The sequence below is a fragment of the Akebia trifoliata genome, chromosome 5 (assembly GCF_017979445.1).
Source record: "Akebia trifoliata isolate Shusen 1 chromosome 5, ASM1797944v1, whole genome shotgun sequence".
Classification (NCBI taxonomy): domain Eukaryota; kingdom Viridiplantae; phylum Streptophyta; class Magnoliopsida; order Ranunculales; family Lardizabalaceae; genus Akebia; species Akebia trifoliata.
In genome coordinates, this window is record NC_141379.1 from 21,494,377 (window position 1) to 21,566,465 (window position 72,089).

Sequence of the window (72,089 nt, forward strand, 5' to 3'; positions counted from 1 at the left end):
ATTGATGCATTATCTTATATATTATTATTTCAATATGAAGGATTGCATGGGAGTGATAGATGGTACTCATATAGGAGCACGTGTTCTTACAGCAGACTAACTTCATTTCTTAGGTCGAAAGGGCATAACACAGAATGTGTTGGCTATATGCTCTTTCAATATGTTTTTTACGTATGTCATGACTGGCTGTGAGGGACAAGCAAATGACTAAAATATATTGTTGAAAATCATCACTGATCCCAATTCAAGATTTTCACATCCACCAGAAGGTCGGTATTTAAAGTATTAATCGAGATGATACTTTATTTACTTAAATAAGTTTATAATGATTATAGTTATTTATTTTGATTATTAGGTAAGTATTATCTGGTTGACTTTGGATATCCATTGATGGACGGTTATTTGGCACCATATAAAGGTGTTTGTGACCATTTACAAGATTTTCAGAGAGGGGCATGGGAGAAAGGGAAGAAAGAATGGTTCAATTATCTACATTCTTCTTTATGCAATGTCATTGAAAGGTATTTTGGTATTTTGAAGGCGCGATGGGCAATTTTACGTGACATACATTCGTATTCATTTGATACGTAGTGGGATATTGTGATTGCCTGTATATGAAAGCGCCCTTGATCCGCTAGGTGTGCGAGTTCACTTTTGATTTTCGAGGTTTGGGAGTCGCCACCTAGTTATTATGGTTTAGGAATCGAGCATTGACTCTAACAGATAAAAACAACTAATCTACAAAAAGAAACTATAGTCCGGGGATCACGTTACGAGGTTGGAAGGTGTTAGGCACCAATCCCGTCCGACAAACGCCGATCTCTACTATTTCTCAAAAAGGGGTTACATTGCTAACATATCTAAAATAAATAAATAAAACAAATAAAATAAATAAATATACCTATACGATGATCGCAACGATTTGTTTCCTCATAATTGGTAGAATGACTCATCGTAAAATACTCTTCGCTTTGTTTTCATCACTCGATTTGCTTCGGATATTCAAGATGAAGTACCTCCTTTTTAGATCTAAGTATTCAGAAATTTTTTAAGGGATTTCTAGGTATTTTTTAGAGAGTTTTTGGAAGTTTTTCTGCAAAACTTAGGGTTTGGATGATAAGTAGAGAGTTAGGACTTCAAAATCAGGGTTTGAGAAAGGTTAGGAGGACTTTTTGACCTACTTTTTCTAGGATTTATTTTGACCTACGAAATTAGATTGTGGAGATTCTTATTTATAGATTTTTTTTTTTAAGAATTAGGGTTTGACTAGGTCTTGTTTTAAGGTATTGACTTAAGTCTTATTTGATTGACTATGTTTCTTTAGATTAGAATTTTAACTTAAGTCTTATGAAATTGACTTGGTCTTTTAAATTAAGTTTTAATTCTTACGTACAATGAAATAATATATTTTTAAGTTTTGTGGAGAATCCCCTAATTATATCTTTAATTATTTGGACCCCCAAATGGAAGGGTCTTTTAATAAATATCAGGGGGCTAAACTTAAATGAGTGGGTAACCATCAACAATTTTGCTTGAGGGCTTGATTGATTAATTTTCTTGATTTAGATTTTAAAATTAATTTTATTAAAGTTTCACTTTACGTTAATTAATATTTTATTTATTAATTTCAAAATTTAAAATTTTTTAGAATTGAAAAATTATCATTTCGCCCCTGAAGAGAACTTTTGCGTTTCAAGTCATTTTTCGTTGTTTCGAGATATTTTGGAATCGATTTTTCGTAAAGAATTCAATGAGATTATGAATTTGTGTCATTTATGAATTTTTTGCATGAAACGATTGTCGATCCTATGAGGGGTACTTTCGTAATTTTGTTAAATTTGACAAAAATTGGTGAAATGATTTATTTGATTTCATTTTATTATTTTATGTGTTCAAAAAGATTTTCCTAAGCATAAGGGGCTCTAAGGATGTTTTGATGTTAGGGGTATTTTGGTAATTTGATTATTTTTTAGTGATTTTTATTGTAAAACTTCTTTTTGTCTGAAAAATGATGATTTCTATGTTTTTTGGGTCATGTATTTTTAGCGTAGCGTGATTTCTACAAATTTGTTAGTTTATGATACCTCATCCGAATTTTTGAAATATATCTAGTAACAAAGAAAATATTGGAATAATCATCAATCATTGGGAACTGTCACAATCGGGTTAACGAGTTGATTAATCAGGCGAGTGCAAAAGTGGGGTGTTTACAGTATGTGATTACACTATATTATTCGAAAAAAAGGTTTATCAGATGTGAAATTTGACCAATATGATCAAGAAGATTTTATAGAAGTAGGATCCACATCTTTAGATCATAGAAATCTAATTGTGCATTCACATCGTTAAGCAAATAAAACTATGGACCAAAAAAGAGAAGTTATTACAGAAACTATAAAAGAAACTTATGATCGGCTTGATATTAATGTATAAAGATGATTTGTCTTAAATTCAATACTTTAATTTAAATGTTGTTAAACATTTGACGTGTTATTCTTGTAAGTTGTTTTAAATTTATCTATTTTGATTTTTTATGCATTTGAAATCTTTAATTGTAGTTTTGATGACACTTTGTTGTTCGTGTGATCGGGAGTTGGTTATTATTATTGATAGAACCAAAGAAAATAAAGGTATAAAATTTTATCGGTGTCCATCTTGGAAGGTGATAATTATCAATAAGACATATATGAATTTGTCATATTTCTCTTACAATATATATATATATATATTACAACCTAATGAAATTTATTTATTCTTTAAGTATAGAATCATATTGAATGATTTTTATGGGCTGATGAAGTTCAATCTATTGACGAAGTTAATGTAACTAATAAACATGTAAAGAAAAATGAACAACAAAATACCATGAAGGATTTGTTTTTTTATGCATCAATAGGATGCAATATATTATAGTTTATAACAATTTTAATTTTAATAGCTGTGTTAGTTATGATGTTATTTCTTAAATAGATATATGTAGATTGCATGTATGAGATTTGTTTTAAGTATGGATATATATGAAGACTTGGTATGTTTGAGACATATTTTATATATATGGTAATTCAACCGGTGATAAGTTAAACCTTTTAATTTTTAAGGGAGGTGCTGTCAATTTTTTTTTTTAAATTTAAGTATAATGGATTTAAACACATTATATTAATATTTAATATTTAAAATATTATATTATATTATATTAATATTTAAAGTTAAAATGTCAAAAATAGTATAGTTTGAAGGCATATTATGATACTAAAAAACAAAAAATAGTAACTGGTATAATATAAGGGTATTTTGATTTTTTTTTTCTAAAAGTCATGAGAAGTCAGTATAGTTTCCAAACAGACTTCCAACACAAAAGTACTTCTATCAGTACTTCATAGAGTTGATTGCCAAACGTCTTTTCTGCACAGAATTACTTTTCCAGTTCCTCCATATATGTACTCCAACTCCTACTCTTTAGAACAATAATTCTACTCCTGGTATCCAACACGCTCTTAGTGTTTCACCCTATAAAGAGGTGGCACATTTCTTTATCATTGCCATGCATAGGTGAGTATGTGCATTGTGTACAACATGATGCATGAGTTTAAGGTAAAGAGGGTTTCAACCCCCATCCTTTTGATAAAACCTTAGTCCAATCTACCAGGGATGGGAGATGGTGTGCATTACATCATAAGGGATTTCTAAAAAGAAAATAAAGTAGAGGGTTATAAGAAGAATATGCAAGTTTTAAAATAAATAAATTACATCTTAACCGTACCTTGTCCCTTGGTAGTCTTGAATGAACTTGATTATTGAGAAATGAACTTGAAGATTGAGTGAGTTGGACTTTGGAAGATAAGAGAATGAGTAGGGATTTTGTTAGAGTTTTAAGTTGAGAAATGGGGCTTGAGAGCATGGATTGTTCATAGAAAATGAGGGTATTTATAGAGTTTTTGGAGAACTTTTAAGGGTAAAATGGTCCAACCCTAAAAATAAAGATAATGGACTTGTGATTTGGGTTATTTCTTTTGGATTTTTCATTTGTGTGAGGGTAAAGATGACATTTGTGAAGAAACCCAAAAAACATTATTTGATCCTTGATTTTTTGGTAAATAGAGGTGAGACAACAAAAAATACTTTTGAGAGGATGAATAAGGAAGTGACATGTGTAAATGTGGAGTGGTAGGTGAAAAGTAGACATTGGTTCATTTGTAAATAACTCATAAAGTAAGGGTGAAAGTATATTTTTGAAATGGACTAATGGGAGAACAAAAATACTTATAGGAAGGTGAGTAGGGGAGTGACATTTGTAAAGGTGAAAAGTAGACCTTGATTTATTTGTAAATAAATCATAAAACAAGGGTGGAAGTATATTTTTAAAATGGACTAATGGGAGAGCACCATCTATGTACTCACCTTTTGAGGGTATGATTGGAAGTTCTATCAATTTTATGGATTGTTCAAAAAGATCAAAGAACATTTTTGGTTTGACCAACCTTTTTGGAAAGGACATTCTTGGATTTTCACAAGGGGGAGTTGACTCTCCAATTAGATTATGCATTAGGTATTGAGGGTTTATAAGAGATAACATGTGTCACCTTTTGAGGGATGTGAGAGAGTGGGATTGGTGTTGGGCTTATAATGAATTTGGGCTATGGATTTTGCGTTTTGAGAGTAGAGTAAAAGAATGGACTTGAATTTGGGTTAGAAGGTGGACCTTGTCTTGGGCTTAGGTTGGGTTAGGAAATGGACCTTGGTTATGGTATGGGTGATGGAATGGTGAATGAGCGATGGACTCGAGTTGGTTCATGAAAGTGAGTAGGAAATTTGAATAGATTTGGGACAAAGTTGGGCATGACATGATGCATGTATGCATGAAGGTGATGCCAAGTGGCAATACGGGCCATTGAGATACTTGAGTTCTAAATTGAAGTCATCTCGAGGAAATTCAGATTTTTGGAAAGGGGTTCGTACAAATTGGGGTGTCTATAGAAGGTAAATGGATAGTTTTTTGATCTAAATGGTTAGGATCATTCTCAATTCATTTGGGTTAAGTGTTTGGTGAGATGAGATGATAAGGGATTTGGTTGGAAGAATATGATTGAGTGTTAGTTAGGCTGAAGAGGTAAGGTGTTTGATTAAAAGAATGAGTCGTGTAAGGAGTTATGTGTTTAAGTTTTTGGGAGGGTTAAGGGGATGATGACATGTGTCAAAAAAATGGGGAGGTGAGAGGATTAGATGAGTTGATTAGAGGGAATGGGTATGAAAATGACTTGTGAGACAAGGTTGAGGGTGAATGACGAAGGGATGTGTGGGTTGTGATGTGAGTTGGTAGCAGGTGAGGTTAGGTTTATAACATGGGGGTTGATAATGTGTTAGAGAAAAATGATGGATTAGGATTAGGAGGTATGGGTTGTGATGTGGGTGGTTGGTTGTGTTAGAGAAATTTGAGGTTAGGTTTATAACATGAGAGTGTGGGTGGTTGGTTGTATTAGAGAAATGTGAGAGGTTAGGTTGGGTAGAATGATTTTTTTAGGAAGTGAGTTGTAGTGTGGATAAGTGTCCTTTTGATGATCAAAGAGTGATTGATTGATGTGGATAATGGTTTGTGGATCGAATTGGTTTGGATTTTGGTGTGTTGGGCTTGGGTTTTATGAAAGGTTTTATGTTTGGGATTGGTTAAGATATATTTTAAAATGAATTTTTGAGGGTATGTGAGTTTTAAGATTTGGATAATATGGAATTAGGTTTAGACTAAGTTGGGAGGGTGAAAATGAGTTTTTTAGGAATTAAGGGTTGGTGGGCTTTAACCGGGCTTGGGGTAGTTTCGATTCTGAGAGTGGAGCAGTGAAAAGTAAGGGAGATGATGGGTATGTCAAGTCTTTATTGTGGGTCCCTTAGACCTTTAGGGCTCTTATGAGCCCTCAAATTGATAAAAATATCATGTTTAGACGATTTGGGTTTTTTAGGCCCGTTGGCGAATTTTATTAAAAAGTTTATATTTTTGAATCCTTTTGAGTGGGGGGTCCATTCAAATTGGGGTGTCTACAAGCTTGATAGGACATTTAGTAAACTTTTTATTTCTTAACGGTCCCTCGTTATTGGGAAATTCACCGTTTTTTTATTAACTGTCGTGTTCACCACTTTTCATTTATTATTGAATTGACGTTTTTTTTAATATATAGTGTCGAGTTCACAATTTTTATTGTCAAACTCACCATAATTTATTGTCACCACTTTTTATTTATTGTCGAACTTGACACTTTTTATTTATTGTCGAGTTCACCACTTTTTAAACAGAAAGTGGTGAACTTGATACTGGTAAACCCCACCCATTTTTAATTTTTGAGTTTTTCGACTACAATAGATGGAAATATTGACTCACAACTTGAGATAACGACTTGTTTATATGATTTTATCCTAAAAGAACTATTCTTGATCGATTTTCATCAAAAAATTAATAAAAAAGTGAAAAAAACCTTACTTTTTTTTTTACATATATCTTCTAAATATTTGAAAAAATCCTTGAAAATGACTTCTTCTTCCTTCTTGAATCCTTTTTGACAGAATGAAGTCTCTGATACTCGATTGAGATGTCAAAAATCCATTTTTTTGGATGAAAATGATGAGTTCGAATAGTTAGGACATTCAATCATGAGAAATGCCGAAGATGAGATCTAAAGATTGTTAAGGAAAGAAAAGTTTACTGCCCAAAACTTAGGGAATATTTAAAAGAAGTCCCTCTACCAAGGTCTTTTAAGTAATTTTTCCTTTAAAATGAGATATTGAAAATATAAAAACAAAACATGTCAAAAAGGTTAAGTGGGTTGACATCCTTAACCCATTTAATACTCATGTTAGATGGGTCGATACTATTATGACTCAAACCCAATTAGACTTGACTCAAACCCACTAATTGCGAGTAGTGTCAAGATTGTAACCCGTAGGTGGCTTGTTGGTGCAATTGATAGTAGTTTTCGGGCTTCACTCAGGGTGATCAAAGGTCCAAGATCCATGCCCAGATCGGGCCGGGTCGGCGTTTGGGCTTGTACTACATCATCATCATCTGACCCACCTCACACCTTACGAGAAATGTAATCAACTGTCTTTTGCTTTCCCTGCTTTTGAAGCACTAAAAACCTCCAAGAAGGAACACTACTGACGACACAACGGTTGTTTCGTTTTTGGTCTGATATCTGATGAGACGAAGCTTTCCTCAACTGGCGATGGTTTCATAGAATAAGTTAGGGTTTTGTCTTCGAGATGGCTTTCGCTAATTTGATGTCGAGCGTTCCCGCGTGTCGTTGTTGTTGTCTCGATGAGCACAAAATTTCAGGTTTAAGGGTTGTGGTTTCTCTCACTAGCACAAGAAACCCCATTTTTTCTAGGGTTTCGTCAAGGTTTTTCTCTCTAGGTTTTCGATCGAGACGATGGAGAGAGATCTTCGTTGGAAGTCGAGGAAGATTGAATGTGACGGAGTTACAGACAACTGTTGAGAATAACGGCCAGATTCGAAGTGGCGTTGGCGTTGAGATTCCTGTTACTTGCTACCAGGTCTGTTATTTTTTAAATCTTCTTTTATGTTGTAATAATGGTTGTGATTTGCTACAATTAATGCGTCTTAAATGATCCCGTCAAAACAAATTTTATCTCACGAGTGTTAGAGAGCTTGTATGAGATCGATATAAATTGAGATTTTACTCTGATATGCTGAAATGCATTTTTAGTTTAATTGCTTGTAGAGGTAAGTTTTGAGTTAGACAGCAATGGCGAAGGAATTTAGGGGTGCTTGGATGCAGAGCTTTGTGCTGGCTATAATTAACCCAGGATGAGAGTGTGTGTGCCTAATTTGGGATCTTAATTCATTATAGTGGTTTTCAACTTGTGGGAGTTTCAGTGAATTTATGATTTGTATGGTTTTACATTGTATGAGGTGCAGGTGCCAGCTAGCTTAGTTGTTAAAGTCAATGGGTGATAAAACCAAGACATTCCTACCAGCAACAAGTTACTGAATTTATTAAAAACAGGCTTGCTGATCAAAGAAAACAAAAAACATGAAGACATGCACTAATTACTAACTACTAACTTGCTTGTTTATCAAAAAAAGAAAAAAAGAAAAAGGAATGTGGGTTGTAATGCTGTCAATGGTCCTTTTGTGCATAGCCAATTTCCCCCATTTTGATAGGTATTTCATTTTCCAAGAGCTTAGAGCCTTCCTACTTTCTCTATAATTGAGGTCCCAGATGGGCTTACTCTTGTATGTCGCCCCTAATGTGATGTTGGGAAGGATTACACTTGACAATCCATGGTGCAAACTAGATTCATTAGAGGTGACATTCCCAACACCCAGAACTTTGCATTTTTTTGAAAATTAAGAGCCAATCCATACATCGCCTCAAAACAACACAAAATGCCGTCGATAGATGTCAATTGCTCACTTGACACATTAAGGAAAACTAACATATCGTTCATGAATTGTAAATGGGATAAAATAAGGCTTCCCTTGCCCAAGATAAAACTTGGCAAGTTTGCATTGACTACAACCCTCACTATCATCTTGTGTGGCGCCTCCATAGCCATATGGATCCCTTTGCCTCAAACCTCTAGAGTTTTGGAAGAGGTCAGTAGCCACAAGGGCTCCCATTGACTAACATGGAGACAAACATAGAGGATGAACTTAATAATCCAAAATAATCTTTGGCCTATGGAGATATGCCTAGAAGTTATCTAAAAAATCTCTCAGTAAAAGTATGATAAAAATCTCTCACTAAGAAATATTATGCCATTCTTTGATCCATGCCATACTTTACAGTTCTCCAACCTGTTCCCTATGGTTCTTAACAATCTACTCACATCACCCAACTCCCACTTGTTGAAAGATCTCCTGAAACCAAACTTCTATGCCACCTCATCCTTCCCTATCATAAAACATGAAGACATAAGTTCTTTCATCTGAAAAATACCAAAACAACTTGGAAATTGCTCCTTTAATGGCCTTTCCTATAACAATTGTCCTCCCAATAATGGATCCTATTTCCTATTCCAACCTTGACACGCACCTTTTTCCTTAAGCAATGAAAGATTTTAAGCACCTCTTTCCCCACTCCACACCCATACGAACTATTGGCTCCTCTACTTTTGCACTCGTGGTACTCCACCCCGAACTTTTTTGGCAATCACCCTCTTCTACCCCAAATCTCCAGAGCTACTTTCCTAACAATGCCGAGCTTATCCTCCCCAACTTCCTAAATCCAAGTCTGCCTTGGTTTTTAGGTATATAAATCCATTGCCAACCAACCTTATGGTCTTTCTACCTTCCTTGTCATGCTAGAGAAAATCACGAAACAACTTATCAAGCTTCACCTCCACACTGTGAGGAATTGTGAATGAGGAGAGAAAATAGATCGGAATACTCGCCGAAGTAATCTTTATTGATGTAGATAGGCTTGTCGACACTTATCGCAATACCTATGATCAAGTTAAGATGCGTCGAAGAAAGAAATTAACAACATTTATTGAGTCAAATCAGTCAAAATCGAGACAACTCGGTTTGATTGAGTCAACTTGATCCAATCTTTGATCGGTTCTCAAGACCTAGTCCAACTTCTCTTAGGACTCTTTCTTTTATTGAGTTTTTTTTTTTTTAGATTGTTTAAGTAGTCTTAGTTTCTATTTTAATTTTAGAAAGTTTCTTTTCTAGGTTAGTTTTTGATTCATTTTATATTTAAAATTCATTTGTATTTTTTAAGTTATAATTAAAAGTCCTTTTAGATATTCAAATTGAGTTCTAATAGGATTAGAAGGTTAGTAAAATGTTATAGATAGACAAGGAAGTTATTTTTTAGTATTTTAGAAGGTTTCTAAGTTGTTATGGAGTTATGTATATAAGGAGTTCCAATAAACAAATTCAGTGAGTTAGTTTTCTTGAAGATTGATTAATAAAAGAAAAAAGAAGAGACTTTTCTTCTCTTTATTTATTTTTTTGGGCGTAAGAGTCCGATATTGGTTCTCAATTTTAGTGTTTGCGATTGATTCCATCAATCTCAAATCTAAATTAAAGTTTCTAGTCTGTTTTGCTCAACATATAGATTCTTCGTTACTCCTAGTTCTTGAGATTTCACCATAGAACCATATTTTTAACATAAACTCTAGGTTTGTGTGTTCTACCCTATATCATTTATCAATGTTACTTTCCTTCCCTTGCATAATTATGACACTTTCCATGAACTTTGCCTCACTCTCTCACTCACTCAATCACCGGATCCTAGATACTTTTGCTATTGAATATAGTCCCCAAGGGTAAATGCAGATACATGATTAGAAGAGAACTCACTTGAAAATCAAATGAGGCCGCTAACAAGTCCAGGCAAGAGGTCTCCCCCACCCAAACACCTTTCTTTTACAATTTATTGGTAGACCTAAAATTGCTCCAAAGGAACCCAAAATCCTACTCAAAACACACAATTGACTCAGAAAAGAGTCAAGAAATACTAATGTTCCTCTTTATTCTTTTTTTCCCCATCACAATCGCCGACTAGAGCTTTGACAAAGTGTATATACTTCAAGCAAGCTTTCGTTGCATTAACGACTCGTAAGATCATTCACAACTTGAAATCGAGATACAAAACTAGGTAAAGAGCAAAGTAGAGCCGACGTATCAAGGATTTCCAACAAGGAACACCAATGGTTGCCTACTTAACCTAGAGGTCTGACGAAGCATAGATACTTAGCTAAAAAAGATAGAGAGAAAAGTTAAATTAATTACAAAGCCCTAATTAGGTTTTAAAGGTGATTACATAGTCTAACAAGTAGAAAAGACTAAAAAGGACAAAAGAAAAAAAGCTAATAGATTAGAGTTATTCAACACTCCCCCTCAAGTTGGTGCGTGGATATCGGCAACACCTAACTTGGACAAGACACCTTCAAAGGCAGTTTTGCTAACACCTTTAGTAAGAATATCGACAAGTTGTTGAGATGCAGGAACCAAGGGAGTACAAATCTACCCATAGACAATCTTCTCTCTAATGAAATGTCGATCAACATGCTTTGTTTTGTCATGTTGAACCGGATTTGCTATTATGTTGATAGCTGATTTATATCATAATATAATGAAAAATGGGTTGTCACAGGAAGACATAAATCAGCTAGAAAGGTCTTGAGCCACAACAACTCACATACTCCAAGTGCCATAGCTCTGTACTCTGACTCAACACTAAAGAGAGAAATCACATCCTGCTTCTTATTGCATCAAGTTACCAAGTTGCCATCAACTTTAGTACAATGCCCAAAAGTGAACCGTTTATCAGTCATTGGACCAGCATAATCTGCATTAGTCCATGCCTCAACGTGAAGATGACCATGATTATTGAATAAAATACCTCGATCAAGATATCTAAGAATACGATAGGCAACAGTAAGATGAGATGTGTGAGGAGAGTAAATAAATTGACTTACAACATTAACAGCATAGGCAATGTCGGGACGAGTTATAGACAAGTAGATCAATTTTCCCACAAGATGCTGATACTGGTCAATATCTTGAAGATCCCATATACTTCACTCTTGTGTTTCATGAGATAGACTCAAGTGGTACGACTATGGTCATCGATGAACAGGACAAAGTAGCGAAAACTAAGAGTGGATGTGATGGGGGAAGAACTGCACACATCAGAATGTATTAGATCAACAGAGCAGGTGCAGTAGTATTCATACTAATAGAATAAGGAGAACGAACATGTTTAACTAATTGACAAGTTTCACAAGAAAAATGAAGTAAATTGGCATTATTAAATAAAGTAGGGAATATGTGTTTCAAATATCTAAAGGAAATATGGCCTAAGTGTAAGTGCCAACGCAATATAAGTGCCTTATTTGATTGACTGCAACTACTAAGTTGAGATACAGAATGAGTGCTAGGTAAAACAGGTTAGGGCTGTCAACAGATGCTTATCGGATCGGATACAGCAATATCTGAATTTGAATCTGAAATTTTTATCTGATATTTAAATTCGAATTCGAATTCGGTGGATGTTCTAAAACTTTATCTGAATTCGAATTCAATTATCCTATCGGATATCGGATAAAATATCCGTATAGAATTCGAATAATTTGTATTTTAAAAAAACACAAATTTTCCTTTATCCAATTGATTTTTTATTATAAAAAAAACCTATTATATATTATACTATGTATATAATAAATAAATAAATAAATAAAATAAAATATATTATATTATTTATATAAAAAATAAATCAAATAAAACAATATATATTATATATTATTTCGAATCAGATATTATCGGATTTGAAATGTTAATATCCGAATTTGTATCCGATAAGGATTCGAATATATAAAACTATTTGAATTTGAATATGATATTCGAAATTTTCGAATAATATCTAATTTTTCGAATTCGAATCGGATTCAAATTTTCGACTATCCATTGACACCCCTAAAACAGGTGCGCCCTGCACTTCATGTCTAGTACTAATCGTCCTCTTCGATTCCAGATTCTGAAAGACACAATAAGAGGGATAAAAGATTACACTACAATTCAAATATTTAGTAATATTGCTAACAAAAATAAGATTAATAGTAAGTTGAGGAACATGCAATGTATTAGTTAAGAATAAAGAGTGTGTAATAGACAAATGACATCGACCAACGATAGTAAATAAAAAACCATCAGCAAGGTGAACCTTGGGATGACTAGAACAAAAAACTATAGGTTTTGAACAGGGAGGATGTACCGGTCATGTTATCTAAGGCATCAGAATCAATGATCCATGGTGAGGAGGTGGTGGAAACACTATGTTCAGATGCAAAGGTTCTTAAGTGAGTGAAAGTAGAGACCGGCTAAGATGAAGTCTCGATATGATTGAAGAATTTCCTGAACTTGTCAAGCTCAACTTAGAATATAGATATCGAATCCGATGAGGAAGTAGTAACGGATGGGATTGCCTGATCAGAAGTCTACTGAAAGACTATATGAGCTGAGGATTGTTGATACAGTTGACGTTGCTAATTAAGACGACCATGAAGCGCATAGCAACGAACTTTCACCTAACCCAATTTTCCACAATGATCATACTTATGTTGTTGATGGATAGGCAGAGACTTACTAGGACGCTGTGAAGAAGGTATGAGAGCAAACATAGTAGAGTGGTTTCTAGAAGAGTGGGGTAGGACAGCTGTACGACGACTCTCATTAGCTAAGACATAAGAATACGCAGTTTGTACGGACGAAAAGGGATCTATACCCAATAAATGAACTTTCGCATACTCAAACTCATCCTGGAGACTGGCTAGAAATTGAAAAACTCGATTTTTATCCAAAATCGACGCATATAATGCCTCATCAAGAGGGTCCTTCCAAGCATAGGATGCGGAATAGAAGGTCAAGTCTTCTTATCGAGTACATAGATGTGATATATAGGTGGTGATTGAGTGTCACTTTGTGAAAGATGGGAAATCTCACGCTCTAAGTTAAAGATCTGGACATTGTTTTGTCATTACGAGTAAATATTCTTCGCAGAATCCCATATCTGTTTTGTAGTCTTGGAGAACATAAAATTAGCAGCAATGTGTGGTTGTATAGATGTAACCAGCTAAGAACGGACCATCGAGTCATTAGCAAACCATTAGGTAAGTAGTATCATTCGATGCAGGTTGTTTGTCTGCCTTTGTTAGGTAATCGATCTTTCCTTTTCTACCAACAAACATTTCAACCGATCGTGCCCAAAAAAGATAATTAGGACTATCTAATTTTTTTTTTTTTTTGATAAGTATAAAATTAAATAAATGAAGAAAAGATGAGAGGGAGGCTGAGATAGCCCCCAAACAACACGAGAGAGCCAGCACAGAACGAAAGAAGATGAAAATTAAAATACACGGCTGAGAGCTAACTGTCACAAATGGTATCCCAATTAAATAAGAAATCTTGGAAGTGTACTCCCTCAAAAGCTTTGTTCATCTTTGACCAAAGGAATAGAAACCCAATAATCTCTAACGTCACTGTGTGGGACGAGCTGTCCTTGCTATGAAATATCTTGTTGTTGCGTTCTTTCCAACGACCCCAAGCAATGGCCGATGGAAGGATAGCCCAAAGATGCCTCTTTCTAGAAGAAAAGATATTCAAACTCCGATCCTTTAAAAGATTAAAAAAAAAATAAAGGAAGAACCCAATCCACCTAAAATCGGGATAAAAAGAACATCCAAATAGCATGGGAGAAAGAACAATGTATAAGAATGTGATTAACAAACTCCCCATCCCTCAAACAAAGAAAACAAAAATTTGGAGTGACCCAACCCCTTCTGATCAAATTATCCAAGGTGAGGATTCTACCCAAAGAGGCAAGCCATACAAAGAAAGACACTTTAGAAGGAATAAGAGCGGACCAAATAACAGAAGGAAATGAAGAAACCTCACATAACGGGAGCAAACAATTATAGAAAGACTTGACAGAAAATTTCTTATCCTTAGCCTTAAACCATTCTCTCTTGTCCTGTTCATTTTCACTGAATTGGATCGAATTAAGGAGACCTAGAAGAGATGTAACCTCCGTCAATTCTCAATCATTGAAGTTCTTTCTAAATCCTAGATCTCAAGAGTCTGTGTTCCCGTCCCGAATTAGACACTGTCTAACTGAGTTATTTTTTTTCAAAGAGCAAGCGGACAAGGATGGGAATTGAGTAGACAAAGATGAAGTTCCACACCACAAGTCCTCCCAAAATCTAACCTTGTCCCCCAACCCCACGTTGAATCTAATTTCCCTATCAAACTTATGAACACCCTTTAAAATACCTCTCCACACACTGCACCCATAAGTTCCTCTGGCCTCGTCACTATACTAACCAAATCTCTTTTCTCCATATTTAGTCTGAACCACTCTCCTCCACAAGTTGTCTCTTTCTTATCAAAATCTCCAAAGCCACTTGCCTAGGAGAGCTTTATTAGTTATTCTTAGCCCTCTAATCCCCAAACCTCCATACTTTTTAGGAGTGCAAACCACCTTCCACTTCACCAAATAATACTTCCTACCACCATACTTCTTAGGACTATCTAATTTCAATGTTGTAATTTGAATGCGTGGAAAGTCGGTCAAATGCTATCACTATTACCAGTGACTGAGAAAAATGTCTCAGAGGTCACCAAAGAGTAGATGTGCTTTCGTTTGAAGAGAGTTCAAAAAAGAAACTAATCGCAACACCCTTAAGGTGGCAATACACGATCGGAAGAGACATGGAAGGTGATCAAACACTGCTGTAGGTGACCCAAACGACCATCAACTCAATCGTAGGGCACCAATGAGCAGTTCTGCTGCTGCCGTAAACCTTAACCAGGGGTTCAGTGGTTGTCACGTGCCCTAGAAACTCCCAAACAGCAGCTTGCTGTTGTCACAACCCTCAAACAGTAAGTCTGCTGTGATCGCAGCCCTCAAACAACCATCAATTTGGTCTGACATCCACTAAATAGCACCCTGATGTTGCCGTAGCCTACTAACAATGGCTTGACAGCCTTAAAATAGCAACTGTTGTTGCCGTAGTCCCCCAAACAGCACACTGCTGTTATAGCAGCCCACTAAGATGGCCTGACAATCACAAAAAATAGCACCTGCTGTTGCCGCGGCCCAATAAACAGCACCTGCTGTTGCTGCAGCTCTTTAGAGTGGCTACGCTGCTGCCATAAGGCTTCAAGAAAGTCTCAAAACCCTATCGCATGGTGCAATTAGGGTGTGGAGCAAAAAACCCCCGTAGGGATGATGTCATTATTGAAGGCGAGAGGTGTTGAAGATAGGTTTAAGGAGGAAGAGGACGAAGGAGTAGCAACAAGGAGGCAAAGATTGGGGAGGACGATGGATGTAGGCTTTGATACCAAGTTAAAAAAGATAGAGAGAAAAGTTAAATTAATTACAAATCCCTAATTAGGCTTTAAAGGTGATTACATGGTCTAACAAGTGGAAAAGATTAAAAAGGGCAAAAAACAAACAAAACTAATAGAATAGAGTTATTCAACATACTTGAAGCGATCTTCTAGGCCCTAGTGCTTCATCTAGTGGCATTTTCCATTTAGTCGATTGGTCTTGATAGGATTTTAACACTGATGATGTCATTGCTTGGGGGCATTTTTCTTGTAGACTTACTAATGCACGATGATGAGGGGAGAAAAGAAAATATGGGATTTAGGGAATTTGATTTAGGATTTGGGCGACAATAGGACATGGGTTTTCAAAATCCCAATAAACGTAAAACACAAAGCTTTTTAATTATCACATTTTGAAATTACGATTAGGGGAAGATTTAGGGTATTTGGATTAGATTTGGAAAAGAGATTAATGAAGTAAGGATTAGAGAAAGTGGGGAAGGATTAAGGGTAGAATAAAATGGGGTTTGTAGGTTTCAAGAATCAAGAAAGGGGTTTAAAGATTCAAGAATCCAAGACTTCAAAGAAGTCAAGTATTAAGAATTAAAGATTTCTTGAAAAATCAAGAAAACAAAGTTTGTGGGTTGGATGTTTGAAATGATTAGAGGGTTCTTGATGGTTTCTTAATCTCTCACAAATAAACAAAAGAAGATAGAGGATAAGAAGAGAATTAAAGAAAAAAATGATATTTACCTTGGAATCACCCTAATGATTTCAATGACATAAACCATGTTGAATGTATCAACATTCAAAAGAAAACAAAGATATTTGTAATTTTGTTTATTCCATTCATTCTCTCAATAAACCCTAATACATTTTATAAATAAGAAAAATCAACCAAGAGTCCTAATAAAATTAAAATACTACATAACATAACCTAATTTTCATAATTTTCTCTTTCTTAATTTTTCAACTTTCATAAATTTAAATGAAAGATAAACTAAAGGTACTAAACTGTCCCTAAATATTATACTAAGACTATGGGCTAATAAAATATGGAAATAAACAAAAAATAAAACAACTCAAAACTAAAAAAATAACTAATCTAAAATAATTTCAAATGACAAAACAATAAATCTAGACTCAATTAAGTGAAAACCTAAATAGTTACAAAATTTTCATCTGAACTCTTGATCGTGGACTTGATTTGCGTTCCGCATTACTTATAGTTCTTATGCAAAGGCAATGGTGAATGATTCAATCATCTTTGGATTCATTGGTCTTTTACCTAAGACATTTGGATCCATTTTATTTCTTTCTCCACGTCCAATGGACTTTCAGTAGTTGCATTTTAGTTGTTTCTCAAAGTTGACAGTCTTTGACATTTACTGCAAAAGAATCTTTTGTTCATTGGTCTCTTTTGTTGTTTGTTGGGGCATCTGGAAGGGTCGAAAGAGTCATATTTTTCTTGGGAAGGAGAACTTTATTCTTGAGGTATTATTATCATTGTAGGCATCATTTTCTATTGGTGCTAAGCCTTTGATGAATTTAAGGGTGTCTTCTTTCAAGATTTTCTTTCCAAGTTGGAGATCATATGTAAGGTGTGAAGTAATGTGTGGGCTATCATTTCCATGTCAGAATAACTATGATTCATTACAGTGTCATTTGGGTTCTCTATTTTATTGCAAATTAAATGGATTTCAGCATCTTGTAGGTTAGGTTAGAAACGTTCATTTTTCTTTCCTTTTTGTTTTACCTCTATTTTTTTCCCCAATGTGTTAGAATCTGATTTTTGGTAAATTATTATTATATTAGTTTATTTGTTTCCTGTGTTATTACTTCAATTTCAGCACTGTTCTGAGGTGTTTATTATGCCTAAACTTGACAATAATGATTAGAAGCAACTAATCTTCTTGCTATGGATATTGGATAATGCTTATTAGTAATGATGAAGTGTATTGTTGCTGAGCTTTGAGGCAGCTTGCTTTCTCAGTTCATAGTTGTTTGGTGGTTTGAGTTTCTCCATCAGGCAAGATTTGGTTCAACTTTCATTAGAGAAGATAGCTGACTTTTTGGATATGTCGCTTTTTTTAATCTTTGGAACCTTGACCCCCATTAAATTGAAATTTTGGGTGAATGCTATGGGTTTTTGTTTTTTTGTTTTGTTTTTTGCTTAAGGAGATTGTCGATTTAATATAAAATAGAAGTTTAGGCACTGGTGCACCCCTTCTGATGTTACAAACTTTTCTGTGTTTTTCTGGTTTTAATTCCAAATTGTGTGTCAAATTTACTGTCTTGCAGATTATTGGTGTTCCTGATAAATCGGAGAAGGATGAGATTGTCAAGTCAGTGATGGATTTGAAAAATGCAGAGGTCGAAGAAGGGTACACCTTGGATGCTGTTGTATCTCGCCAGGTAGTAAGAAGCATGTTGTAGTATTTTCATCTGATTAATGCAGTTCATTTCTGGAGATGTAGCACTGAGCTGATTCTTTGTTGTTGGTGATGGTTTTTTGTTTGTTCTCCTATATAAAGGAGCTTTTGATGGATGTCAGGGATAAGCTCCTTTTTGAACCAGAATATGCTGGTAATGTAAGGGACAAGGTTCCACCTAAATCTTCTCTTCGTATTCCATGGTCTTGGTTGCCTGGTGCTCTCTGTCTCCTTCAAGAGGTACTTTTCTGAATTGTGATTTATTTGTTGTACATTATTCTTCCCGAAGAAATATGATTGGGTTTTGCCTATACAGGTTGGAGAAGAGAAATTGGTTCTTGAAATTGGCCGAGCAGCTCTACAACATCTGGATGCTAAGCCATACATTCATGATTTTCTTCTCTCCATGGCACTAGCTGAGGTAAGACAAATAAGCAAGAGGTAAAGAATTCTTTTATAAGTTCTTTTGGCAGTATTGTTATTCCTTCCTTTCTCACTATAGGTATTTCTTTGAAGTGTGCGATTGCTAAGATCGGGTTTGAGAGAAACAAAGTATCCCAAGGATTTGAAGCTCTTGCTCGTGCTCAATATTTACTCCGAAGCAAAATTTCATTAGGGAAAATGCCATTGTTATCGCAGGTATAATCATTCTCTAGACTTTCTCCACCAATTTATTCGTCTGAGGCTTAGTAACAAAATTTGGATTCCGTAATAATTCGGTGGGGCTTCAATTCGGATAAATTCGTAAAAAAATCGGGAAATATTAAACAACGATTTTAGATTTGTTACCAAAATTCATAGTCCTCAACCCCCCACAAAAAACCTGATCTTGTTCTTGAGATATGAATGTTGAAGAAAATACAATCTAGAGGTTGAAGGGTAATTTTTTTACCATATTTCACCATCAGTCAATAAGACTTTGATTAATCTACCCAGTAGTATACATGGTACATGATGGGGGTGACTATTAGATGGGTCTCACATGTAAGCACCTTCCACCCTAGAAAAAAGGACAAAAAAAGAAGATAGTTTAGGTGATCGTAATCATCTGATCTGTGAAACAATTATTGGAAGAAAATCGATTGCTCAGATGTTTCAGACCATTCTCTCCAATCATCATCATCACCATCAAGGCATTATCCCAAAGATGGTTAGGAAGGATGAAAGAAAGGTCGATTGGTTAGGATGGATGAAAAAATAAGGCCAAATGGTTAGGATCTTGTGATCCTCTTTTGTTTAACCAAAGATCTCCTATGTAGGATCTGTTGGCAAACTGTCCTTGATTCTTAATCACTATTTAGATTTGCTCCTTCATTGATTTCTTAGAATAATTTGATTGGGGGTGAGTTTTAGATTGAAGAATCATTGGAGGAACTTGCACCTGCTTGCACACTGGAACTACTAGGCATGCCTCACACACCTGAAAATGCTGAACGGAGACGTGGGGCAATTGCTGCCCTGCGTGAATTGCTCAGACAGGGCCTTGATGTGGAAACCTCGTGCCGAGTCCAAGACTGGCCATGCTTTTTGAGCCAGGCACTGAATAAGCTCATGGCTACTGAAATTGTCGATCTTCTTCCATGGGATGACTTAGCTGTTGCTCGCAAGAACAAGAAATCACTTGAGTCGCAGAATCAAAGGGTTATAATTGATTTCAGTTGTTTTTACATGGCAATGATTGCCCATATAGCTCTTGGATTTTCAAGCAAGCAAATGGACCTGGTATTTCCTTCCCCCTTGTATGCTTGTAGTTCTATTGGCAGGAAACTTTTGAAAATCTGACCATGTTTTTCTTTGTTTTTGAAACATATATACTTTAAGGGTGTGTTTGGAAGTGGTTTGGATTTAGATTTGAAGTTGATTGGAGTTGGAGTTCATTCTAACTCCTTAAATGAACTCCAGTGTTTGGGTTCCTGTAGGAATTCAGTCGATGAATTGTTCGCATTTGATTTATCTGATATGACTCTTCTATTACTTAGAAAATTTTGTCGAAGTCAATATATTCGACCGAGTCAGCTGGGGGTTTTACATTTTGATAAAATAACTAATTTTTGATAATTTAAATATTTATTATCTTAAATAAATATGATTTTGTAATAAAACTGTCACGCCCCGAAATCCCAACATGAATCCCTATGATTCATCAGTCAGAATCTCGAGGTGTGAGGTAATCAAACACACAACCTGATAGAACATTCACAATTACTAATACTTATAGAAAGAAAATATACGCAGCGGAATAAACATTTAACTAACATCTATACGAGAGTCTAGAGTAAGCGGAAACAATCATCAAACACTGATATCATCCAAGTCCTCAGTCTCATAATATATGAAATTACAAAAATTTCTAAGACTAACATGTCTCTTATCTACAACTAAAAACCGTTAGGATCCTTTACTAGTCCTCAAAGACATGATGGCGGTAAGACATTAATCTGATCATCCTCGGGGACCTCCTCAAAATTCTCCTCAAATAACGGCTCCTCAAGAGCTGAATAATCTGAAATGTGAAGGATATGGTGAGTAACAAGGGAATGTTACTCAGCAGGATGAACGCCGTTTTAACATCGAGTCATACATGCACGAGTAATCATCATAATAATTAAATGATGCAAGTTTTCATAATGTAACATACGATAAATGTCTAAGCATATTCAGTAAACAGTTATAATAACTTTAATCTATCATATTCAGTCATTTAAAGTAACATATGCATATTTTAAATGAAAACATCTATCAATCATTACAAAATAGGGAAAAGATACATAATAAGAACACGACAGTGTAATCGATAAGAGAGCAGAGGAACACGTCGATATAATCGCCTCGGCTATGGCAATACGATATTCCAAACTTAACCTCTGATGTGGAATCTCATCGTTATAATCTGATTTTGTGGCCGGTCTAGCATACAACGGTTGGATGACCATTTATCCGGCTCAGACTGGCCGTTGACCAAGAACCCAGTACTGAGTTCAACTAACGGTGAGGTCGACCGTTTGACGACTACAAACTAAAAGTGATCACTAACTAGCCCAGGAGACCCCTCGCGTCTAAGCCTATCAAGAGGCAATGCATGTGAACCCCGCCTAGCTCTACACTATACAGAGACCGCCTTTACACAGAACGTTCCCTAGGAAATAAGTAGGAGAAATTCCCGGATTTCATAAGCTGTAATATGCTCTAAGGTATCCCATACTACCGAAGAGTATATGACATCTAGCGTTATCCTAGATTGACTCGCCACTTCCGGATACACAGCAACGCGTCACTTTTTATGGGTTTTCTACAAATCTTTATTGGTAAACAAAATAATTTATTTTGTATATAATATATCATTTCTTGTAATCGAAAATACAAACAAAGTCTGGTAGTGTCCTCCAGTGACAGTTATCTGTCATTTCCATCCATCAACCATTCCATCCCTCTATCTATCTATCACGTTTTATGTGGCATGACCACTACGTAGAAATGGAGGCACTGTTCCATCTATCAGTCGAGAACATACGTTCTCTTTATCCATCCATCAATTAAATCGATCAATCTATCATCTAATTTCCTACATATCTATCAAAGTAATTTCACCTTTAAAGTAATTCGAAATCCATAGAGCATCAACCAATTCCATTCGATGGTTTTGGTTGAGTCGAACGACTCGAAAACAAAGATAAAACCATTAGATGTAAAAGCTGGAAATCTGTGAAAATTTGACTAAGTGTTGAAAAAATGATTTTTCAAAGTCGAAATTTAAAACGGGTTATTTATTTATTTATTTATTAAAGAACTTAAAGTAATACTTAACTGTTTTTAATGAAATAAAGGTAGGAAATGGGTATACATACTATATATGGAAGTAACAAAAAAAAAAAAAATAGAACCAAACTCAACATTCATATACTTTCCGAATTGTTGATTTTTCGTCGAAACTCGACCAAAATCGATCCAAATATTATACCAACTATAAAATGCTTATATTACATCAAATGAACTAAAACTAATCATAAATAAGCATGCAAACATGATTCAAATTGTTCAAATATGTATAAACTTAATGAAACGATCAATTTATCGACAATCGCATGGATTTTCTATGAAATTATCGCACAACTAGAAGGTAGAAGGGAAGGTAACCTACTTCAAGCTATATTCAACGGTTGAACGGAGTTTAAAATTGCTTCCGGCCAATCTCTTAATTTTTCTTCTCGCGAAAATCGGATTTCTTTGTGTTCACGCGTAACCCTCGGCGAGAGGAATAACTTTCCTTCCTGCGGCTAAGCTCGGATTGTTCTCGTTTGGTGTAGATCTAAGTTTCAAATATCGAGAGAAAATGGTTGAGATTTGTTTGGAGAGGAGAATAAAAAAAATCTGATTTTTCTAATAGAATTCAGATATTTATATAACTTAAGTTGGGACATACTTGTCATTTTGAGAATTGTTTTTCCCGAATGTCGAATTAGACAAACGTATACTCTATTTCGGGTGATTTTTCGACACAAATCTAATGGTATGATCAGTTTCTTCAAATTACGTCTCTAAAGTGTCGTTTACCTGTTGGGAAAATATCTAATGCGAAACTAGATGATTTGATAACTTGTTCAATCGACTTCAGATTTAGGCATGCTTATAGGCTAAAATATGTTTCTCGATCCTTCTAAATTTATTGGTGAAGTTAATTTTTCTCAAATATTAAAAATTAAGAATCCATACTTTTAAATCAATGCATGGATCTAAATTTTTTCCTCGAGATACATTTTAAGATTTTCAGGTCATTACAAAACACATTCTAATCTAGGGTTTAAAATGGGTTGGGTTTGGGCTGGATCTCAGTATATCCATATCCATATCCAGATCCAGATCTAGAGTTTTAATTCGGATCTATATCCGAATTCGTATCCGACTCGGATCTTATTAGCTAAAACCATATCCAAACTATATTGATTACACTAAATCCAGATTCCGATCCGACTTAATTACTTGATTTGGGTCGGATGGTTTTGGACTGTTCAACACTTTTTTTGGTATATTTATTTTCTGTTTGCTATATTATTCTATTTTACTATTATAATTTATTAATTTTATAAGAATTCTTGTTCTATTAAAGTAGTAGATAAAATATATTTTGAAAAATAAAAAAATAATTTTCGAAGCAATATATCATTTGTATCTAGGCGTATATGGAGATGGATCCGTATTTGACCCGGATCCTACTCAGGTTAAGGGACATCAACCCATATTTTTTTTTGGATTTACTCCTAGGGTCTAAACCCGCTAAATTTGGATTCATATCATCACTTGGTTTTCGGGTAAAATCTGATCCCCATTTTATGTCTTATTCTAATCATCTTATTTTATTAGAAAAATATAATTATTTGAATAGGAATCTAGATTGTAAATAATGTAAAGTGAGTTAAATGATTTATATACTAGATGACTCAGGTGAGTCAACTCGATTTTTGAGATTAAGGATTTGTGCTTGGATTTGTAAATCCCACCAACATAAGTGGGAGTTGACTCCTTTAAAAATGGGAGTCGAGGGGCTTCTTGGAGTTGCAATTCCATGGAATTGGTGAACCAAACAACCAATTAGAATTTTAGTGTGGAAGTTGTAATTCCCAACTCCCACCAACTACCATTTCCAAACATACCCTAATTTCTTTTATGAAGTTAAGTGTAAGTCCCTCCCTGAACTGCATTTATTTTTCTCCAAAAAAGGAGGAACCCAAAAGCATAAAAATAAAGGAGAAAAGCTGAAGACCTGACCTATTAAAATTTTTTTGGGGGGGGGGGGGGGAGGAGAGGTTACCTGTCTCACTTGTTGTGGCTCTAAATAATGCTGTGTGGCACACTCTTTTGTCCCATTTCTTTGTCGTCTCTTGGTGAAACCAGCATACCATAAATCAGGCTTTGTAAACAGGCTATGGGTGTAAAAGATTTGATCAAGTTCACGATGAAAAAATACTCAAATTTAACAACTAGAAATCATCAATCAGGCTGGTTTTGTTGTGCTAATAAAGAGTTTACCAGTCTCACTTGTTGTGGCTCTAAATAATGCTGTGTGGCACACTCTTTCGTCCCATTTCTTTGGTCATCTCTTGGTGAAATGAGCATACCATAAATCAGGCTTTGTAAACAGGCTATGGGTGTAAAAGATTTGATCAAGTTCACGACAAAAAAATACTCTAATTTAACAACTAGGAATCATCAATCAGGCTGGTTTTGTTGTGCTAATAAAGAGTTGGGCGTGCATTTATGGGGTCAGTGGGCATGAAGAGTATGCCATGTGGCACTCTTAAGCACGCCCAACACACTATCTAGTGCTAGAGAAAAATAACTTTGGTTTCCTAAAAATAAAGAACATGTGAGAATTTTGACTGATAAATTCCTGAGATTCTGATTCTTGATTTCACGTAACTTGTTGCACTATTGGTATGTGTTGTACAGATTAACAGAGCTAAGATCATTTGTGAGTGTTTGGTAGCTTCGGAAGGTATTGATTTGAAATTTGAGGAAGCTCTTTGCTCTTTTCTTCTTGGGCAGGTACATTTTACTGTTTTTTTTTTCTTTCTTTACCTATATAAGAATCTTTAGAAAATAAGTATTGGGTTCTCAGGGTGCTGAAGTGGCAGCTGCTGAAAAGCTTCGAGAGCTTGAAATTAATTCACAGAATTTTGTATCGACTTTTTCTGGAAAAGAAGTCAATAGAGATTCTGGTGTAAATCCATCATTGGTATGTAATATAATATTCATGTCTTCATTTCATATTTGGATATTGTAGCCTATTTTGACCTGTGAACCACACTACTGGGATACAATGATCTCTTTTTATCAAGAAAACTAATTTTCAGTTCAGAATATTGATTCTCACTTCTGCTTCTAAATCATGTTTCTATTCTCTTGTCGCCTTTATTACCGGTTGACTCTTGATACATATTAGATAGTTAGCATTCACTAAGAATTATTTGTGATTTATGTGCTTTAGTGGCATAAGTGACATGAATCTTTTATAATAAAAGGAGGATAATAATGAGAGGCACCCCTTGATGGTGGGACCCCACAGCATCATCATCAGTTGGTGCATGTGCTCATTGATCATTTCCAATCAACAGCCTTTCCCTTTGATGGGTAACTCTGAAAATTGGACTGATCAAAACTTCCCAAGTTCCTAACCATCCAAACTAATTATATCCGTTCTTTCTTCCAAATTTCCAAAAAATAAAAGTGCTCGGATAATCAGGGTTGCGCAGTGGTGATGGTTTTGATGTTGGGTGCTTGTGTTACCATCCATGGTGCCATCTCACACTATTCTTCCTCTGATGAAAAACTTGACTGCTATTCCTTGGACTTCGTTTTTTACTAGCCTCAAGGTTGATATTGTCTTATGCCAGAAGACCTGCTGAAATTGACCAGGAAATGTGGCTTAAGGATAGCGTGCTTGGTCTGTTTCCAGATACATGTGACTGTTCTCCAACTTTGGTGAGTATTTTTATGCTGTTTGAAACTTATCAAAAAGACCTTTTGATGGGAAACTATAGTTGAGATCATACACAATTTCTGCAGGCCAATTTTTTCATGGGCGAGAAGAGAACTCTTAATAGGGGTACCAAACAGAGTAAAGTAACTCCGAAGACTGTCCCAAGTGTGAACCACAGACCATCGTCCTTTGTTCTTCCACCCAACAATGTAGGTTCTATGGAACCACTTCCACATTTGAACTCCACCAGACATCTTGGGGTGGCCGTAAAGCAGTTAGCTCCAGCTAATTTGCCGAGTCCGTTGACTGCAGCCAAGATGAGTAGTGGTAGCAGTGCTGCTGTGCCATCTGTTCAACTAAAGAGAAACCTTGGAGCACACCATAAGAAGGTTTGGGAAACCTGGTCAATCCCGGGTGATGTGATGGGGAAGATCACTTTAGTTACAGTAGTAGGATGCTTTGTGTTCATTACATTTAAGCTGTTTGACATGCAATTTGGGCAGACTAGGAGGTTGTCTCGATTGCGTTTTGCTAAACCTAAGACAGACGATAGCTCACTTGCTTGGACCATGGATGCTTCTTTGGATCACAAAGCTGGTCAGGCTTGTATTGGTGGGAATAACATTGGTGGAACACTCAGGAAGCTATTCGTATTGTTTGAGAAGAAGCTCAGGCATTTCCCAGATGAAGGAAGTATACAAAGTTCATTACCTGTCGACAATCTCTTGCCTTATAATAATGCGTTAGTCAAGAGACAAATGCCTGTCGAAGAAGCTGAAGCCCTTGTACAACAATGGCAAGCCATCAAATCTGAAGCTCTTGGACCCGATCATCAAGTCCAGAGTCTTTCTGAGGTCCTTTCTGAATCAATGCTTGCTCAGGTAAATGTACAGATTCGTTGGACATATTAGATTTTTAATTTTACCTTATGGGCTGCCTTGAAAAATCAATCAATTCTTCATTAAATTTCATCATTTCTGATCCACACCTTCCAGTACTGCACACAGGCAAGGTAATGAATCAAGCAAATGACCCAAATATCTGATAAAATATGGACTCCTTCAATAAATGATATTGAAGAAAACAAGATCAATTTATCAGATGGTCTTAATCATCCAATTGAGTTTAAAATGTCTAAAGTCAGAATCAATTGCATGATTCTGACTTCTGACCACATGGAAGTGGGGGAGGTCCAATTGGAGCTACATTCTCTAGGAGTCCGATTAGCCTTACTAATTTTGTAAGATTTAAACTCTTACTAAGGGTTGTTAACCTCACCTTGTGGTGTCCAAAAACATGATCCGATCCCACAGGGGGTTGCAGAGGACAAAATTCTATGTACTTTGAATAAAAAAATTATTTTTCACTGTTGAATTTTAATTTTAAATTTGGGAGTTCCGTGGAAGTTCAGTATCTGTCAATTTTCAAAACCTTGGATCAAGCCCCAATTTTTTCATCTGAGTTTTTCCATGAAATCTAGAGGGCTGTAGTGTTGGATTGCCAATGTGGCAATCCATTTGAGTAAAACGACCCTTAGTAAGACTTAAAATCTAAGGAAAGTGTTTTTCATTATCTAATAGTACTTTTTTATGTTCTGTTTAAATTCATGGGAGAGTTTTCTCTTTGTGTGTGTGTGTGTTTGGTGGACAGTGGCAAGCTTTGGCTGGATCAGCAAAAGCCAGGTCGTGTTTTTGGAGATTCGTTCTGCTACAATTGTCTGTGGTGCGGGCTGACATTATGTCGGATGGTATTGGTGGGGAGACGGCAGAAATCGAGGCTCTTATGGAAGAAGCAGCAGAGCTTGTTGATGAATCACAGCCCAAGAACCCAAACTACTATAGGTAACTCTGAAAATAAAAATTTCTTTCAGGCATATTATAAAACTCTTATTCATTTATTTGATTTTGATTTTGATTTTGATTGTTATTGCAGCACTTACAAAATACGATATGTTCTGAAAAGACAGTATGATGGTTCATGGAGATTCTGTGGATGGGGTGTAACTCCAACATGATTCTTTCAACTTTTGAAGATATGTATTAGCCATGGCCTAACTATCCTGCACAGCTGGGCCTGTTCATTCTTTTCCTCGTCGAAGGTTATTCCTCCTCTCAATCATGAAGATTTGGGCTACTACTTGCAAAGGCATGTGTGGCACGGCACCGTATCATTCGGTGATCTGTGGATCGAAATTAAGAGCAATGGCTATTTGTTGTGAACACTTAATTTTTACTCATCAAATCGTAGATAAATCTACTAATTCCAAAAGCCTTTCTCATGTACCTATAGATAATTGGTGCTGTTATTGCCCAGTTCATTGTGTGAAGTATGAAATACATGGGCCATTTATATCGGGTTTTCCCAGCAAAGCTTACAGACAATGTGAATTTGTTCAGAATCACCCAAATTTGGTCTGGATCAACAACGTCCATTCAGATCTTTTTGTACGCACCTATAATAAAAAAGAAAGATCTTTGGACATAAATTTACAATATAAACTCAAATATACTTGTCTTTTGCACAAATAAAATAAAATTCAATACACAATTAAAAAAAAAAAAAAAAGATTATTATTGACAAAACTTGTTCTAGTTCCGTTCACAAGCTGTAGTACTACATGTAAGGCTTAAAAATCTGAATTACGTACGTTATCAATTCTGGAGAACATCCAAAATGATCCCACCAATCAGCTAAAAATTGTCACAAATTCACAACAAATATATATTTACTCATGAGGAGAAAATTGAAAAATATATATTAATAAAATACACGTGACCTAGTTAGATTAACTTAGATCGATCAATATTTGAAGATAGTGTGGCATCTGATTAGGAGACCCATACAAAGGTTTAAAATCTCATTTCGTTCCATTTCATTTTTTCCAAAAATCAAAACAATGCCGAAACATTATCAAAGTATTCTGAAACATTCCAATACATAAATTTAAAAAAGTATAGAAGTCTTTAAGAAGAGACCTAAATCAAGGGGCATGACATTCGTTTAAAAACACAGGTATCTTAAATATTAAAAAAATTGTGAAGGGAAGTTGTATAAATGAGTCAGTCTTGACGAGAAGACCGAGATCAAGGGAACTTATCACCTTGAGAACTCGGGTTTGTCGCTCTTAACTCCCAAATATCAAACCAGAAGAAGAAGAGGAAAAAGAAGACGGGAAGGAGCTTAACTGAACTCCGGCGGCACAACTCCGATGATCTAGGTTTCTCTCTCTCTCTCTCTCTCACTTTGGATCTGTAATTCGATTTGTCACTCTCAATTTTTTTTTTTTTTTGTATTCTCAAGTTTGTATCTATTTATTTTAGACGAAACATTTCAATACAAATCGAAATACTGACCGATCAATATTAGATTCTTGCATGTTTCATCCCAACAAGTAAAAATTCCGAAACAATTCGTACAAAACACGAAATGAGACGAAATTTTAAACCATGGCAACTACAGGAACTTATGAAAATTATTGTGGATGATTTATCATGTAGTTGTGTAAGATAGATTTCTATCGTGCAAGGGAAGGGCCTTAAAAGAACATGTATTATGATATATATATATTTGATAATTATACCTATAGGCAGTAGACCGGGCCCTAATCTGGGCTTCATCAAATTGATAGATTATGGTCTTCTCCAAATTAATGCTCATATTCCGTTTATCGGTCCGAATTGCCATTAAGCCAACCACTCGGGATTTTATATTATGATATATTATAATATTACTCTTATTTTTAATAACTAATAGATATTTAATTATCACATAATTATTACTTTAATTCTATCTATTAGTGATTATTTTTTTTTATAATAAATTTTCCTTAATTCTATAATTAATGATTAAAATATATTGTAAAATTATTTTATTATGTTACTAATTTCTTATTAACAATATTTTAATATTAATAATAAAAATAAAAATTGTTATAATATATTAGTTATTATAATATTATAATATCATTAATTGATAATTAAATAATATTAAATTATTATTACTTTAATTCTGTTATTAATCTTGTTGTATAATGTTACTAATTTTTTATTAAGAAAATTTTAATGTGATATATGACATTAACATAAAATAATAGTATTTTATTAATATTTTAACATAATATTAATAATATAAACAAACAAATAAATAATAAATAAAATTAAAAGTGTGCTCCATTTTAGAAGTGGCGCTTGAAGAGGCGGTTTTAGACTAGGGATGAAGATCAAGACCAAATGAGGGGGGAGGGCATGTTGGCATGAAAAGTGGTACCTAGGCAACAATACATGTGTCGATTTGGGTGAAGGTAATTTTGTCATAAAAAATAGATTTTTTGAAAGAGTAGTGATAATTTGACTACTCGACGTGATATACTCAATCCATTGCTTGACGTGACAAGTTCGGGAATCATAGATCTATGCTTCTTGAGGTACACATTTCCCTTAAGATACACATTTTTATGTGGAAGTGCAGTCGTGTATCTCGTGGAACACAGATCCATGGTTGCCAAACTTGTCACGTCAGGTAATCGATTGAGTTCGCTACATGGGATAGTCAGATTGTCACGATTCTTTCTGTAAATAATCTTGAAGAATTGCATTTTAAATGACAGTTTCCAAAGGACAGTCCAACAGTTGTCCCTTTGCTTTTTTTTTTTTTTTTAAGGATTTTGTCAAAGCCCTCCCTAAGGGTAAAGGTGTAATAAATATTCTTTGAAGATTGTAATAAAAGGATATTTTCTATAAAAATGAATTTTGAAGGGCATTTTCAATACAAAATTCAATTTCCAAAGTGTATTTATTGCATTTTAACGTGTGTCCTAACAAAACCCTTAAAGGATTTTGTTAGAGTGTTCCCCAAGGGCACACGTTAAAGTGCAATAAATACATTTTGGAAATTGGAATGAGAGGGTACTTCGATAAAAACTAATTTTTTAAGATCATTTTTGGTAGAAAATTCAATTTTCAAATTGTATTTATTACACTTTAGCGACTGCACAAGACCTTATTTTAAAAAAAATGAAAATATTAAAAATATTATTATCAATAATTGTAAATTAATTCAATAATTTATCAATAATTTTTTGTCTAATAAACAAGGAAATTAATAATTTTTTTTATCCATATAGGTGGTGCTGCAATGGATCGGATGTGGGTCAAATGAAGTGTATATTTGTATCTTTGTCCAACTCCATATCCTGTTATAATTATCTGATTTTTTACTTACTTTTGTTAAGGATGTTCATATTGGACTATTTATGTAATTTTTTAAAAGACATCTGTATCCAACTTGTACTAAAATTTCAAGTTGGGATAAATTATTGTGGGCAATGGTGTTTGAACTCAAGACCTCTCCCTTTTTGGAGGGAGGCCTTGCCCATTACGCCAAATCAAATATATATATACTCATTGTGAAGATGATGGAATGACTTTAATTGGGTTATACATATATCTTATTGTGAAATTTTTGTATTAAACTAAGATGAACTGATATTCGGACTTGATAAGTTGTGTATCCATATTTGACGCTAGATAAAATAAATATGGTTAAATTTAACTCGGAGAAAAAATAAAAATTGTACCATGCCCGAATACCTCAGATCGATTGAGTTGGGTAAGCGGGTATTATCCGACCCATTGCTATCCCTACATATGTCAGGATGAAAGTTTGTTTGTATAAAAAAAAAAAAAAAAAACCGTTGAGGGAATATCGTTAAGAGTCAAGAACAAACCTATTGTTATTGTAGTAATACTCGATCGATCGATTGATCTGAAATTCTGAATGCAGAAATTTCCATCTCTTAGTAGAAACCCAAATCATGTATATAACTCCTTAATCTATGTGCTTGATCACTGCAAATCAATGGTAGAATTAAAGCAAATTCACGCTTCAATCATCTCTTTGGGCCTCTCCGATGACTACTCTATTGCATTGCGAATTCTATCTTTCTCTGCCATCTCCAATAATGGTGATATCGATTACTCTTATCAAGTCTTTCGTCATCTCTCGAATCCTACCATCTTCAATTGGAACACAATCATAAGGGGCTACTCAAGAAGTAACAATCCAAACCGTTCCATCTCCGTTTTCAATCAAATGTTGCGAATTGGCATTTCGCCGGATCATCTAACCTTCCCTTTTCTAGCCAAGGCTTGTGCTCGCTTGTCTTCTCTCCGGCTTGGGTTAGCGCTACATAGCTGCATTGCTAAGGCTGGGTTCGAATTTGATCTATTCGTTCGGAATTCTTTGATACACATGTATGCTACTTGTGGGGAAATAATTTCTTCCAGGAAGTTGTTCGATGAAATGCCTCGAAGAAACTTGGTTTCATGGAATTCGATGGTTGATGGGTATGCAAAGTGCGGTGACATGGTTTCATCTCGTGAATTGTTTGAATCAATGAAGGAAAGGGATGTTGTTTCTTGGAGCTCTTTGATTGATGGGTATGTCAAAGGCGGTTACCATAGAGAGGCCTTATCCATCTTCAATATGATGCGGCTCAAAGGGCCGAAAGCTAATGAGGTTACCATGGTGAGCGTGTTGTGTGCTTGTGCCCATCTTGGTGCACTCGAACAAGGGAGGAAGATGCATGAGTACGTGAACGACAATGGGTTGCCCTTAACTCTAGTGTTACGAACATCCCTAGTGGACATGTATGCCAAATGTGGGTCGATAGACGAGGCTCTAAATGTGTTCCGTGGGGTCAGTGTGGATCGGATGGATGTGTTGATTTGGAATGCGATGATTGGAGGTCTCGCAACACATGGATTGGTTAAAGAGTCCCTTGCATTATTTACAGAGATGCAGAGTGCGAGGATTGTGCCGGATGAGATCACGTACTTGTGCTTATTGAGTGCTTGTGCTCATGGAGGATTAGTAGAAGAAGCTTGGCGCTTCTTCAAGTCTCTTGGTTCACACAGAATGACACCTATGCTTGAGCATTATGCTTGCATGGTGGATGTTTTAGGTCGTGCAGGTTGTTTGGACGAAGCTTATGAGTTCTTGAACAAAATGCCGGTGGAACCAACGGCTTCAATGTTAGGTGCTCTACTTAGTGGGTGTAGGAACCATGGAAGATTAGATCTTGGAGAGATTGTGGGCAAAAAACTTATCGAGTTGGAGCCCGATCACGATGGTAGATACATTGGTTTGTCAAACGTATATGCAGTTGCGAGACGATGGGATGAAGCCAAGACAATGAGAAAAGCCATGGAGAAGAGAGGGGTTAAGAAGTCTCCTGGGTTTAGCTCTGTAGAGGTGGGTGGGGTCCTACATAGGTTCATTGCTCATGATAAAACACATCCTCAGACAATACAAATGTATTTGATGTTGAAAGATATAACAGAGAAAATGAGATTGGATGGTGATTATCAGACTCAAGAATATGATTAGTCATTTGTATGATATCTTAAGCCAATTAATCCTTCCTCCTTGGATTTGAAGGCATGGTTTTACCTTTTAATCATTATTTTCGTCATTTCTAAGATTTAGGTTAGCTAAAGGAATCATGATCGTGTATTCGATTCATGTCTTCTCTAAGAAATCATCAGTCATACTGATTTTTTGAGTCCCCAAAGATTTGCCATAAGGGTTGTATCTAAGGGTGTCAAGTATCCGATGTAACCGAAACCAATTAATCGGTTATGGGTCTACCGTCATGGACCGATCGTGTTAGACTTTGGTTCTTGGTAGCCATCTTAAGGACCCAAAAAGAATCAGGTCTTCTTCAGGTTATGGCCAGCCGACTAATAAATTTATTTTATTATAAATAAAATTAGTCATCTAATTAAATACTAACCAAGATATTTCTTGAAGTAAACGTACTCCGACTAAAATTAAAATAAAAAGAGAATGTGAGTCTTTCATTTTTACCTTTTCTCCACATGAACATCCATCATTTTCCACATTATTATTCAATTTAAGCAACAAATGAATGACCCATATCACAATTTTCTAAAATTTTATTCTCGGAAGTTTATTTGCATGAAAAAATTATTGTTGATCTCAACTCTTAATCGAGGAATTACAAGTTAGATTGCTATATTTATAAATAATTGTTCATTTTATCGGACATTCATCTTTCTTTCTCATTCAATTTTTTTTTTTTTTTTTATATCTATTTTAATGGGTACGCTATGGGTATCAAGTATTTAAAGGGTTGCTTCTGGTTTCAATGAGCTTATACTTGGAATTGAAATTGGTAAGAACTGAAACTGATGTTTTACTTTGGTTCTGATTCTAGGTATATGTAGAACCGACACAGAACCAACCCAAAATCGAGATTATCCCAAACTATATTTATTTTTAAGTTATATAGTAAGTGTAAATATGGTTTTTGAGAATTTAAGGTTGTTAAACCTCAATCCACAAAGGGGTTTAGGAGTCGGCCCATTCAAGATTTAATGTGTGAATGGGCACTAAAAGTGATTTTAGAAAATCTAATTTTTTTGATTCATAGTGGCTCACATAAATGGAAAAAGATAGTCTACCTAAGAAACTAGGTAGGGAAGTTTGGTTGAGGGATAAAGAAGGTGTTAGGCACCTTGTCTTACCCATCAAATGATGGTTACAAAAAGATGTCCCTAAATGAAGTAGAAAAACTAGGATTTGAGAAGATTTGAGCTTAAGTCGAAGAAGATGATCAACAATTTTATAAATTGATCGATCGAATAGGTGAAAAATAAATCAAATACAGAGAAAAGAGAGATCGAGAGAGACAGAAAGAGGATAGATCAAGAGATCGAGATAGAGACTTACAGAGAGAGGAGAAATCGAGAGATCGAGAGGAGAGAGGAGAGAGAAGAGAGGAGATAAGAGAGATGAGAGAGGAGAGATGAGAGGAGAGTTCGAGAGATCGAAAGTGAGAGAGTTCAAGAGTGAGACTTACAGAAAGAATTGATGAAAACAGGAGAGGGAGAGAAAGAGAGAGAGAGAGAGAGTCTGTTAGCTGGGTCGAAAAAATGATAGAAAAAATTCGGTGGGCCAAGCTTGTCGAATTATCTTATGGGCCTAAATGTGGGTTTTGAACTGACGAAATATAAAGGACGGGTTAGGGCTGCCGAATTTACCGCTATAGTGACGTCGAAATATTATTGTTTTGACGCAGTGTTAGCTTGTTAAAGGTGTCGCCATCAGAAGCTAATGACGTCGCTATCATAACTTTTTTTGGCCAAAAATGAAATTTGGTTTTTGGCTTGCTCTTCCCATAGCTTGTACATGATTCTTCACCCTTTATTTCAGTAAAAATATTTAAGCACATGATTCCCCACCCTTTACTTTCCATTTACTTTAAGTTCTTTAATGAAATTAAGGTTTTACCCCCCATTTCGGAACAATGTGAATGGTTTCAAGATCCAAATCTCAAAGGATCAAAATCCGAATTTTGGTTTCAAGAACAAAACACAAATTTTGACGTTTTCAACAAATTTTTAAAAGTTAATAACTTTCGCATTACTTTGAATTAAGCTATAAAAATTACATGGTGTCGAATCTCGTATTTAAGGTTTCATTTCTAGAAATCCATTTTTGATTTTAAGAACTTTGAAAAATCAACTTAACCAAATTTTCACTAGTTTTTTTTAATTTTGGTAGTTTGACTTTACATACCTATTGTGATCCCATTTTAATAAAAATTTGATAGTTTTTTGATTGAATGATCAAAGTGAATTTAAAAGCTTGAGAAATAAAGTTTTGGTTTGAAAAGTTGAGAAATGAAAACACTAAAAAATGAGAAAATGGATGAAAATGTAAAATGCCAGAATTACACTCGAGGGGTGATGTCTGCATTTTACGTTGATGTGTTGTGTGAAGGTTGGTGAAGGGATATCTAGGGATAATGATTGGTTGCATGTTTATTTGAATTCTGTTAGTGCAAGGCACTGACTTCTCTTATTTATTTTAGCTCACGTGGCCATAATTGCATGGTAGGAAACTAGATGTCCAATCTTAACATTGTATTGTTAATTTCTCTTTTATTTTTAAAGTAAAACAATATATATATATATATATATATATATATAACTACTTTGTGAGTTGTTAAATAACATGTGAATGTCTAAAAGGATAGTGCGTCATATCATCCAGAGTGATGTACTATCTTAGGATGTACGATAGGGACCACCAAACTCATACGTGGTATATGACGCGTATGAGAGTGGAGTCACAATTGGAATCCGGGTCCATTCCTTTCTATATTTACTAGTGAACTTGTATTGTAAATGTGGTTATATATGAATGAAGTTGTATAAATTGGGAATCACATGCACGCTTGATATGCATATACGAAGATGATTAGTCAGTGATCATTAATAATTTAGAAGTAGTCAAACGTTCTGACACATCGAAAATAGACCCATTGCTTACCATCACGTCAAACGGCCCGCTTGAACCGGATAAATGGTCATTGTAAACACCCCAATTTGCACGAACCCGTAGGAAAATTTAAATTTTCTCGAATTGATTCCAACAAAGAACTCAGGCCTATCACGGACCCGCATTGCTACTTGGTATCATTTTCATGCATACATGTATCTTGTCACATAGTTTGCATGCTCAACCTTGTCCCTAATCCGAGTCCATCGCCTATTCATTGCTCCATTACCCATACCATAACCAAGCCCAATTCCTAACCCTATCTAAGTCCAAGACAAGGTCCATCTTCTAACCGAAATCCAGGTCCATTCTTTTAGCCTGCTTTCAAAGCCCAAAGTCCATAACCCAAGTTCACTTAAGCCCAACACCAAGCCCATTCTCTCACATCCCCTCAAAAGGTGATACATGTTGATCTCTCATAAGCCCTCAATACCCAATGCATCATCTAATTGGAGAGTCAACTCCCCCTTGTGAGAATTCAAGAATGCCATTCTCAAAAAGGTTAGTCAAACCAAAAAGAAACTTTGGTCTTTGATAATAATCCATGAAGGTGAGAAAATTTCCAATCATACCCTCAAAAGGTGGGAATCTTCAAGTACATACATGGAGTTCTCCCATTAGTCCATTTCAAAAATATACATCCACCCTTCCTTTATGAGTTATTTACAAATGAACCAAGATTTACTTTTCACCTACCACTTCACCTTTACACATGTCATTCTCCTACTTACCCTCCCAAAAAGCACTTTGTTCTCCCATTGGCCTATTTAAAAAAAATACTTCCACCCTTACTTTATAAGTTATTTACAAATGAACCAAAGTCCACTTTTTACATACCACTCCACCTTTACATATATCACTTCCTTATTCACCCTCTAAAAAGTACTTTTGTTCTCTCACCTCTATTTACCAAAAAATCAAAGATCAAAGAATACTTTTAGGATTTCTTTACAAATGTCATCTTTACCCTTATACAAATTAAAAATTCAAAAATAAATAACCTAAACCCAATGTCCATTTTCTTTATTTTTAGGGTTGGACCACTTTATCCCTAAAAGTTCTCCAAAAACTCTATAAATACCCTTATTTTCTATGAGCAACTCATGCTCTCAAGCCCCCATCTCTCAACCTAAAACTCTATCAAAATTCATACTCATTCTCTAATCTTCTAAACTTGAACTCAATCCTCAACCATCTCACTTAACTCTCAAGTCTACTTTTAAATGTTTAAGTTCATCAAGGGACAAGGTGGGGTTTAACATGTAGTATATTTATTTCAAAGTTTGCATTCTCTTCTTCTAACTCTTTCTTTTTCTTTTACTTTTAGAAATCCCTAAGATGTAATGTATACCCTCTCCCATCCCCGGTAAATTGGATTAAGGTTCGATCGAAAGGATGGGAGTTGAAGCCCATATTTACCTTAAAATCATGCATCATATTGTACACAATGCACACACTCACCTATGCATGGCAATGATGAAGAAATGTGTCACCCTCTTGATGGGGTGAAATACTAAGTTTTTAGCCATGCATACATGCATCAAGGTTGTGGCCTCAAGGGAACTCCATCATGGAGTCTCTCTAAAAGTTCAAACCTATATTCATATTCATAAGTTTAATGTGACTAAATGGGTCTTTCTTTTCCATAGAATGCCCTTAATGTCATGTTGAAAATCAAAACCCTTTGTTAAGGGAACATTTCACTCCAATGCACATACCACATTTATCATGCATTCTTATGCATTTTAGTATTTATTTTCTTAAGATTTTTACAAAATAAAATGGACAAGCAAGGTAACCACGTTTGGTGGAGAGGATGGGATGCCTAACACCTTCCCTATCCTCTAACCAGACCCCCTTACCTAAATCTTAGGTAGATCTTATCCTTTCCAACACATGAGAGTCACTACAATACCATAAAAATGATTTTTTTTTTCAAAAAATTGATTCGGGTGCCTATTCACACCCATTTCCAAAAAAGAATGGTGGCAACTCCAAACAATGTAGTATTGAGGTTCATGGCGAACATTTCATGTCTACCACTTGGCGACTCCACTGGGGAAGAGTGGGTCCAAACCGATTTTACTTGGCCATTTGTTTGTCTTTTCTTTTTTCTTTTAAAAAAAATATTCAACTTTCTTTCTTAGTTTTATGTGTGGTACTAACATATTTTTTTGGTTGATTCATTTTGTTGTGTTTATGATTTTTTCTTCTTTGTGAGAATGCATGTAATATTTATTTTCTTATTTTGTTGTGCTTCAAAGTTGTAAGGGTTGATACACATTTGTAATGCACTTGTGCACATTCGATTCATAACTCATTGCACAAACCACCTTTTCCTATTTTAAAATCTAACCTTGGATGTCGGTACTCTCAAGTCCCCTAGATCGTTCATTTGGGGAGACGTGGAGGAGAACATCCACCTCAATCACCAACCTAAGAAGTGTACATTCTAATGTGCATGGTGGTTTGAAGATTGAGTAACCTCAAACCACATATAGTCGCATGCATCAAAATACGATTAGAAACATAGGATACAAATGTCAAGATGTATCAACCCTTGAATATCATGTAATCTTTTTTTTTTTTTAGCCCTTGAAGGCAAAGTTATATAGATTTTAGGATTTTTTTTTCCTTTGTTTCTTTACATGTCCCCTTAGGTAAAGGGGGAAATCTTTTTATTTTTTTTATTTTTTATGCTTTGCATCATAAAAAAAAAAAAAAAATTTGTATCCTAAGCAAAAAAACAGAGGTTATGTGCCTCAAAATCTCAAATTTTTTTTTTTTTTTTTTTTTGCGAAAATTAAGGTTCTTGTCCATTTTTAAAAAGCGGACTAGTACAAAAGCTCTTCGGTCCGTTCATTAAAAACGGACCCTAAAAAAAAAAAAAAAATTTTACTTATTTTGTCCTTAACATCAGTCCTGACAACTTTTCTCTTGGACTTTATTTTTCTTTTGAGTTTTAAGGTTTGAAAATTATTAAATACATCATTTCTATCGTTAAACTTAGGGCCTACCACTCGCTACTTTGTGTTTGATCCAAACGGAGGTCGCCTACAATCTACCTATCAAAATTGATCTTGACCCAATGTGGCGTACTATTAACCTTACTATCATCTATCATTGAGGATTAACTTCAATCGGGTCCACAACCCAAACCACTCCGAATCAAGTCCGTGACCCGTATCCACACCAAAATGGGTCCGCGACCCATATCCATTTTCAAATGGGTCCACAACCCATACCCTCTTCAAATTGGGTCTACGACCCATATCCACTTTCAAATGGGTCCACGACCCATATCCGCTTCAAATGGGTTCACGACCCATATCTATTTCCAAATGGGTCCACAACCCATACCCACTTCAAACTAGGTCTACGACCCATATCCACTTTCAAATGGGTCCACGACCATACTCACTTCCAAATGGGTTTATGACCCATATCCACTTCAAATGGGTCCATGACCCATATCTACTTCCAAATGGTTCCACGACCCGTACGCACTTCAAACTGGGTCTACGACCCATATCCACTTTCAAATGGGTCCACGACTCATATCCGCTTCAAATGAGTCCACGACCCATATCCACTTACAAATGGTTCCATGACCTATATCCACTTCAAATAGGTCCACGACCCATATTTACTTCCAAATGGGCTCATAACCTATATCCATTTCAAACGGGGTCCACGACCCATACCCACTTAAAAATGGTTCACGACCCATATTCGTTTTGAGTCGGATCCACAACCCGTACCCAACCCAAATCAGATCTATCCTTCAATCTCAATCATGTCCATAATCTATGTGTGAACCATCAAGATCAATAATTGGTCGATCAATTCAAATAAATCCGATCATTTTCCAACATACTAGATTTGAAAAAAAAAATAAAAAAATAAAAAAATTTAAGCACCAATTGCAATTCTTGATCAAAGTCGGTGCCTAAGAACGATCTTACCCTGTTGATACGAGGGGGATAAACTACGTTCATTTAAGAAAATAAGGTGATTTAAGAGTGCCATTGTGCGCCACCTTTTCTTTGGAGATTTGACTGACCGATCTTGATTTCAGAAAATTGAATTGAGGGGCTAACAAAATGGTTTTTCGACTCAATCTTTTTACAATAATCCGTTTTTACAAAATATTTTTCCTAACTGATAAACCTTGAGCTTCGTGCTGATGAACCTCCAACTCCGTGCTGACAAACCTCCGGCTCCGTGCTGATGACCCTCCAGCTCCGTACTGATAAACCTCCGACTCCGTGCCGATAAATATCCAGCTCCGTGCTGACAAATTTGGTTCAGTGCTGACAAACCTTCGGCTCCGTGTCAATAAATCTTCAACTCCGTGCTGATAAACCTCCAGCTCCGTGCTGATGAACCTCTAACTTTACACCAATAAACCTCCAACTCCATGTTGACAAACCTCCGGCTCCGCACCGATAAATCTCCAGCTCCATGTTGACAAACCTCCGGCTCCGTGCTGATGAACCTTCGACTCCATGCCGATAAACCTCCAGCTTCGTGCTGACAAAACTCCAGCTCCATGCTGATGAACCTCCGGCTCCATGTCGATAAACCTCCAGCTCCGTGCTGATAAACCTCCGGCTCCGTGGTAATGAACTTCCAGCTTCGTACTGACAAACCTCCGGCTCTGTGCTGATGAACCTTCTGCTCCGTACCGATAAACCTCCAGCACCATGTTGACAAAGCTTCGGCTCCTTGTTGATAAACCTTCGGCTCCGTACTGATAAATCTCCAGCTCTGTGCTGATGAACCTTCGGCTCCGTGCCGATAAACCTCTAGCTCCGTGCTGACAAACCTCTAGTTCCGTGCTGATGAACTTTCGACTCCGTGCAGATAAACCTCTAGCTCTGTGCTGACAAACCTCCAGTTCCCATGTTGATGAACCTTCAGTTCTGTGCCGATAAACCTCCAACTCCATGCTGACAAACCTTCGGATCCGTGCCGATAAACCTTCGGCTCCGTGCCGACGAATCTCTAGCTCCATGTTGACAAACCTTCAGCTCTGTGTCGATGAACCTTCAGCTCCGTGTTGACCAATCTTTGACTTCGTGCTGACAAACCTTCATTTTCGTGCTGACAAACCTCCAACTCCGTGCTGATAAACCTCCGGTTCCATGCCAATGAACCTCCAGCTCCTTGCTGACAAACCTCTGGCTCCGCGTCAATAAACCTTAAGCTCCGTGCTGACAAACCCCAGCCCAGCTCCGTGCTGATCAATATCTGGCTCCGTGCCGACGAACCTCAACTCTGTGCTGACAAAAAATCTAACCTCAACTAAATTCAGGATTTTCTTAATACAACTTTACCAATTAATCCAATCTGACTTAATAAATCATCATGCATATTTATTATGTAAATGATATATTAACGCCTAACCTCTTATCCACAGGTGGCTAAACGACCCAGAAAGAAGTACTTACCACCCGACAATCCTCCGTATTTTCTACGCTCGCAACCAACCATGAACTCTTCAGAGCAACCTCAGTAGACAGCGACATAAATAGTAACAGATCTCGCCTCAAAGATTGATTTGGCAGTGAAGGCACTAGAAAAACACGATAAGATTCTTGATCTGCTGATGGCCAACCAAAGTATCATCCAGGCTGTTTAACATCAAGTTTTTGGCTCAAATCAGGGCATGCCAGAGCAACCACAACAACAACCTCCGCAAGCACAGAATACCTCACCACCCACCGTTCTTGCCAACCAAGGACCTCCAATTCACATTTATTGAAATCCACCACGACATGAGATTGTTCAAGAGAAAAAATGTGAATTCAAGATAGCTGAGGTAAGGAGTACCACAGAGGAAAAACTTGCAAGCAAGCTTGAGGCAGTCGATGAAGAGATCAGAAGGATGAAAGGCAAGGACTCCGCAAATGGAATGAGGTTTAGAGATCTGTGCCTATACCCTAATGCATCATTACCGCCAAAGTTTAAGTGTCCCGACTTCGAGAAATACAATGGCATTGGATGCCCTCTGTCCCATTTAAAACTTTATTGCGGATCTATATGTCAGTTTGGGGACGATGACAGGTTGTTGGTTCAGCTTTTTCAAAGGAGTTTTACAGGGGCGATCCTCTCAGTTAGATCATTTGCAGATTAAGAGCTGTTATGATCTGGCTACAATGTTCTCAGAAGAATATAGGTTCAACACAGATATGGGGTTAGACCGGAATGACATGGAAGCTAAAAGAAAGTGTGAAAGAGTATGCGCAAAGTTGGCGGGAATCAGCCTCCAAAGTAAAACCACCGATGACTGAACAAGAGATGAACACCATATTCATCTCAACTTTGGGCCACTCATTCTATACGCATCTAGTGGGTCATACAACTGCAAGCTTCTCGTCATTGGTCCAAGTAGCGGACCGAATTGAAGATGGTATTCGGTCAGGACTGATTTATGACCTATCCAGTCTACGGGCACCAACAGGGGGATCTACTCAACGGAAATCAGCGGTCTTAAACAAGAAGAAAGATGAAGCCCAAGTTAACAATGTGCAACCTATTCGTCCTTTCTTCATCTCAATACTGAACCTAAGGTCGCCAACACCTCAGGTCCCCTTCAAAGTTAACCTACTTCAAGCTGTACCAGTCCCGCAGGCATTCCAGTTCGGGCAAAATCCAGTATTTGGTCAGAACCCACAATTCGCTCAAAATCATCAAACTGAGCAACGTAGACCCAACAGGGCCCCTCGAATTTTCACCCGCTTGCCTATGACTCTATCAGAACTGCTCCTAGCATTACTCAAGGGAGAATATCTCACTAAGAGACAGCCAATACCAGAAGCAATAAAGGGGCCAGGGTACAATCCCAATCAATTATGTGAATTTCATATGGGTGCACTGGTGCATGCCACCGACCAATGTTGGCAACTCAAGCACCACGTTCAAAATCTGATCGATAGAAAAATGATCATCTTCGATGGTCTGGTGGCCCAAACACCTCAGCAAAACATCAACCGGAATCCATTATTAACTCACAACCGGGGAGGCAATGGACCTACGATCAATGCTATGGAGAGAGACAAAGCAAGTTTCGACCCTTCAACCTTGATAGCACCTGTTGGCTCGAAGGTTAGAGTTAACTTAAGAAAGGAACCCACATCCTCGAGCATCAATGTTGTACCTCAAGACGTAACCAATCAATCACCATCTCAACTCCCCATTAGAATGACCAATCTCACTATTCACTCCAATTCTCAAACCTCAAATCCTTCACGACCACCTCTCATTATACCCTACACATTACCAATTTTAAGCTCTTCCTCTCGACCACCTCTTATCATACCTTGTACTACATCGACCCCTCAAATTTCAAGTTTCACCTTCCGACCACCCCTCATCCTATCTTATGCTAACCCAAAAATCCCTAACATCACTACATCGACCATCAAGCCTAACCTACCACCTCTTATCCTTCATCTAAAATTAGATCCTCAACCCATGACCATCATATCCCCTAAATCTTTCCCATACCGTTTAAATCAAATTGTTCCATGGAGTTACGAGACAATGATTGTGACATCCGCATGAGTTGAGAAGCCAAAAGAGGCTATGGTCACGGATATTGGTCATATGAATAGATTAGGGAGGTGCTACAAAGTACTAGAAAGAGAACAAAAAAAGCAGGACGAGGAAGAAGATAGAAGAAATGAAAAAGGAAAAGGAAAGTTTGTAGAGGAGGAACAAATACCACAAAAAGAACCAGAGAAGAAGAAGAGTAGAGTAACTGACAAGGAGGCAGCAGACCTTCTCAAACTTATCCGAAAAAGTGAGTACAACATAGTAGAGCAGTTGAACAAAATGCTAGCTCAAATCAATATCTTTGACTTGCTATTAAACTCAGAGCATCATCGGGAAACATTGCTCAAAGTCCTTAGTAGCGCGCATGTACCTGAGACCACTTCGCTAGAAAAGTTGGAAAAGATAGTGGGATAGATCATAACCCCCAATCCGATCACCTTCACAGAGGATGAATTTATCAGCGGGGGGGTGGACACATTGAGCCATTGCACATTATGGTAATGTGCAAAGTTATGATGGTAGCAAGGGTACTGATCGACAACGGTTCGGCCTTTAATGTCTGTCCTCTACAAACTTTGCACAAGTTAAATACAGATTTGTCTCACCTCAGGCCAACTAGAAGGACCGTAAGGGCTTTTGATAGTAGGAAAACTGAGTCGTTAGGAGAATTAGACCTCCCTATTACCATCGGATCATACACCTTTGAAGTAACATTCGAGATCTTAGATATACCTTCGGCATTCAATCTCCTTTTAGGAAGACCTTGGATACACATCGTAGGGGCAGTCCCTTCTTCCTTGCACCAACGGGTAAAATTTATCATGGGGCAGAGGGTGATATCGGTTCTCACAAAAAAATTCATACCAGTCGATCTAGTACTAGATGTGCCATATATTGACATAGAAATGATTGGGGAAAATGAGGGGTACCATTCCTTTCAGTTAACATCCGTCAATCATATCCCAAGAGGGAAGGAGAAGACAAATCCATAGTTGTCAAAAACAAATCTGATGATCGGACGAGTGATGAAGAATGCAGGATATCGTCTGAAACAAGGGTTAGGGCCTAAAGGAAAAGGCATGACCACTCTAATCAATGCCCAAAAACACACTCCCTACTTTGGTCTTGGGTTCAAGCCTACGAAGAAAGACATCTCTGACATGAATGATAAGAAGAGTGAACTTCGACTTGAACGAAGACAAAATCAAGAGTCTAATGTGTGGAACTTGGGCAAAGTACCACACATCAACGTTAGTTTCCCACAATCCTTGAAGAGGCCAGATGATTTGTCAGAGCCATTGTCAACAAACTACACAGGAGAATTAAGTGTTGTAAGTATTGAGCCTGTTCAATCGCAAGAAGACTCATTCGTCGAGTCCCCACAGTCCTTCATGGACGGTATGGATATCTTGTTCGGAGGAGATTCCGAAGGAAGTCAAAAAGAAAAAAAAGAGCCCGCCAAAGCGGAAGCCACAATATGCGAAGGAGAGAAATCATTGTTCTCCTTTCAAATCGATTGGGGATCTGTCGTAATTTCACCCACCCTAGAAATGCTTGTACCCGGACTTGACGACAGTCACCCGGAAGTGATGGTCATATCTGAACCATCAAGGGAGCTACTCTCCCAACCTATCTACCCTGTAGAGGAAGGGCAAGTCTTCAAAAATTGGGAGGAGTACTCAATCACTTACGAGACCGGCATGGGGTCCAGAATCCCTACGGCCTCAAAAAAAATGCCATTAGCAAAATCTCGCCTGCCCGAGGACCATAATGAGCCCTCGTCCTCGGAGCAAGACTATTTTGGGGGCTCATTTTCGTTGCTAACGAATTTGCATGGTTTTTCGTTATCTTCTTTCAGGAGCATAGATAATCCACAAAACTCAAAAAAATAAAAAATCTTTCAAAATTCAAAAAAATTAAAAACTCTACAAAATTCAAAAAAATCAAATATTTTCAAAAATTCAAAAAAATCAAAAATCTTCAAAATACCTAAGGTTTTCAAAGAATTTCCTCAGTTGAACGAATCTTGTGACAGAACAGAGTATGAAAGAGATGAATACAACTTTGACCTCGAGCTCAGCTTTGATCTCATTGGGATTGAAGAAGAGTTAGAGGAAGAGGTTGAATATCCTCCAAAAGAAATCAGAGAACTCATAGAACGTCACGAGAAGGGTGTTCAGCCAAATATAGAGGATACAAACTCAGCGAACCTAGGCACCGAAGATAACCCACAGATCGTTAAAATCAGAGCCCTATTAACGATTGAGTAGAAAAATGAGATGACAAAGTTCTTACAACAGTACCAAGATGTCTTTGCATGGTCTTATCAAGACATGCCCGGATTTGACACAGATCTAGTCGTCCACAACTTACCTATCAAATCAGGAAGCAAGCCGGTTAAGCAGAAATTATGAAGGTTGAAACCAGAGTGGACACTTAAAGTCAAAGACGAAGTAATGAAACAGTTCCAAGCAGGGTTTCTTGCAGTATCCACTTATCCTGAGTGGCCCGCAAATGTTGTCCCAGTACCAAAGAAAGACGGAAAGGTACGCATGTGTGTAGACTACCGAGATTTGAACAAAGCCAGTCCTAAAGATGACTTTCCATTATCACACATCGACACTTTGGTCGATAACATAGTGTGGCACGGTATGTTCTCGTTCATGGATGGCTTATCAGGTTACAACCAGATAAAAATTACAGTAGAAGATCAAGAGAAGACTGCATTTATTACACATTGGGGTACCTTTCACTACAAGATCATGCCATTTGGTCTCAAGAATGCTGGGGCAACTTACCAACGAGCCATGACTGCCTTATTTCATGACATGATCTACAAAGAGATAGAAGTATACGTGGACGACATGATAGCTAAATCCAATCTCGATGAGGATCATCTGGTAAACTTAAAGAAGCTGTTTGATCGATTAAGGAAGTACAGTTTGAGACTTAATCTAGTAAAGTATGTATTTGGGGCCACGTTAGGAAAACTATTGGGGTTCATTGTCAGTAGAAGAGGCATCGAAATCGATCTAGCTAAAATGAAGTACATCATAAATATGAAACCACCTAAGTCAGAGAAAGAGATCAGGAGATTCCTAGGAAGAATTTAGTACATTAGTCGATTCATCGCACAACTAACTCCGATTTGTGAGCCAGTATTCAAACTATTGAAGAAGAATGAGCTGAAAAAATGGAATGAAGACTGTCAAGAAGCTTTCGACAAGATTAAGAGATACTTGCTTAATCCACCAGTCTTAGTTCCACCTGCACCAGGTCGACCTCTGCTGATGTTTCTTTTCGTGCAAGAAAACTCCATGGGCTGTGTACTGGGGCAACCTAATGAAATTGGTCGAAAAGAGCAAGGCATCTATTATCTTAGAAAGAAGTTTACAAATTACGAGGTGAACTATTCGACTCTTGAAAAGACATGTTGTGCTATTGTCTGGACCTCACAACGGTTACGCCACTACTTGCTCAGTTACTCGACTATACTTATTGCTCGGATGGACCCCTTGAAGTACCTCTTCGAGAAGCCGACACTAATGGGACGCACCGTAAAATGACAACTATTATTATCTGAGTTCGACATCACCTATGTTACTCAAAAAACCATCAAATGACAAGCCATTGCTGACCACTTAGCAAAACACCCTTTGCCCGACTATGAGCCACTAAAGACAAATTTTCTTGATAAAGCCATCTGATTTGCTGAAATCGAGAGCGACAATGAAGAATTTACTTGGAAAATGTACTTCGATGGAGTAGTAAATCAAAAGGGAAACGGAATTGGGGCAGTTATGATTAAGCCAGACGGGACTCATATCCCTATTGCAGTTAGACTGAGGTTCCAATATTCGAACAATAAAACCGAGTATGAAGCATGCATTATGGGGTTGAAAGCAGCGATCGACCTCGAAGTGGATGAATTAGATGTATTTGGAGACTCAAGTCTGGTAGTCTACCAGACAACGGGAGAATGGAAAACCCGAGAGCAGAGACTGGTTCTGTCTCATGAGTATCTTGAAGATCTAAGCTCAAAATTTGCTCGAATCTCATTCACTTATATGTCGAGGGCTAAGAATCAGTTTGCAGACGCATTGGCTACTCTAGCCTCCATGATCAGCATCTCCGAAAATACCATAGTCGACCCTCTTGAGATTGGTATTCAAGACGAGCCTGTGTATTGCTTATCTGTGGGGGTGAAGAACCTGAGGAAAAATCATGGTATGCAAACATCAAGGCATTCTTAGAGGATCGAACTTTTCCACCCGATGCCACAATGATGGACCGAAAGACTATTCAGAGATTGGTAGGACAGTTCTTCTTGAGTAGCGGAGTTTTGTACAAAAACTCGTATCACGAGGTCCTCCTCAGGTATGTAACAAGACAGAAGCTCAACGCTTAATCGAGACAGTGCATGGAGGAGTCTGTGGACCTCACATGAATGGACATATGCTCGCAAAGAAGATATGAGAATGGGTTACTACTGAAGTGTCATTTGTGTCAAATCTATGCCAACAAAATCAATGTACCACCTTCAGAATTACACAATATGACTTCTCCTTGGCCCTTTTCACTCTGGGGCATGGATGTCATCGGGCAGATCAATCCTCAAGCTTACAATGGGTATCGCTTCATCTTAGTCGCGATCGACTACTTTACAAAATGGGTAGAAGCAGCATCTTACGCCAATGTTACAAGGGGCAATGTCTTGAAGTTTGTGAAGAACAACATCATATGTCGATACGGCCTCCCAAGCGGACTAGTAACTGATAACGCCAAAAATCTCAATAACAAAGACATGTCTAAGATGTGCAAGAATTTTCAGATCACCCATCACAACTCAGTCATTTACAGACCAAAGGTGAATGGAGCAGTCGAACCTGCTAACAAAAATATCAAAAAGATCATCGAGAAAATGGCTATTACTTATAAGGATTGGCACGAGATGTTACTATTTGCTCTACATGCTTATCAAACGTCAATCCGAACTTCAACTGGGGCAACGCCTTATTCACTGGTCTACGGAATGGAAGCGGTCTTGCCCATTGAGGTAGAGATTCCCTCCCTTCGGATCTTAAAAGAAGTTGAATTGGATGAGGCATAATGGGTCCAAGCCCGATTTGATCAGTTAAACTTAATAGAAGAGAAACGTCTTTCAGCAATTTGTCATGGTCAAACGTATCAACGAAGAATAGCATTTGCTTATAAAAAGAAGGTTCAACCTCGGGAGTTTGTACCCGGAGACTTAGTTCTGAAAAAGATTCTACCAATACAAAAAGATGCGAGAGGAAAGTTTCGTCCAAATTTTGAGGGGCCATTCGTCGTCCAAAAGGTACTATCCAGAGGAGCGTTGATTCTCATAGAGATGGACGGGAAAGTCTTTTCGTAGTCGATCAATGCTGACACCGTTAAAAAATATTACGCCTGAAGTCATCATTTGAAATGAAGAGAGGCCATCTTTCTACTACTTGAACAACTATCTACCCTTAGTTAACCCTTTTTGAGCCATCACATTCATTTCTTAACCCGGGACTGGGGCAAGTCATCGCTATTAAGGAAATCGAATAAAAAAAATAAAAATAAAAACAATCAAAAGTCAAAACAAAAGTACCAAAGTATACTCCTGGCTCGCATGAGGATAAACTATGAACGACTAAAAGTACAAAAAACTCAAAAAGTCAAAAATCTCGAATGTTTGATTTCAAGCTCGACCCAAATCTCCTACCTAACAAGTTCGTGTGATGATGGGAGGAGACATAAATCATATTTTCGAAACAAAAACAGGCAAACCCCGTGTCCAATCTACCCCTCATAAATCCAGACTCAGCCTTCCTTACATCCTTTCACAACCCTAACCTAAGCCTACGTTTCGTCCTATTTAAAGTCCTCTCAAATCAAGGAATGGCTTAAGGTAACTTGATCATGGTGGAAGCATGTTATGGAAAACATCGTCAGGGTATAGTTGATTTTGCTACTTAACTCGGATTTCAAGCCGCTAAAGTCGTTGGAAGACTCGAGAGGGGAGGTCAGGTCAAATATTTGAAAAAAAAGAGTGACTCGAAGTGTAGAGTCACTGATCTCGAAGCTCAACTTGAATCACTGCACCATGAAAATCGTTAGAGGAACTCGAAAGGGGAGTCCAGATCTATTACTCAAGAAAGAGTGCCACTAGAAGAGTAGAGTATTCGACCTCGCAGCTCAACTTGAGTCACCAAGCCACGAAGGGCATAAAGAAATCGAGAAGACATTCAAAACAAAGAATTCTATAGAGTAAGCATAGACTGAAAGGGCATAGTGAAAACCCGCAAGGGCGCTGTGAGTAAAAAAATTAGTCTATGACAAGATTAAAACTACCGGCACGATGAAAACTACAAAAAAGGGCGTCGATGCGTAACAATGTGGAAATCGGGTCTGGTGAAAATCGTAACTGGCACTGTAGACACCCCATTTTTGCACTCGCCCTATTAATCAACTCGTCAATCCAATTGCAATGATTCCCAATGATGGATGTGTATTCCATTGCTTTATTTTGTTACCAGATGTGTTTCAGAAATCCAGATAAGGTATCTCGAATTGACAAAACCTTAGAAACCACGCTACGCTAGGAAAATACGACCCCAGAAACATAGAAATCATCATCTTGCAGACCAAAAAGAAACTTCACGATAAAAATCACTAAAAAATTACCAAATTACCAAAATACCCCTAACCTCAAAACAACCCTAGAGCCTACATTACGCTTAGGAAAACTCTCTCGAATACATAAAATAACAAATCGAAACCAAATAAATCATTTCACCAATTTTAAAAGAATTCGACAAAATTACGAAAATGCCCCTCATAAAGTTCACAACCATTTCACACAAAAAACTTCATAAATGACACAAAATAATATTTCCATTGAATTCCTTACGAAAAATCGATTCTAAAACATCCTAGAACATTAAAAACTGACTTAAAACGTGAAAAGTCCTCTCTGGGGGCAAAACGGTAATTTCACAATTTTCATAATTAAAAAATTCGAAATTAATAAATGAAACATTAAATAATTAAAGTGAAACATTAATGAAATTAATTTAAAAATTTGAACCTAAAAAATCGATCAATTGGACTTTCGGGTAAAATTGTTGAGGGTTCGTGGGATATTTCTTTAAGGACCCCTCCATTTGGGGGTCCAAAGAATTAAAGAAATAATGGAAGGGGGTTCTCCAAAATTTAAAGTCAATCAAGCAAGATTGTAGTCAAAGTTTTAAAGTCAATCAAGTGAGACTAAAGTCAAAATTAAAGTCAATTAAGCAAGACTGAAGTCAAGATATTAAAAGTCAATCAATTAAGACTAAAGTCAAAACATTAAAAGTCAATCAAATAAGACCAAAAGTCATAATAGAGTTCTAATTAAATAATAACTCAATCTAATAGAGTTTTAACTTAAAAATAATTTTACTTAAAACAATTCTAATTAAAACACAATTCTACCTAAAACAATTTTAACTAAAACACAACTCTAATTAAAAGATCTCTAATTAAACACTAACTCTATCCAAATCAACCTTAAAAAAATTCTATAAATAGAGATGCTCACACCCTATTTTCGTATCAAATCATAAACCCTAAAAGAAGTAGGTCTAGAAGCTCCCCTAGCCCCCCATAAACCCTAGTTTTGGAGCCCCAACTCCTTACCTAACATCCCTCCTTCAATTTTAGTCTAGAAAACACCTAAAATCCCTCCAAAAACACCTCCAAATCCACAACAAACTTGAAGAGTTCAGATCCAAAAATAAGGAAATACCTTGATCTAGGAGATCCGAAGTCAAATCCGGAGACAGAACGAAGCAAGGGAGTACAGTACAAGGAGCTCTTTTTGTCAGATCTGAGAGAACAAAATCCTTGCTATCGGAAAGGTATGTAATTTTTTTATTTTTATCTAGGTTTTTAGCAATGTGATATATTTGGGAAGTTAGTAGAGACCGGCTTTGGCCGGGCGGGGTTGGTGCCTAACACCTTCCAACCCCGTAACATGATCCCCGAATTCAGATTTTTTGTGGTAGATTAGTTCTTTTTATCCATGTTAGAGTCAGTTTGGTTCCTAGACCACAATAACTAGGTGGCGACTCCCAAACCTCAAGGGTCAAAAGCGGATCCGCGCACCCCGCGGATCGAAGGCGCTTTCAGTGGTGACTCCACTGGGGACTATTGAGGATCAAACTTGAAAAATCCCAAGTATGGGAGCATTGCCAAGATGACCTAGATTTTTTTTATTATTTAGTTGGATTTATTTTATTTATTTTTTCTGTTTATTTACTTTTTGTCTTGATTGTAGATGATTTTGGGTATTGCATTTTTTTTTCCACTTAAGGATCACTTTTTGATGACCCCTAAATAATGAAAGATTCAAATTGACCTATGAAAATGATGGAATGATGAAGGTTGGACAGAAATATTAAAATGTTTTTAGAGAATATTCTAGTGAGAATTAAGTCTGGGAGCCTGTTAATAAAACATAGATCTCGTCGAGTAGATTAATTTAAAATCTGAGTTCACTCAATTTCGTTATCGGAAGCCTTAGATATCATCGATGCAAGTTCAATCTGTAAATCTGGAATTATTTCTGAATGAAAGTTGGGACAGCAATGTTAAAACTTTTTTAGAGAATATTCTAGTGAGAATTAAGTTTGGGAGCCTGTTAATAAAACATAGATCTCGTCGAGTAGATTAATTTAGAATCTGAGTTCACTCAATTTCGTTATCGGAAGCCTTAGATATCATCGATGCAAGTTCAATCTGTAAATCTGGAATTATTTCTGAATGAAAGTTGGGACAGCAACGTTAAAACGTTTTTACAGAACATTCTGGTGAGAACTAAGTCTGGACACCTATTAATAAAATGTAGATCTCATCGAGTAGATTAATTTAAAACTTGAGTTCACTCGATTTCGTTATCAGGAGCCTTAGATATCATCGATGCAAGTTCAGATTGTATTTTCCTAATTCACAGAAAATCTGAATTTATCTAATGTTGGCACAATTAATGTTCTTGAGAGTGAGCTCATCTCAACCATTGTCATTCTATCATCAATGTAACACCTATTGGAATCTCGATTTATTTTGGATCACCCAAAAGTGATCATTGATTGGACCTTAAAAATTATAAAAATTATGCCTATTGCAATGTTTGTTTGATCATTATCATATGCCATATTTATTGATTAATTTACCATGATCTTGCTTGAAATACATGATTGATGTTGATCGTAATGTTAATGTGCTTATGTGATGGGAATAATGTGATCTTAATTGAATATTCATATGATTTGAATGATTTTGGTTTTGATTAAATGTATGATTGGTTTGATTGGATCCATGGGCCCATTTGTTTGAGAAAGGTCCCGGGCACACCCCACCCTGTTTTGCACACACCACATGCACGTTTACTGTTTTACTCACTTACACGTCCCATTTAGCTAACGTGGCACTAGTACATGGCCCGGTCTCTTCGGAGATGCGACGTCATTCATGAAACCCACAACTCCAGTCACGTACCTTAGGGTATATCAAACTGGGGGCATCAATACCATCTGATCAGGTGATTCTGAGAAGTATGTTGATGCACCCAGGCTGGAGCGACCTGAGCCTTTGACCTATTGTAAGCCACACAGTCACATGTCCCGATTGTCAACGTAGTACTAGTACGTGGTCGGTCCCCTCGTAGGATGCCAAACCATTTATGAAAGCTACAACTCTTGACTCGTACCCGTAGGTATAAAAGATAGTCTAAGTATATCAATTGCACTTCTTGGTCAAAACCGGTGCCTAAGCAAGATCTTGCCCCGCTGTACCCTACTGTACGAGGGGGATAGACTACGTCTATTCTAGACGAGAGGTATTTAAGTGGGCCCTTGCTCAGCATTGTGCGCCACCTCTCAACTGGAGATCAAACTGACTGTTTTTGGCTTCAGAGAAGTGAATTGAGGTTTTAGATTATCACCTATACGGTATATCAAACCAAGTCACCACGTATCGAAAGGTATATAGGTGTGCTTGGGCAAGGGTGGCCAGATAAAAATGCATTGCACGTAGTAAGCTTAGAGTCTAGAAACATTCCCAGTAGGTCACGACTCGAACTTATCGTGGGTGTTCCCGGGTTGTTTATTGAATGAATGCATGTGATTGATGAATGTATGTGAGTGATGTGAATGATGAGATCAAGAATGTATGATTGTCCTCAAGGACAAAAAATTTTCTTTTTGAAAATTAAAATGGGTGCACCGACCCAATAAAGAATCAATTTTTTGCAATAATTTATAATGACCCAGTCCATCTCGATCCAATAATCATGATGGGTCAGGCCATTTAGATCAAAATGGAAATCAAATTCTTTTCTAAATTCGGGTTTCAACCCATTTTTAAAGAAGAGAAATGGTTTACAAAAGGAAAGTATTTTCTAGAAGAAATGTTCTCTAAAAAATATACATATATTTTCCAAAAAAAGTGTTGTTTTCTAAGAAAAAGTATTTTCCAGAAAATGTTTTCCATAAGAACAAGATTTTCCAAGAGAAAATGCTTTCCAAATAACAAACTATTTTTCAGAGAAAAAATATTTTTCAAAAGAAAATGTTTTCCGAAAGAAAAGAAAATGAAGGAAAAATGATTTACAAAAGATCTATTTTTGCATGAAAAATTTTTGAAATATGTTTTTCACCAAAAACCTATTTTTTTTTGCATGGATCTTGTAAAATTATCAAAATATGTTTTTCTAAAAAGAAAATGACTTGCAAAAAAATAATCAGATTTGTGAAAGTTTTATTCAATGAAAACATTATTTCCAATAATTTTCAAGAGTGCAATAAAATTATTTCCTTCTGAATAATCATTGAGCGGATGAATTGTTTAATGGATTGGTGCACAAAATTCAATAAAATCTCAGGGTTCATTTAAAATGTTATCAAGGGGGTGACACTGAAATTGGTTAAATTCACCTTCAAAGAGGTTTAAGGGTTATCATTGTACCTAAGCTCAATCGTCCACCGTCTAGCTAGGGTTACTAGTCCAGTCAGTTGGAATAAACGTCAATATCAAATCAATAGTCAGAAATGACCTCAAAATTTTTCAACATCGTCCAGTTGTTCTTTGAAGATCATAGTGCTTCAATCCTACCGGTTATAAGCAATATCTCAGTCCTCAGTCCTAATCAAACTCGTGTGGGTACTTGTCTTGAGTTTTCATGAGTTATTTGGGTTAGCTCGAGTCCTTTTTTCCAGTAAGGTCATGTCTTCCTTAGATTGAGTCTACTATTTCCTATTGAGTCAAGTTAGTTCATCGAGTCTATAGAGGTGTCTGTTGCCCCATCTAAAATTGATCGGATAAAGGAAATTTTTGAATACCTCGAGCGCATTAACGAATTAACTAATAATTTGATAGATTTCATTTCTGAACAAGAAGATAAGAGTCAGGCTCAACCTTTAATCGAGAAAGGAAAGGTCTTTGACCTTGAAACAAAAAAATAATTCTTAAAGAGATTCAAATAGAAACCATCTTATCCCTAAAGGAACACGAGGGGATAATGAATTTACTCAGAAATTTCAAAAGACTTGTTCGTGTGATCATATGAGGGTATATTAGGTACAAGCTTGGGTGTTGTTCAACACGGAATAGATACTCGCCTATATCGATGGAATTAAAGAAGATGTTATAAAATGTATCAGCACTATCCTTACTACATCTTGAGTTTCCAATCACATATTATCAGTCGATATGGGGATACTTTTTGAACTGATCTCTGATAATGGGTCGTACTTCAAAGCATAAATCATTACTATATGTTTAAAGTTGAAGATCCGGAAGCACAAATCATCCCCCTACCGTCCTCAGATCAATGGAACGGTTGAAGCAGTTAGTAAGAGTGTCAAGACTATCATCAGGAAAATGTGTCAATCACATCGAGATTGATCAGAAAAATTATCATTCACGCTATGGACATATCGAACTTCAATTCGATCCTCTACTGGAGCTACTCCCTACTCCTTAGTGTATGGCATGGAAGCAGTCTTGCCAGTTGAAATGGAAATTTCGTCTCTTAGGGTCTTGTTGGAAAATCATTTGCTAGAAACAGATTGGGTTCGTCAGCAGTATGAAGAATTAAACTTGATCGAAGAAAACGAGTTAAAGCCCTGTACCATGTGCAAGCTTATCTAAGAAGAGTCACCCGTGCATTTGACAAAAAGGTCAAAGCTCATCATTTACAGGTCAAGGATTTAACTATCAGACTTCAAAGAAAATTGAACACTCCTCCTCGATTATAGGAGAAAGTCTGAACCCAATTGGAGAAATTCATTCATTAAGGAAATACTGTCTGGAAAAGTCGTTAGACTTCAAGATCATGATGGAAGTGAACTACCAGAGTCAACCAACCATGACCTGATCAAATGGTACTACATTTAGGGAGGCCATCTTTGGCCGAATCAATTTTCCTGCTACCCAGTTCATTATCTCCTTTCTCAGCCCTTTGCAGCCTTTTCAAAAAAACATTGTGCCTTTTATTTCTTAGCCTGATCACCTAACCTAGGGGAGGGAATATTCGAACTACGTTTTGGTCTGATCCCAAAATTCTGGGGTACGTAGGCAACTTGAGAAGTTACTTCAGGCCCGACCACATCAAAAAAATAAAAATAGATTCCCCGACAAAGAAAAAATCTAAAAAAAAAAATTCAAAAGAAAAAAATTGTCAAAGTGGGGAAGAAAATTCAAGGAAAAAGAAAATAATTTAAAAGGAAATGTCACACAAGGGGTATTTGGGTTTTTGAGCCTCAAAATCCCTTTCTTTTTATACCTAGTCCTAAGCTTACCCATGAAAGTCCTCCTAAGTACCGTGCGAGAAGTCAAGGAAGATAGCAAAGCATGATCAGACAGCAACTCCAGAAGTTCAGAAGGGAAGAAGAATAAAAAAATCTGCTAAGTTGAAAACCCAAAAAGGGCGGCTTAGGCAAAAATTAAGGTAAGCTCGCAAGGTTGAAGATTTGAAAGGATGACCTTGGCAACAATCAAAGCAAGGAAAAAAGAAAAAATTGTAAGCTCGCTAGATCGAAAACCTAAAAAGGCGATCTAGGCAAAAGCTAGAGCATGCTCGCTAGATTGAAAACCTGGATAGGCAATCTAGGCAAAACTTAGAGCTATCAAAAAATAAAAGAAAATCTCCGTTGAGTTGAGAAGCTGAAAAGGTAGCCCGAGCCGAAATATCAGAAGTCCGAATGATCAAGTTTCAATACCCAGTTTGAACCAAATATAGACTCAGTGGATACAAGTATCTCGTCTATGATTGATCTGAAGAGTTTCATGTCCCTAAGCGAACCGACGGGGAGAAAGAACAAATTCTATGATGAATTTGAGAAAGAAATATTTTGTTCCAATGTCTTTGAGCCTGACTCAAAATCTTCAATATAAAAAGTCAAAATTAAAAGTTAAACCTTTATTGCGCTTGCGGTAATCAAGGATTTCAAACTTTCATAACAAGGGCACTTCCTTTTTCTAAAGAGTACAGTTTCCCCCCTTACACTAGGGGCATTTATTTTCAAATTATATTCGATTATCCCCAGTGCAATGTTCCTTGTCAAACTAGGGCATTTTTATTCTGATGCCTGGTCAATTTCAACCCCAAAGGATAAGGTTAACTTTGAATTAAAGGTTACCCTCTTGATAGCAATTTTGAAAACTCCTCAGATTCAAAGAGAGTTAAAATGTTTATCGGACCTTCATAAAATCCAATTTTTTATAAAAAAAAAAAATTCAAATGCGAGGTTAATCTCCTGTTCGTTCCCAAAAAGAATTAGTTCATTACTCTTTCACTCCGAGTAGGTAGAGTAGAACTTCCAAAAAAAAAAATATATAGTTCATTACTCTTTCACCTTGGGCAGGTAGAGTAGGACTCCCAAAAAAATTAGTTCATTACTCTTTCACTCCGAGTAGGTAGAACAGAACTTCCCAAAATAATTAATTCATTACTCTTTCACCCTGGGCAGGTAGAGTAGGATTCCCAAAACAATTAGTTTATTACTCTTTCACTCCGAGTAGGTAGAGTAGAACTTCCCAAAATAATTAGTTCATTACTCTTTCACCCTGGACAGGTAGAGTAGGACTCTCAAAAAGCTTGGTTCATTACTCTTTCACTCCGAGTAGGTAGAGTAGAACTTTCCAAAAAAAATTAGTTCATTACTCTTTCACCCTGGGCAGGTAGAGTAGGACTCCTAAAAAATTAGTTCATTACTCTTTCACTCCGAGTAGGTAGAGTAGAACTTTCAAAACAAAAAAAAATTAGTTCATTACTCTTTCACCCTGGGCAGGTAGAGTAGGACTCCTAAAAAATTAGTTCATTACTCTTTCACCCTGGGCAGGTAGAGTAGGACTCCTAAAAAATTAGTTCATTACTCTTTCACTCCGAGTAGGTAGAGTAGAACTTTCCAAAAAAAAAAATTAGTTCATTACTCTTTCACCCTGGGCAGGTAGAGTAGGACTCCTAAAAAATTAGTTCATTACTCTTTCACTCCGAGTAGGTAGAGTAGAACTTCCCAAAAAAATTAGTTCATTACTCTTTCACCCTGGGCAGGTAGAGTAGGACTTCTAAAAAGCTTAGTTCATTACTTTTTCACTCCGGGTAGGTAGAGTAGAACTTCCCAAAAAAATTCTAGTTCATTACTCTTTCACTCCGAGTAGGTATAGTAGAGTAGAAGTTTCCAAAAAAAAAAAAAAATTAGTTCATTACTCTTTCACCCTGGGCAGGTAGAGTAGGACTCCTAAAAAATGAGTTCATTACTCCTTCACCCTGGCCAGGTAGAGTAGGACTTCTAAAAAGCTTAGTTCATTACTCTTTCACTCCGAGTAGGTAGAGCAGAACTTCCAAAAAAAAAAAAAAAACAAAAATAGTTCATTACTCTTTCACTCCAGGTAGGTAGAGTAGAACTTCCCAAAAAAAATTTAGTGCATTACTTTTTCACTCTGAGTAGGTAGAATAAGATTCTCAAAAAAATATAAATTTATTACTCTTTCACCTAGAGTATGTAGAGTAGGACATTTAACTTTCTCCCAACTTTTGCTCAGATTTGTCTCAAATATCATTCAAATTTTCTCGAGTTTTGTTTTACTCAGGTTTTACTCAGTTTCACACAGTGCACACACTTCCACATTTGTTTTATTAATCAAGGAGAATTTTCTAAAATTCAAGGATCTGACACTATCAGTGAGAGCTCTCGCTCAAGGACCTGACAACTTTTTAGTTCGGGGAGAGCTTTACCTTCAAGGATCTGAACGCCTCGACGAATTGCTAAATCAGGCTGCAAAATGAACTGTCACTAGCTTTGGCATTCAGATATCGCACTATCTACCAAAATAGATTTGCTATCTAGCTTGCTTCAACCCTCTGCCAAAGAAGGGTATCTGTAGACACCCCATTTTTGCACTCGCCCTATTAATCAACTCGTCAATCCAATTGCAATGATTCCCAATGATGGATGTGTATTCCATTGCTTTATTTTGTTACCAGATGTGTTTCAGAAATCCGAATAAGGTATCTCGAATTGACAAAACCTTAGAAACCACGCTACGCTAGGAAAATACGACCCCAGAAACATAGAAATCATCATCTTGCAGACCAAAAAGAAACTTCACGATAAAAATCACTAAAAAATTATCAAATTACCAAAATACCCCTAACCTCAAAACAACCCTAGAGCCTACATTACGCTTAGGAAAACTCTCTCGAATACATAAAATAACAAATCGAAACCAAATAAATCATTTCACCAATTTTAAAAGAATTCGACAAAATTACGAAAATGCCCCTCATAAAATTCACAACCATTTCACACAAAAAACTTCATAAATGACACAAAATAATATTTCCATTGAATTCCTTACGAAAAATCGATTCTAAAACATCCTAGAACATTAAAAACTGACTTAAAACGTGAAAAGTCCTCTCTGGGGGCAAAACGGTAATTTCACAATTTTCATAATTAAAAAATTCGAAATTAATAAATAAAACATTAAATAATTAAAGTGAAACATTAATGAAATTAATTTAAAAATTTGAACCTAAAAAATCGATCAATCGGACTTTCGGGTAAGATTGTTGAGGGTTCGTGGGATATTTCTTTAAGGACCCCTCCATTTGGGGGTCCAAAGAATTAAAGAAATAATGGAAGGGGGTTCTCCAAAATTTAAAGTCAATCAAGCAAGATTGTAGTCAAAGTTTTAAAGTCAATCAAGTGAGACTAAAGTCAAAATTAAAGTCAATTAAGCAAGACTGAAGTCAAGATATTAAAAGTCAATCAATTAAGACTAAAGTCAAAACATTAAAAGTCAATCAAATAAGACCAAAAGTCATAATAGAGTTCTAATTAAATAATAACTCAATCTAATAGAGTTTTAACTTAAAAACAATTTTACTTAAAACAATTCTAATTAAAACACAATTCTACCTAAAATAATTTTAACTAAAACACAACTCTAATTAAAAGATCTCTAATTAAACACTAACTCTATCCAAATCAACCTTAAAAAAATTCTATAAATAGAGATGCTCACACCCTATTTTCGTATCAAATCATAAACCCTAAAAGAAGTAGGTCTAGAAGCTCCCCTAGCCCCCCATAAATCCTAGTTTTGGAGCCCCAACTCCTTACCTAACATCCCCCCTTCAATTTTAGTTTAGAAAACACCTAAAATCCCTCCAAAAACACCTCCAAATCCGTAACAAACTTGAAGAGTTCAGATCCAAAAATAAGGAAATACCTTGATTTAGGAGATCCGAAGTCAAATCCGGAGACAGAACGAAGCAAGGGAGTACAGTACAAGGAGCTCTTTTTGTCAGATCTGAGGGAACAAAATCCTTGCTATCGGAAAGGTATGTAATTTTTTTATTTTTATCTAGGTTTTTAGCAATGTGATATATTTGGGAAGTTAGTAGAGACCGGCTTTGGCCGGGCGGGGTTGGTGCCTAACACCTTCTAACCCCGTAACATGATCCCCGAATTCAGATTTGTTGTGGTAGATTAGTTCTTTTTATCCATGTTAGAGTCAGTTTGGTTCCTAGACCACAATAACTAGGTGGCGACTCCCAAACCTCAAGGGTCAAAAGCGGATCCGCGCACCCCGCGGATCGAGGGCGCTTTCAGGCGCCAGGGGAAAAAATGAAAAAAAAATAATTCCTGACCCGCAAGAGTATAAGCTATGAATGGTAGAAATCTCAAAATCCTCAATGTTCCAACGAATACAACGAAGATAACTCAGTCAAAATTCTCAGTCCCGGGGATGACTCTAAATAGGCTAATGATTAGCTGACACTTATATCTTCGACATTTGACAAAGGCACCATGATCGTTGACATTTAGAGTCATCAAACACTGTTTGTCACAGATTATTTGATAAAGGCGATCTTTTAAAACCTAAAAAAAAATAATAAAAAAAAAATGAAAAAAATGCATCATCAAAATTACTATTTTTGGCCTATGACGAAGAATCTAGGACTTTTATTAAAATCAAGAGTTTTTGAAAGCAGTTATATCTGAGGCCACTACATAAAAACATATTTCATTCATTTCAAAATAGTGCAACATCATCTTCTCAAAAGCAGAGTACGAAAAGAAACAGCGGGCAAAGAACCACTCATATATCCCCTTGAGGAGCATAGTAGGCACAAAATCTATCCTCTAAGGCTAATTTGAGAAGACTGGTCAATGATGATTCTCTTCGCGAGGCAAGATGACTCACCGAATACTCAAATATCAGGTCGTCATGCATTTTCAAAGCAAGTCTCTCTCGAGAACTGCCACGCTACGCTAAGCCCTCTCAAGATGATCTTGTAACTTCCATGAAGGGGAAACTAAGTTTGAAATTCAAAATCAAAGAGGGAAAAAGAAAAAAGTATCTCAAAATTGCATTGCATGGTTTAAAACATCAATCATCTTTCAAAAATCATAAAAAATTATATCCAAGATTTCAAACGAGCTCCGTGCCACGAAATCAAGGGTTTCAAAAAGGTTAAACTTGTCAGACCCTGTGCTTGGGTAGCCACATTCTACAAAAAAGAATTCCTCAACCCATTTGACGTTTTTAATCATCATGTAATAAATTATTCGGATTCGTGCAAATAAATGGTCTAATTTATTCTTTGCAAGCAACTCATGCAAAGAGGGGCAGCTGTAGACACCCCAATTTGCATGAACCCGTAGGAAAATTCAAAATTTCTCGAATTGATTCCAACTAAGAATTTAAGCATGGACCCGCATTGCCACTTGGCATCATTTTCATGCATACATGCATACATGCATCATGTCACATAGTTTACATGCTCAACCTTGTCCCTAATCTGAGTCCATCGCCCATTCACCGCTCCATTACCCATACCATAACCAAGCCCAATTCCTAACCTTATCTAAGTCTAAGACAAGGTCCATCTTCTAACCCAAATCCAGGTCCATTTTTTTAGCCCGCTTTCAAAGCCCAAAGTCCATAACCCAAGTTTACTATAAGCCCAACACCAAGCCCATTCTCTCACATCCCCTCAAAAGGTGATACATGTTGATCTCCCATAAGTCCTCAATACCCAATGCATCATCTAATTGGAAAGTCAACTCCCATTTGTGAAAATTCAAGAATGCCCTTCCCAAAAAGGTTAGTTAAATCAAAAAGATACTTTGGTCTTTAGTAATAATCCATGAAGGTGAGAAAATTTTCAATCATACCCTCAAAAGGTGAGAATCTTCAAGTACATACATGGAGTTCTTCCATTAGTCCATTTCAAAAATATACATCCACCCTTGCTTTATGAGTTATTTACAAATGAACCAAGATTTACTTTTCACTTACCACTTCACCTTTACACATGTCATTCTCCTACTCACCCTCCCAAAAAGTACTTTTGTGGCGCCCCGCCAAATGCTAACACAAGTCCCCATGTCAGATCTCGAGGTACTAGGTGGCACCTCGAAATTTCGGCATGGTCTCCTCTGTTTATGTTAGCATTCCAAGGCGTTCAATCTGCACCTGATAAACGACATACAATCCTGCATATATATATACAAAATATAACAATAGCAGAAGCCTACATATATCTAATAACGAACGAAAGATCAGAGTGCGGAAAAATAACAAGAATACAGGATTATACAAAATTTTTCACTCTAACAGAATTCCTAATACTCAAGACAGAATCCATAAAACTACCTGGGGGAATTGACACCACTAGGGGGTATAGCCCTAGTACTTACCAGGTGACGAACTTTGGTTGTCTATCTGACCAACCAGATGATCCTCATTCGTACTCTATACTTACCTCGCCAAGCTCTGAATCTGAAACTAAAAAATAGAGAAGGAAAGGGTGAGTAACAATGGTTACCCAGTAGGGAAACAAACAATTTCTGCCAATAACCCCTCCTAACATGAACGAATAAGCATACTGAATCATTTAAAAATAATCAAAGTTTTACATAATAAACTACGATTAACTGGTACATATAGCTAGGGATGAGCAACTAAACATTTTAAAACTGACATTACATCAATCAACAGTACTTACTATACCATTTTCTTTATGTACAAATCTAATTGATCAAATGGAAACATTAAACATGTATTTCATTTTATATATCAAAGTAAAGCAGCAGATACATACTACACAATGGTGGAGTATTGGAATTAGAGTGTTGGGATTCACGACTGGATCGCTCCCAGTCGGGACATGATGTTACAATTTCTCTCTGGCTTTTAGTTCCTGATTTTGTGGCCGGTCGCTGCCCTTACCACGTTTGGTTGACCATTTATCCGGCTTAGGCTAGCCGTTTGACGTGACCGTAAGCAATGGGTCTCTTTTCGATGTGTCAAAACGTTCGACTACTATAGATTGTTAGTGATCACTGATCAATCATCTTCGTCTATGCCTATCAGGCGTACATGTGATTCCCAAATATACAAACCATTCGTATATGACCACCTTTACATTACAAGTTCACTGGTAAAGATAGAGAGGAATAAACCCGGATTCCAGTTGTGACTCCACTCTCATACGCGTCTCATACCACGTATGAGCTTGGTGGTCCCTACCGTACATCCCAGGATAGTACACCACTCCGGATGATATGACGCACTATCCCTTCAGGCATTCACAAACTCTTTAACAGCTCACAAAATAGTTACATATATATATATATATATATATATATATATATATATATATATATATATATATATATTATTTTCATTTGAAAACAAAAGAGAAATTAACAATACAAGGTTGAGAATAGATATCCAGTCTCCTACCATGCAAGTGTGGCCACCCGGCCTAAAATAAATAACATAACGGAAATGTAAACAGCGCCTCGCGCTAACAGAAAGGAAATAAACATGCAACCAATAATATTATCCCTGGATATCTGTTCACCAACCTGCACACAACGCAACAACGTAAAATGCAGACATCACCTCTCGGGTGTGACTCTGACATTTTACCGTTTCATACCCTTTTTCCTTTTTTTTTTTTTTTCATTTTTTACAGTTTTCAATTTCTTAAATAAAATATCCATTTTCTGATATTCATCAACTCAAAATGAGTTCATTGAATATTAAATCACATTTTCCAACTATAGAATTTATTTCTATCAATAATATTGAAAAAGAATACAATTTTTATATCAAAACGGGGTCCGAACAGTGCACAAGACCCAATTTATGGAAATAACCCGTTATAATACTCTACCCACGTATAATTTGTTAAAAATACAATTAAACATATCAAACATGCAATTTCTGACGTGAATTTTGAAATAAACAAAGAATTCTATATTTCGGAAATACATCCAAAATTTTCCAATAAAATCCTAAATGCAATTTTCACAATCTATGATTATCAATAGGAATTGAGAGTTCCTTACAATGTCTAGGCAAAATGATCGAAGCATGTGCGCGAAAATCGAGGCGATCGGCACGAAAATCGAGACAGACCGAACTTCGAAGCGGCTGATTTTTGAAATTGACCTGGTGGTTTTGAAGATCTCGACGTGCTCATCTCTTCTCCCTTCTACGGCGAAAGACGGTTTGACCCCGAAACCGATGAAAACCGAGGTCGAAGTTACGAAATCTCCGTATAAAAATACGGCTGATTTTTGACTATACGGGGTGAAAAAGGCGAGAAAACGAAAGGAATTTGGTTGGGTTATGTAAAGAATGAGGCTGCGGACGTTTCTCTCTTCTGCGTCGGAAGACGGTTTGACCCCGAAACGGACGAAATCCGAGGTCAAAGTTTCGAAATTTTCGTATCCAAATACGGCTGATTTTTGACGATATCGGGTGAAATAGAAAGTGAAATGAAGAAAGGTTGGATGGATTTTGTAGAGAACGTGGCTGCGGACATTTCTCCCTTCTGCGTCGATCGTCGACAGTGGACCGATTGCACGAGATCTGCGGTGGAAGTTTGAAAGGAAAACAAATTTTTTTTTTCGTATATGTCTCGGCTGTGTGACGAGTTGGGGAAGATGAGAGAAAAAAATTAAAAAATATTATTTAAATAAAATGTGGGACGAATTCGGTATTTTGCCTATTGTTTCAACCGACGATAACTTGATCATCCGGACTCCAAAACTGACAAATGAATACTCTATTTCGCCTAATTTTTCGTTTTGGATCTAATGGTATAGTCAATTTCTACAAATTATGTCGCCATCAAAAAATTACATTTTTGGCCTGAGGTGACCCCTAAACTTGATGTCGTTTTCGTTTTTGACGATAATTCGACTTCCTAATCTCCAAAAATGACAAATAAATAGTCCATGTTGAATAATTTTTCGTTATGAACCCAATGGTATGATCAAATTTTACAAATTATTACTCTAATAAAAAGTCACTGTTTTAGTCTGGTCCGACCCGGTAATCGAGGATTTTGCAACTTTTATATTCGGACTCGCATTTGAGCGTGCTTACAGGCTAAACTATGTTTTTCTATCATTTTGAATCTAATGGTGAGGTCAGATTCTATTAAAAATGATCAAAACAAGGTCCCCACAGTTTTACCCTAAGTCCCACTTTCAAGATTTTCTAAAATTCCACTATTTATTTTTCCTCGAGATACGAATTAAAAATTTGGGGTGTTACAACTTTGTTCTCCCATTGGCCCATTTCAAAAAATATCTTTCCACCCTTGCTTTATAAGTTATTTACAAATGAACCAAGGTCTACTTTTTACCTACCACTCCACCTTTACACATATCACTCCCTTATTCAACCTCTAAAAAGTACTTTTGTTCTCTCACCTCTATTTACCAAAAAATCAAAGATCAAAGAATACTTTTAGGATTTCTTCACAAATGTCATCTTTACCCTTATACAAATTAAAAATCCAAAAATAAATAACCTAAACCCAATGTCCATTTTCTTTATTTTTAGGGTTGGACCACTTTATCCCTAAAAGTTCTCCAAAAACTCTATAAATACCCTTATTTTCTATGAGCAATTCATGCTCACAAGCCCCCATCTCTCAACTTAAAACTCTATCAAAATTTATACTCATTCTCTAATCTTCTAAACTTCAACTCAATCCTCAACCATCTCACTTAACTCTCAAGTCTACTTTTCAAGGTTCAAGTTCATCAAGGGACAAGGTGGGATTTAACATGTAGTATATTTATTTCAAAGTTTGCATTCTCTTCTTCTAACTCTTTCCTTTTCTTTTACTTTTAGAAATTCCTAAGATGTAATGTATACCCTCTCCCTTCCCCGATAGATTGGACTAAGGTTCGATCGAAAGGATGGGAGTTGAAGCCCTTATTTACCTTAAAATCATGTATCATATTGTACACAATGCACACACTCACCTATGCATGGACATGATGAAGAAATGTGTCACCCTCTTGATGGGGTGAAATACTAAGTTTCTAGCCATGCATACATGCATCAAGGTTGTGGCCTCAAGAGAACTCCATCATGGAGTCTCTCTAAAAGTTTAAACCTATATTTATATTCATAAGTTTAATGTGACACATTAGTCATTCTTTTCCATAGAATGCCCTCAATGTCATGTTGAAAATCAAAACCCTTTGTTAAGGGAACATTTCACTCCAATGCACACACCACCTTTATCATGCATTCTCATGCATTTTAGTATTTATTTTCTTAAGATTTTTACAAAATAAAATAACCAAGCAAGGTAACCACCTTTGGTGGAGAGGATGGGGTGCCTAACACCTTCCCTATCCTCTAACTGGACCTCCTTACCTAGATCTTAGGTAGACCTTGCCCTTTCCAACACATGAGAGTCACTACAATGCTATAAAAATGATTTTTTTCAAAAAATTGATTCAGGTGCCCATTCACACCCATTTCCAAAAAAGAATGGTGGCGCCTCCAAACAATGTAGCATTGCGGTTCATGGCGAGTATTTCATGTCTACAGTCATCCAGTGTGGTAAGTGCAACGATCGACAACAAAATTGAGAACTAAAAGCTAGTAAAATGTTGCAATATCATGTTCCGACTGTGAGCGATCCAGTTGTGAATCCTAACTTTCTAATTCCACTACTCCACCATTGTGTAGTATGTATCTGTTGTTCTAATTTGAATTATAAACTGAAAATCATGTTTCCTACTTCAATGTTGTCAGTTATACTAGTATAAGAATGAAAATGTATAGTAAGTATTGATGATTGATGTATTATGAAACTTTAAATTGTTAAGTTACTTATCCCTGGCTATATGTATTTGTTAACCATAGTTTAATTTTTAAAATTTTACATATATTAAAATTATTTAGTATGATTACTTGATCACGTTAGGTGAGGTTATTAGTTGGAATTGTTTGTGGACCTATTGGGTAACTATTGTTACTCACCTTTTCCTTTTATCTTTTTTAAGTTATAGAGTCTTCAACTGGGGAAGTAAGTGTAGAGCCATCAGGCGAGGAATATCTGGTTAGTCATACCGACGACCAAAGTCCGTTACCTGATGAGTATTGTGACTACTTCCATTAGGAGTTTATTCGTCCCAAGAGGTATACATAATTTTTTGAGTTGAGAGATATGTCCCTATTAGAGTGGGAGTACTTTTGTAATCCTGTATATTTCATTCCTTGTGTACTTTGATCTAATTCTATGATATTTGTAATTTATCGTCGTCCGCATCTTGTATACTTTTGACATATTCTATATACATGATTCGTTGATCATTGGCTTACCAGGTTTTCGAGTTCCGTATAACACTAACATAAACAGAGAGAACCATGTCCAAATTTCGAGGTAACTGTAGTAGAGAAGTAAGGAAAAAGAGATAAATCCCAATGATAGAGAAGATTATCCCAATGTGATAGAGGTAACTGTAGCGAGAATTAGGGAAAAAGAGATAGAAAATCTTTACAGAAAGCATGGTGATAGATTTTAAGAGTTTTAGCATGATAACAAGAGAAGAATGCACTAAGAACCCTATTTATAAGAAGATGCAAAGGAGCACGTACGCCTGAAAGGACAGCTTGAGCCTAGTTGAAGCGTCGTAAATTGGGGGTAATGCAGAAGATAGTAGGACACGTGGATGGACACAGATGAAGAGTGATCTATCTAAGTCGTCAAAAAAGATTCGAAGCGACATTGCATTTAATGCGTTGATTCGAAAATATCAGACATAATTATAAAGATCAAGGTAGCCAATACAAAAGTAGAAACATGTCTCGAGGAGACAAAGAGACTATACGCCTCCTCAAGAGGGGCTAATTGTAAAGGGAAATAATTGTGCGCTAATCTAAGCCGTACACATGTCTAAACCGGTTAAGTGCTACCAGACGTTGATCATCATACGGGCACTACACTGTAAGTAGGGCAGGTCAAAGTAGAGACTTCCCTAGTCAGACTGGCAAGGTAGCATAACATTAAACAAGACCAGGACTGCCAAACAGGGCAGACTAGGTCATAGAGTAACCGTAAGATTGATACATGCATGTCAATCCCATAGATCCTGGAAGAGATCTCTGCAGTTTAGTACAACTAATCCCAAAAATCTTGATTAGGTAAATAACTCTGCAGAATTAGTAGATATCCCATGATTATAGCCTATAGAGGGAGAAACACTATGAATAGCTAGGGGGGATAAATATCATTGTAAGTACTATTGGGGATGATCTTTTTGGGAGGGATTGGAGGTCTAATCAGTACTTTAGACTATTTCTCGACTTCTCTAACTTGAGCGTTTGAGTGATTTTGGCAGGTATCACGTTGTCGCAAGGAGGAATGTGTTAAGAACTACTTTGGATCAGTGTGGTTGGATTCATCAGAGCCATTCATCAGATTCTGACAAAACAATTATTATTATTATTATGCATCGTTTCTGTATGAAGGGTCATTAACTCTCAATTATTAATAAGATGAAACGAGAAACAAAATTTTACTTCTTTGATAATATTGGTGGTGATGATCCCATGAAATCAAGATTATTGGTTGATCATCGTTAGTACTTAGCCCCTATTGTTAGAAAATCCTAACTCTACCCTTGGAATCGAATTGAACCAAACCAAACTAACCTTAAATCTATTTGGATTAATTTGATTTTATTGGCATTTCGATTCAATTTTGATTCTAATTTATTGGAACCGACCATGTAGGTTGGGTTCCACTTTAACCCCAAACTGAAACAAGTTGCATCCCTAGTATAAAATATAAATATCCAAGAGTATTTTTATGAATTAAAAGAAAAAATCATTATCTCCATCCTATACAACTCATCGAATCAATAAAATTAGAATCCTGATGTAGTAACATTGAAATTGACATCTTTAGGGATATTGGTGTGCAAAAAACCATAGAAGCTTCTCCCTTGTATCTGGATGAAAAGAATTTATGGTTCAATAAACACAACCACGTCGGCAATGTCCCAAAAGATGTCAATTTGAATGTTAATTCAGCATTTTGCATAAAATTAAAGTACAATGGGGGCGTTTCAGTAAATATCTCATAGAGATCTTTTCCTTGCAAGGCAAAAAGAGAAAGAAAAGGGCCAGCTTGACTGATAGAGTGATAGGTAACGGGCTGTAGCCGGTTTCTTCTACACGTGGCACATCTAGAAACGTTAGTTAGTCTGCTTAGAGATTTTCAAGTGGAAGAAAAACGAAAAAATATCTTCTCCCACGTATATAAGTTCATCTCTTTTACAGACACACACACATACACATACATTGTCTTGTCCTCCTCATAATCAGGAAGAATGCCTTTCTCAGGTCTCCTATACCCTCCTGCAACAACCATCATCAGACCATCAAATTCATCAAAGTTCCAATTCTACCCTTCAACAAAACGAAAATACCATTACGATTATCTTAAATGCAAGTCTTCCTCTTCTTCTTCTTCTTGGATCACAGACTTCGATCTCTACGATCTTCTTGGAATTGATAGTTCATCAGACCAATCAAAGATCAAGATTGCATATCGATCGCTTCAGAAGAGATGCCACCCGGACATAGCTGGACCCACTGGGCACGACATGGCGATCATACTCAACCAGGCTTATTCTATTTTATCTGATCCTAATGCACGTTCTGCTTACGACAGGGTCAGTTATATTCACTTGTTTAATTTTAGATTTTTTTTTCTGGAAATTCTTAGTTAAGGAACAAAACAAAGGGTATTATGGTCATACTTCTCTAATAATCTCAGCTGTTCGATGGGTACAATTAAAATACGGATGAGATTACCCAAGTGTCTTAAATATCATTTTCTCTTGGGAATCTCTAGGGATTTTCCCTTCATAAATGATCTCTATTCGTTGGTTTGTACAGAAAGTGTCCAACGAAGTTACATACTAGAGTTTTCCCTTAAAAGGTTCGGATGATGGTGTCCTAAAAACGTGGAGTGCGCTCTCTCTCCCTCCCTCTCCCTCTCCCTCTCCCTCTCAATAATTGGAGATAAAACTTTGCTATAGTGTTGATAGCAAAAGCTTGATACATTTAATAAAAAATGATAGATTTGCTCTCATCAAAGTTTTAATGCAATTAAAAAAAAATGCCATGTGGCACAAACTTTCAGGGTCAGGCTCACTGAACCTTGTGGACGTTGGTGGATCCTTTGATAGACTTACAAAGTTACACCATCAAGATTAGATTGATTGGTTAGTGGGATCACTTATGTTTGGTCCATCAACTAATGGGCCTCACATCATTTTTTCCTCAAATTAGTTGGTTTTAGACGTCTTCCATTAACCTAAATAAAGATATTTAATAGTCCTTTGTCGTTACCCACAACGAAGAGCCAATTTTGATACGCAACCAACCCCAGAAGTCAGTCACACACTAAGAATTTCAGAAAGAAACTTTACCTCTAATTTTTAATATTAATTTTGTGTAGAAGAGTGTGGCACGTGGCAACATTTAGAGAGTGGTCTATCAAAATATCCTCTATTGATCCCCGAAATATTGGAGGACAGAGGGAAGACCTACCATTTTTAAGTCCTATCTATCTAATTTCTTAAAATGACCAAAATATCCACCCCCAAACTTTTCATGACTAAAATACCCTCAAAATTTAGCAAATGAACATGAACAGGAACAAGAGAAAATATCGGAATTCAGAGGGTATACAGGGAAACCATTGTATTCGACGTGGTTTGGACAAGAGAGCGAAGAGCGAGCAGTGTTTGTTGATGAAGTCAAGTGTGTTGGTTGCTTAAAATGTGCCTTATTTGCCGAAAATACATTTGCCATTGAATCCGTGTATGGCCGAGCAAGGGTTGTTGCGCAGTGGGCCGATCCAGAACACAAAATCCATGATGCCATTCAGTCATGCCCAGTTGACTGCATCTCGTACGTATATGCTTACTCCAGCGTTCCAGGGACATAATTAAGTAAGACAACAAAACAGTCATTTTTCAAAATACAGGTTAGAATTTTCGGATTCAGTCCAATCTGAACCTTCTAACACCCCATCAAAAGTAATTTAGAATGTGGGCTGTCAATTTTTTAGCAATAATTTGTAAATTACTTTTGATGGATTTAGAAATTTCAGATTGAGCTCATTCTTTATGTGGATGATCTTCTATCCTCATGAAAAATCAGCTCAATCCGAAACTTCTAACCCATATTTTCAAAAATGATTGTTTTTATATATGTTTTTACTTATGTCCCTTGAACGCCCCTTTTATTTATTAGTTTCATTAAAAACAAAATTACAACAACACCCATGTAAAAGGAAAAGGATTACAAATATCTTCTTTGGTCCCATTACCTTCATTGCACTTTGCTTGCAAAGAAAAGATAACCAATATATTATGTTAGAACATCCACAATGGACATGTTAACTCACCTGTTAGTCTCAGATGCTAGAATCTAGTTAAGTGAGCTCCACTCTAATGGACACACTAACTCACTTGTTAACTCATCCTGCTAGTGTCAAATGTTAAATTGT

The 72,089-nt window shown here is 36.6% G+C and overlaps 3 protein-coding genes across 3 annotated transcripts in view; all 3 read left to right on the forward strand.

Annotated features, from left to right (window-relative positions):
* Positions 1-7,116: 7,116 nt before the first annotated feature.
* Positions 7,117-28,131, forward strand: LOC147401643 (plastid division protein CDP1, chloroplastic-like). Its single transcript, XM_086442992.1, has 12 exons — positions 7,117-7,536; positions 18,146-18,259; positions 18,379-18,516; positions 18,593-18,697; positions 18,793-18,915; positions 19,630-19,998; positions 24,721-24,816; positions 24,890-25,006; positions 25,687-25,752; positions 25,837-26,631; positions 27,401-27,591; positions 27,683-28,131. The coding sequence occupies exons 1-12, from the start codon at positions 7,246-7,248 to the stop codon at positions 27,762-27,764; spliced, it is 2,487 nt and encodes an 828-aa protein (XP_086299118.1). The 5' UTR covers positions 7,117-7,245; the 3' UTR covers positions 27,765-28,131.
* A 3,284-nt stretch (positions 28,132-31,415) lies between these two features.
* Positions 31,416-33,190, forward strand: LOC147401644 (pentatricopeptide repeat-containing protein At5g08305-like). Its single transcript, XM_086442993.1, has one exon. The coding sequence runs from the start codon at positions 31,526-31,528 to the stop codon at positions 33,134-33,136; it is 1,611 nt and encodes a 536-aa protein (XP_086299119.1). The 5' UTR covers positions 31,416-31,525; the 3' UTR covers positions 33,137-33,190.
* A 36,646-nt stretch (positions 33,191-69,836) lies between these two features.
* Positions 69,837-72,089, forward strand: part of LOC147401645 (chaperone protein dnaJ C76, chloroplastic-like) — a 3,639-nt gene continuing 1,386 nt past the window's right edge. The window contains exons 1-2 of the mRNA XM_086442994.1: positions 69,837-70,242; positions 71,232-71,488. Of these exons, the coding sequence (XP_086299120.1) occupies positions 69,898-70,242; positions 71,232-71,488 (602 nt within the window). The 5' untranslated portion in view covers positions 69,837-69,897. The remainder of the gene's footprint in view (positions 70,243-71,231; positions 71,489-72,089) is intronic.

Bases quoted from the DNA above. Each gene is read 5' to 3' on its own strand.
- LOC147401644 (XM_086442993.1), top strand. From the start codon at position 31,526: ATGCAGAAATTTCCATCTCTTAGTAGAAACCCAAATCATGTATATAAC.
- LOC147401643 (XM_086442992.1), top strand. From the start codon at position 7,246: ATGGCTTTCGCTAATTTGATGTCGAGCGTTCCCGCGTGTCGTTGTTGT. The intron at 18,916-19,629 runs GTATAATCATTC...GGTGAGTTTTAG, and splicing joins AAATGCCATTGTTATCGCAG to ATTGAAGAATCATTGGAGGA. The intron at 25,007-25,686 runs GTATGTAATATA...GAAATTGACCAG, and splicing joins CTGGTGTAAATCCATCATTG to GAAATGTGGCTTAAGGATAG.